We start from the raw sequence: 68995 nt of genomic DNA, 5'->3' as shown, positions 1-68995 counted from the left end.
TTGGTGAAATAGCCATAGCTTCTGTCGTTCTTCAGTCTGCCACTAGATGGAGCCTGGCAGCAGCTCAGCAGATAGATAAATCAAATATGAATATCAAGTGATTAATAGAAAACTCGCAGAGCCAAAGTGCTGGGGGAAGGGGTTTCCCTGCCGACTAGCAGAAAATGAGGACCCCTGGAGAGCAGGCCTGGTACATGGGCTGTCTCACCCATGGAAGATGGGAAGTGCCCTTTTTCATAGATTCATAGATTCTAGGACTGGAAGGGACAACACAGGAGGACAATCTCCTCCAAGGGTGTCAGACTGAAGAAGAATCCTGCTGAGTTCCTTCTCCATTTTTTCACTCCTGGAGAAAGCTGCCCTGTAAGGAATCTGAAAGCCTAGGAGCTTGGAACGGGGCTGCAGCCTGAACCAGACACACAGTAGGAGTTGGCTTCCCAACACCAGCCCCTAGTGCACCCAAAGTGGGGCCTTTGCACCCAGATTCGTCCCTGGGGGCCTGATCCAGTTCTGCTGAAGTGAGAGCCCTTGGCTTGGGCCCCACCATAGCAGGGACCAGACAGGAATCACGGTATGTGTTGGCAGTGCAGTGTTGGGCTGAGAATGTGAATTGACTAAGGACTGGAAATAAAGGAATGAAGGTGCTTAGAGTGGTAGCAGCCAAGGTGACAGGAGGGCTTCTGATGTGTTAAAGCAGCTATTTGTGCAGTAGTCTGTCAAATCTACAGCCCCGTGTTACACAGCAGGATCATGGACACGACCACCCAGCCCTGGGGACCCACCGAGGGGACTGGCACACGCTTGGCTGGGGAAGCAGCTCAGGCAGCCTTCCAAGGATCATCCTCCTGTCTGGCCACTTCATTTGCTGGCTCTCTCTTTGCCCCCTACGGGGATGCGGAAGTTACCCCAGTCCTAGGGATGGTCTTAATTGCCTGGGGCAACAGGTTCTAGAGAGGGATAGTCCAGGGGCTATGCTGTGTGCTGGAGGTATAATCTTCGATCATGTCATGTGGTGGGGTGTCTAGAATGATGCCCTGAGATTATTAGGCCTGAAGGGGCAGGTCCCTGAGGCAGGGGCTGTGGGCGCTGCAGTGGAGTGGATGCCCTGGTGACGAGATCCAGCTGGGGGTGTAGAAGTCAGGGGGCTCAGGCTGGGGTGGGGGGGGCATATACCCGTGGGTGCTGCGGGAGGGTATGGGCATTGGATTCAGCCTGGGGCAGAAACAAGGAGGAGGCCGGTGGCACCTTAAAGACTAACAGATTTATTTGGGTATAAGCTTTCGTGGGTAAAAACCTCACTTCTTCAGATGCAAATAAATGTTAGTCTTTAAGGTGCCACCGGCCTCCTGGTTGTTTTTGTGGCTACAGACTACCAGGGCTCCCCTCTGAAGCCTGGGGCAGGGTGTTCAGGTGCTGGGGAACTTGATCGCCCGGTGTGGGCCCCTGGACACTGGGCTAGGGCAGCTGATCCCCGGCACAGTGCTCAGACCCCTGGCACCGGTGCTGGATCCTCCCGGGGCGGACCTTGGAGGCGCTGGGTTTGGGCAGGGGTGGATCCCGCGGCGCTGGCCCGGGCTGGGGGAGTGGATTCCAACTCCGCCCGCTCTGAGCGGCACCGGGCGGGCAGGGGAGGGTCCCGGGACCAGCCGAAGGGGGCTCCACCTCCCAGGGTTTAAAGCCCTGCGCTCGGCGGCTGCGGCGCTACGCGCTGAGGCAGGGGAGCGCCAGCGGCCGGGCGTTGGGTTCCGCGGGCTGCGGGCGGTCGGGGGCCCCCGGACAGCGGCTCCGGTGAGCCGGGGAGCAGCAGCGGGGCCGGCGCCGAGGTGAGCCGGGCTGAGTTCTGCGAAGAAACTTTCCGCTGCGGGGGCCGAGAGCTGAGGCGCACGGGAGCGCAGCGAACCCCCGGCAGCCCGCGCTGTCCTGGCCCCCTCCCGGCATTCAGCCTTGGCCGGAGACTCTCCACCCCGGGCGCCATTCCCCGCTCCCTCGGCTGCCTGGCTCGGCTCCCCTGTCCCAGCGGGCTGCCCTTTCCCCGGCAGGACCGGGCTCCGGGCTGCGCCGCCCGCGGCCGCCAATGGCTCCGCTCCCAGGGCCGGAGCGGGACCCGCGCAAGGAGCCTCCGAGCCCCGGAATTCGGGCCGCATCCCGGGTGGGGCCGGACTCCTCGGGGGAGCCTCGAACCCGGGGCCATGGGCGCTGGCACGGGGCAGGTGCGGAGAACGGGCGCTTGGCGCTGCCCGGCCCCCGCGTCCTGGCCCAGGTGGGAGGACGCTGTGTCTGTCGGGATCGCCTCCCTGCCCCTCCTGTGCGCTGCTCCCCAGGCTGGTACAATGGTGCCTGTGCCATGTGGTGGAGGTTGGCACTGCTGTCCCCATGGCATCGGGACTCTTGGGGGTTTGGTGCCAGGCTGAAATTCATAGGGTGGGGAAACCAGGCCGGGAAAGCGCATGGGACAGCGCTTCCTACCTGTCCTTACCCGACACAGAGGGGCGAGGGTCTTTAATGGGCCAGTGGCAAGCTGGCAGCTGTGGGTACCACCCTAAACCCAGCCCCTTCCCAGCAGGTGAGATCGGAGAAGGGAACATTTCCAATCCCTCTCCTCCATGGATCAGCCCCCTTGGCCTTCTGCCTCTCCTTTATTCCTTCCATCTGGCCTGAATAAAACCCTTCCCACGCTGCTGGAACCCTACTTGTGTCCCAATCCCAGCTGGGTGAAAGGGCGCTGGGTGTGGGCAGCAATCAGACCCCCCTCCTTCCTCCCCCCACACTTTTGCCTTCCTTGCTCTGGAGCTGAAGCAGAGACAGGCTAACACCCAGGATCCACCGGGCTTTGAAGAGTCTTTGGCTCCAGATTTTTTTTTCCAGTTTAAAAGTTGTTTGGCTGAGACAATGCAGGGCGGCTGGGGAGTGCGTTAGGAGACCGGGATGATTTATGTGTGTTTCTTCTGGGCCTGCCTCCAGTCGGGAGCCAACCGAAGTGGAACTGAAAACGATCCCCTCTGTACCTAAGGTGAACGTAATCGAACTCCGAGGGCACCCAGGGGTGGGGTGGGGCGGGTCCGGTCCTGGAGAATCCCAGGCAGAGCAGGGCGAGGAAAGGCAGACAGGGACCTCCAGCTCCCCAGCACAGCGCTCGCCTCCAGACTTCCTTCCACAAGCCAGTCGCTCGGCCTTTTCTGTTTTGCAGAAGATGACTCTGAACACGCAGCAAGGGGGCAAGGGCCCTGTGCGCAGACGGGCCAGCACCCCGGTCCCCCTCTCCCACCAGGCCAGGCCAGGGATGCGTGAGCTGAGGCCTAACCCCAGTGAGTCCCATCACCCTCCGCTTGGCTACTCCTCATCCTTCGAGCCTGGAGACAAAGCTCCCGTCATGCCGCGCAGCAGCTGGTCATCGGACTCGGCCGACTCCGACAGCTCCTGGGAATCCTTGTATCGGGTGGTGCTGCTGGGTGACCCTGGTGTGGGCAAGACCAGCTTGGTGAACCTCTTTGCCGGGATCCAAGAGCGGGACCTGCCGGAACAGCCAGGAGGTAGGGGGCCCTGCCCTGGGGGAAATGCAGCGTGGTGTCAAGCCGGCTGCCCCAGGTCTTCCTGGGGCTCTGCGGAATGAAATGCTCTTGAGGGCCATACGGGGCAGAGGTTGGGGTGTGGGCAGTGGGTCACAGCGGGCAGAAGCCCTGTGTAAAGCCAAGGGGCACAGTGGAGAGGCTGCACTGACTGCTTGGGAGCAGGGCAGAGCCGCCACTTAGCAGTGAGGAGCGCGCCGCCGAACGTGGGGAACGTGCCCCCAGTGCCGTTCCCCATCTCTGGGGCTGGGCAGGGGGAAGTTAGCAGGGCACAGTGCCAGCTAAGAGCCACCGGTGGCTCAGTTCTGATGCACCTACTGTAGGTAACACTGTGCACCCCCTTGAAAACTGGGGGGGTCCTTAGCTGCGGATTTCAGTGGGTTTGAGATGGAAACATGGGAGGGAGGGATAGCGTTCTGACACGCATCAGGGGTCAGCCGCCTGGGTCCAGTCAATGCCAGTTGTCCAGCTGCCTGCTGGAGCCTCGGTACCTTTCAGCCTCCCCCCAAGCCAAAAAATAACCTGGCAAGGGGGGTGAGGGAGTCCTGAACCTGGGAAGAGCCGTGAGATGCCCCAGCACCTTCCCCCTCCTTCCAAGCACTAAGGCAGGAGAGTAGCCAGGCTTCCGCCAGGGCATCGCCCTGGACCTCACCACTTTCCCACATCCTTCCATGGTGCTGGCTGGTGCTGGCTGGTTGGTAGCTTTAGTTCCTTGCCTAGAGGATCAGCTGTGTTTTCCATGCCCTGTGTTTAACCCCACCCCCCTGGGGTGCTGCCTCCTCCCAGCCTGAGCAGGCAGCAGGCTCTCCCGCTGTGGAGCTCAGCGGCACTGGGCCGGGGCTGGAGGCCCTGCCGGGCAGGCGGAGTCTGGCTGACTTGGATGCATCTGGCTTGTTTCAGAGGACGCCTACGAACGCACCCTGTCGGTGGATGGGGAGGAGACCACGCTGCTGGTGATGGACACCTGGGAAACAGAGAGGCGGGTAGGGGAGCGTGCATGGGGCGTGGCAATCACAGGGGCTGTCGGTGGTGGTGGGGGGAGGTTACCTTTTCAGTGAAGTGGGTTCTGTTGCTAGACTGGAGCTATTTATTGTAGGGTCTGTTGCTGTTGTAAATGCCACAATGAACTTGTATGAACATAAGAACGGCCCTACGGGGTCAGACCAAAGGTCCATCTAGCCCAGTGTCCTGTCTCCCGACAGTGGCCAGTGCCAGGTGCCCCAGAGGGAATGAACAGAACAGGGAATCACCAAGTGATCCATTCCCTGTCGCTCATTCCTAGCCTCTGGCAAACATCCATCCCTGTCCATCCTGTTTAATAGCCATTGATGGACCTACCCTCAATGAATTTATCTAGTTCTTTTTTGAACCCTGTTGTAGTGTTGGCCTTCACAACATCCTCTGGCAAGGAGTTCCACAGGTTGACTGTGCGTTGTGTGAAGAAATACTTCGTTTTATTTGTTTTAAACCTGCTGCCCATTAATTTCATTTGGTGACCCCCTAGTTCTTGTGTTATGAGAAGGAGTAAATAACACTTCCTTATCTACTTTCTCTACACCAGTCATGATTTTATAGACCTCAGTCAGATCCCCCCCTTAGTCGTCTCTTTTCCAAGCTGAAAAGTCCCAGTCTTATTAATCTCTCCTCAGATGGAAGCCGTTCCATACCCCTAATCATTTTTGTTGCCCTTTTCTGAACCTTTTCCAATTCCAATACGTCTTTTTTGAGATGGGGCGACCACATCTGCACGCAGTGTTCAAGATGTGGGCGTACCATGGATTTGTATAGAGGCAACGTGATATTTTCTTTCCTATTCTCTACGGCCGGCTGTGTGTCCATGCCCACCTGCTCATGAGACAGGGCTGCAGGGACAGACCCTCCTGCTGGACCCTACGTCCACCAGGCCCCACTTTAGCTTTCTGGGGAGCTGCTCTTGCTATTGTGTGACGTCCCCAGCAGACTGTGCTTGCTGCTCCCGTCGGTCTGTGGCTGCAGCTGGGTCAGGGTCAGCAGCTAGTAAGGGGATGAGGGTGACTTCCCCAGTGAAAAGCTGACTGGCTCATCAGGTGTCCAAGGGAGGAGCTTAACACCCCTGGGAGCTGGAAGGAATTCCCCCCCCCCCCAAGCTGGGGGTTAACTGCTGTGGGAGGAAGCAAGAGCTTGAGTCGGCTTCTCTTTCCAAAATGTGGCAATTTTAAACTCTGGGGGGGTGACTCCGGACAGACCCAACTCCCTGTCTGCCCAGCTCCCCACAGAGCGGATGTTCCAAGCTAGGCACTTGGGGCTGATTCTCCCACCTTCCCTCCGGCGTAGCTGCTGATGCACCTGCAAAGGGGGTGTAGGCTGCTGCCAGGTCAGAATGGCTGTGCTGGCGGAAGCGCAGACGCGAGGTGCCAGGCAGCGGGAGCTGGGCCCGAGACGTCCCCGGGGAAGGTGGAGAGAAGGAGGGAAATGTGCCAGATCCCCAGGCTGAGTGTGCTGGGAGGTGCTGGGGTTCGTTTGTCTCCTAGCTGTGCAGGAGCTGACTGGGCGAATGACTGGTGAGGAAATGCAGCCTTTAAAGGGAATGTGTTAGTAGGCAGCAGTCGTGGTGCCCGGCAGCATCTCTGCCCCTCCGCCCCTGCTTGTGGGTGACTGGAGATTGATAGGAGCAAGATTCCCCCTCTTCCAGCCCCACCCGGGTCTTTGCTTTCGATGTACAACTGGGGGCGACGCTCGCTGGTAACAGCAGGAGGGTCCCGAGCTTCATTGAAATGGCCTCTCCGCCTGCCGGTCTGGGACCCACCTGCACTCTTCCCCTTCGCCAGCTGCATCTTCAGGAAAGTCAGTGGGGGCCATCTAGTCCCCAGCACCTCCTGCAGCCCCTGCTCCCTGTGGCCAAGGTCTCTGATGGTATCTGGGAAGGGATGGACTCGCTTCCCCACCTGACCAGGGACGAGCAGGGAATGCCGGTCCTCTTTTCCGCTGTCCACTCTGCCCGGAGCACTGGGCGCAGATACCCCTTAGCGTCCCGCCCTTAAAATCCAGGAGGGGGCCGAGAGGAACAGAGGGGGCTCGGGGAATGGCTCCTATGGGAAACACAGCACGTAACTGAGTGGGGATGAGGGCATTGGCATGGAGTGGGAGTCAGTGGTACCCACCGAGCCCCGAATGAGAGAGCCTGTCCCAGACGAGGATGTGAGAGGGGGGGGGGGGGCAGGGGTTCTGGCGAGACCCCACTAGCCTGGCCCAGCTGGGCCTGCTTGCAGTGATTATGGCCAGGCTTTTCGTAGTGGGTCAGTATTTTACTCGGGATACAATGAGAAATGCAATTCTTTATCACTTTGGTTTTAGTGGACGAACAAAGGGTTAATTCCATGTCATTCCTGTGAACCCCACTTTGCACCTCTGGCCAGCTGCCTCCTGGAGCTCTAGGCCTGCATGAGCTCTCTCCACATCCGAGCTGGGCCAGGCACGGGAGGGTTGGGCCAGCCCTTTTGGCTTCTGGTTCGTACGGGCTTGGCCTCCTGCTGCGTGAAGCTTCCTAAACCCAAAGGCAAACTCCCCAAGGTACTAAGTCTCGGGCTCCAAAGCTTTCCAGGGCTCCCACCCAACCCCTCCATCTGCCTTGCTTTGCCTGGGGTCTCTGGTTTGTAGAGATGAGCGCCGCCCTGGGAGGCTTGGGTCAGGATCTGGCTGTCGCCAGAACTCTGCAGTGGTTGGAGCTGAGGTTTTGCTGCAGGCTCATGGGTCCTGTTTTGCAAGCAAACGCGAGACGAGTTGCCCAGTGTGGGGGTTTGCTTGGGGTCTCTCTCGGCAGGGCTCTGGCACGTGCAGCTTGGCCAGAAGCAATGGCGTGACCACTCGCTGGAAAAGCCGTAGTGTCCTGTCTGAAACACCTGTGTCTTCTGCACTGCCTCTAAAGAAGCAGATGGACTGTAAATTGGCATTACTGGTTCTAAGGCCCCTAAGCCTGTTGGTCCTGGCAACATTTGCTGACCAGGATCTCTGCAGTTTGAGGTTTGCTCCCTTGTGTGTGAAGCTGGCTTCTGTTCCCAGCACGAGAAATAGCAGGCCGGTTTGACATAGAATTTAGGACCACAACGGCATGCAGAATGTGTGTGGATTTGCATGCCCAATCTGTGCATCTAATCACGGTAACTGTGCATGCAAATTAGATGCACCTTTTGCACAAGCAGTTGTACATCTAAACAGTCTGAAAATCTGGTCCTAAAGTTTTAAAGACTTGAATTTATTTCCACTATCCCTGAATTGCATTTTTCTACGGAGTGCTATTTCCCCTCGTGAGAAGATACCGATTGTCAAGTTAATTTGTTTAGGGACACAGTGAACATCAACATTTTGGCCGTGATGGGTCCTAAGGCCTGGAACCCGATGCCCCTGAAATCTCCCCCCTCCGCTCCATCCTTCCCATTTTAAAAACCCGCATTAAAAGCTCATGTTTTCTCCCAGGGGCTCTGGCCTGATGATAACATTATCTAGCTCTTATGTGGCGTTTTTCATCAGTAGATCTCAAACCACATCACCGTTGTTAATGTATTTATCCTCCCACCCCCCCACCCCCCAGTGAGGTGCTCTTAACCCCAGTGTACAGATGGATGCAGAGGTGGTAAGTGACTTGCCCATGGTCACACAGGAAGTCTGTGGCACAGCAGGGAATTGAAGCCAGGCCTAACCACTGGACCATCCTTCAGCCCCTTCCCTTCCAGGCCCCCATTCCCTTGTAAATGGGCTCCCCTGCTCTTGCTGGCTGTTCGCAATTGGAAAGGGGCTCATATTTCAGCCTGAGGCCCAGACCTCTGAGCGCTCTGGCCGGGGTTTGGGGCTGTACGAATACAAAGGGTGTCACTGGCTGGGTGTGTTCCCCAGAGGGTGCTGCAGCCAGTGGTTCTGTTGTGAACCCTTTAAAGCCCTCTTCCTTCTCTGGCGTGGGAGGGTGGGTCCCCCTGAGCCCCAAGAGCCCCATTGGTGTTTGCAGGCACTGGGCTGCCACAGATCATGCATGGCTGGGCAGCCTGCACGTTTGGGAGCGGAGCCCTGGGGCTGTAATTTGCAGCTGACACAGATTGAGGAGGAGACTGTGTCAATTGCCCCCCAAAGCCAGAAACTTTTAATCTGCAGGTTATTGACGTGTCTGCTGGGCGGCCAGAGGCTGCGGGAGCCTGGGCTGCTGTCTGATGGGGACAGGCTGACGGCAGCGGGGGCCGCGCCGCGCCTGCACCGGGGCTGTGATGCTGAACTGCTTCCCCCTCCTTGCCCTGTCCACAGCCTGGAGATTTGCACCCTCTCTGGGGACCCGTTCCTTCCAAGGGCTCAGACTAGCCCCAGCTGGCAGGGAGCAGCCTGGGGGCAGGCCTCATCCTTCAGTAAACCCGTTCCCCCCTGATTGATGGGGCTGTTCAGCTGAGCCGTTACCCTGCCTGCTGACTTGTCTGCTCTGCCCCACTCTTGGCCCCAGCCCACAGACTAGCGGCTGGCTCAGCCCCACCCCTGCAGGGAGCAGAGAAGACTCTTCTGTTCGTACTGGTAGACAGCATTGCTGCTGAGGACGGGCTGTTATAATGCAGACACTGGGGTGCCTTGTCTTGTACCCAACAACCCCGGTGGCTGGCATCCTTGGTAGCCATCAAGGCCACCTGGAAGCTGGGGAGGGCACTTATTATACAAGTTCCCACCTCCTTTCCCATAAAGGGCAAGAGGGAAATGCTTGTTTGCACCCAGTGCTGCCAACGGCAGCGAGGATACGGCTCTTCCCATACCAAGTCACTAGCCCCCTGACTCCATGGAGTCCCCTTCCTCATGGCTTTGCCAGGAGCCCCTACCCGCTAGCTGGCCCAGCTGTGGGAGCTGGGAGTGGCTGTGTGAAAGCCTGTGGGATGGATGGGGGAATGCACAGGTGTGGGTCCAGTGCAGGCGGAGGGGAGAGGGCGGATCTCAGCGAAGCTAATGAACCATCGCAGAAAGCAGGGTCCCGCACTTCCGCCAGCGAGATCTGCCCATGGTGAGCCGTGAGCAGAAATCCCCGGGTGGGGGAGGCTGGAATCGCTGTCAGGCTGAGAAGGGGAGAGGCAGCTGGGGTCCAGCGGTGCTGGCTGGTACTAACTTACTCTCACCGCCTGAATTAATGCTTGTAGGGGAATCATGGGAGTGGGCACCAGCCTTGGCCTCCTCCTGAATGTCAGACACCTGCAGAAAAGGGTAATGATCAAATCCCCATAACGATCCCCCTGGGCACATGGGGACGTGTGTTTTTTCTAGGGCCAGTTCCTCAGCTGGTGTAAATCACCCCAGTGCCCCTGAGGTCCCAGGACGTCCTTCCATATGTGCCCAAATCAGTGCAGGTGGGAAGGTTTTCACAGGCTGAGAAAACCCCTGAACGTAGATTTACAGCTCACCGGTCCTGAGCAGGAGGGGAGCGTGGGGGTCAGCGAGGTAAGACGCAATAATGGCGAAGCAGGTGGTGTGCTGCCCAGACACAGGTGTGGAGGGCTTACCAAGGCGAACAAGAGCGTGAAGGATGGTGTGTTGGGCTCGTGGGAACAGCAGGAGAGCCTTGCTGGTCTCCCGTGCCAGGGGCATGAGGGGTGTGAATGAAAAACCAGCCCTGACGCCATCCTGCCAGAGGCAGATGCGCGAGGCAACGGGCTGGCAGGCTGTGGACGGGTGGAGCTCTAGAACCAAGGGGCTGTGGTTTGAGGAAACAAAACCAAAGTCTTCGAGAGCCCTGGGGGGAAGGGACTGGTCCCCCAGGATACAGCCTGGGCTGACACGTAGGCCTGGAGTGACAAGAGCAAGGGGTGTTGTCTTGGCCGTCCCAGTCACGTCTGAATGCGAGCGAAGCGATTCCAAGTACAGCGAGGAAGGAAGTAGCTGGTAAAACCGCCGGGAGCGGCAGAGTAAACGTTTGGCAGCAGTGCATTGTGGGCAAGTGAAAGGGGTGCATCCCGCATTGCTCCGTGGGTGCAGGCTCCTAGTCACTACGCCTGTGCAAAATGCTAGCAAACGTGAGCGGCAGCATTTCCCACGCACTGGAGGAGCCGCCTACGCACGGCGCCAGGCGGGGAAACCTCGGGCTCAGGCATTTGGGTAGAACGTATGGCCCCAAATCGCTCTCGGAGTTCCCGCTACGCCGGGTGTCTGGAAGAGCCTGGCTGGGTGCTCTCGTTCCCCACTCCCTGGGCCAGGAGCAGAGTCGAAGCTTGCGGGACATACCACCCCTGCCACCCCCTCGCACGTCCCACCAGCTTGGGCTCCGTCAGGCACGCGGGCTTTCCGCCCTCACAACCAGCCTGTACTTACTGCCTCTAAATGTGGCTCCTGGAGCCTAGGGGGGTGTCCACACCGCAAGCCGTAGCGTGACTGCAGCTCAGCTAGACGTGCCTGCACTAGCATCACCCGTGCTAGCGTGGCTAAAAATAGCAGCACAGGCTTAAATGCCGACTAGCAACCCTAGAAGGGTAGGACTGGAAGGGATCTCGAGAGGTCCTAGCTTGGATCCCTGAGGCGCGTGTCCGGGCCACGCTGAAGCCTGTGCCAGTGTGTCTACACGGCTCTTTTCAGCAGTGCTAGCACAGGGCTGGCCACTCGGGCTGTGATCCCAGCTTGGTGAGGTGCAAACATCCCCTCAGTTGACCTGGTAATTCCCAGCCCAGGGCCGGAAGAGCAGGTTCAGTAAGGAAGGCGGCCAGCCAGGCAGAAGGCGCAAGTTAAAGTAGCCCAATCCTCGACACTCCTCCCAGCTCCTCGGCGCGTAGGTTACCCCGGCGCTGGGAAGCACGTGGGGAGCTGGCCGCAGCACTGCTGAGTCTGGCCCGCCGTCGGCGAGTGTGTGTGGCCGATGGCTGTGTGCCCCAGTAACGCCGTCTTTCCCTCTGTAGCCCCAGGAGGAGGAGAACCGGTTCCGCAATCACTGCATGCAGGTGGGGAATGCCTATGTCATTGTCTACTCCGTCACCGACAGGGTGAGTTTCGAGAGCGCCTCTGAGCTGAGAATCCAGCTGCGCCGGACCCGGCAAGCAGAGAACATCCCCATCATCCTGGTGGGGAACAAGACGGACCTGGTGCGGTGCCGAGAGGTCTCGGTGGAAGGTGAGCGAGCAGGGCCTGTCGTCCCCACCCTGCGGGAGACAGTTCCCAGCCAGCTGTTCGGGGACTGGGAACTGAGGGGAGGGGGAAGCTTCTTGCTTGGTGTCTCCTGCTGCTGCTCCTCAGACCTAGCTGAGATGGCCAGCGAGAGATTGCGATGGGACCCGCTCATCTGCTGAGCGTCCATCCAGGAGTGCCACTCTCTGTCCATCTGTCTAGTCCTCTGCCAGCCATTAAACCACCCATCCTACTTTCTTTTAGCAGCCCATCCTGTCACCTCCATCTCTGCCCTCCCCTTCGTCTGCCATCAATCCAGCCTTTCCGCCAGCGTCTCTCCCCACACCCATTAGCTACTGCCCTGAGCAGGTGCCTCCCTGGCGTAACCTACTGTTCGCCGCTTCCCCTGTCCCGTGCCCTGTGCAGAAAGCGCCGCCTGGCTCTGCCGGGAGAAAGCTCTTTGTCCTGGTGGCCAACTCAGGTGGGGTTGGACCCATTCTCTTCCCAGAGGGCCGGGCCTGCGCCGTGGTCTTCGATTGCAAGTTCATCGAGACGTCTGCCACCCTCCAGCACAACGTGACGGAGCTCTTTGAGGGGGTGGTGCGCCAGATCCGCCTGCGCCGGGACAGCAAGGAGGCCAACGAGAGGCGCAAGTCCATCTACAAGCGCAAAGAGAGCCTCACCAAGAAGGCCCGGCGCTTCCTGGACAGACTGGTCGCCAGGAACAACAAGAAGGTGGCTCTGAAAGTTCGCTCCAAGTCTTGCCATGACCTGTCCGTGCTCTGAGACCTGTTACAAAACAGGACACTTCCTTCTCATGCGTAAAGGGATGGCCTCTTGTACCTCCCAAGCGGCTGTCTGCCATGTACATAGGGGTTTGTAAACTTTCTTCTCTGTTCGTGGCATGTGGACAGGACCTTTCAGGGGAGAGACGAGACTCGTCTGGAGCAATAACCCGGGAGACGGCGCCAACTTCCTAACCAGAGCCTCAGAACCAAAGTGACACCAGCAACCCGTGGGGAAGGACTCCTTGCATGGACTGAATGTCCTAATCCCCAATAGCGCCTCCTGCCAGCCCTGCCACTTGCCTGGAGCCCTGCAAGAGGAGGTGGGCAGGGAGAAGCTAGGGCAGGTCTCCAGGGTGCCAGGAGGCACCAGGAAGTGTTCTAGTGTTTGCCCATGGAAGGGGGGGGGGAGGAAGCTGCCCCGGAGGGGGAGGGGACTGTGGGAGAGAAGGTGGGGTGTTCCCTGGTGCCTAGAGATAATGCAAGTCTGACTTTGCCAGCGCCAGGGATGGGTTTGAGCAGGACACTCAGATCTTGCAGCAGGAGCAGTACGGCCACCGGCTCTGCTGGCGTCCACAACGCCATCACCAAGGTCGGAAGATGCCTCTGAATGCTGCTGGGAGCCAGAAGTGTAGCTGGCCCATGATACCGTGCGGACAGGCACTCTAGAAATCCCTTAGACAGGAAGGCCCTGAGCTGGGGTGCAACGGTATGTCAGGGTGGGGGCTGGCGGCGTTTCGCTGCCACCTCTGGGCATATTAACGTCAGTGGGGGCAGGGGAGAAGAAGGCAATGGAGAAGCATCTTCCTTAGGTAGGAGTCTGGGGAGGCCAGACCCCGCCTGTCTCCTGGCCTGGGGTTGGGGACTGGGCCGGGGACCGGGCGTGGCGGGGGCCGGGCGGTGGGCATGGTGGGGTTTTTGTATCACATCTCTCTCTTTTGTACAGTGTTTTTAGGATGGAGGTTTTTCTGTTGTCTCTGTATGACCGCGGTGACGACCCGCCTAGACTTGCAGAATAAACCAAATCTGGAAAGGCGCCTGTCACCAGTGACTGCGCAGAGCCTCTTGCCCTTTAACTCCCCCTGCACGGTGCTCCTCTCTTGAATTTCCCTGGGCCCCCCAGAGAGGCAGGGAGCTGGGCCCACTGCTCGTTGTACCTGCTTCCAAATCCGAGATGGGCAAAGCCCAAACCAGGCCCCTGAGTCTGAACCCTGGGGGAGCTGGGCTTCCGAGCTGGACTCTGAAATGCACCTTTAATGGGGGCAAACGGGCTGGATCCACTGGGCTGCCGTGGGAACTTCCTGTGATTTCCCCGAGCACTGGGGCTGTTTTGATTCTGTAGATACCCTGAAATGGCAGCACAGAAGCACATGGGGAAGCTGGAGGGACTTGGTTCACACACAAGGTTTCCAGGCGGTTAGGAAATCCCATGGAATAGCCTTGAGGAATTTAGGCCGGATTCTCCAGTCTGCCAGCTTCGCTGTGTGCTACTTCCGAGGTGCAAAGTGAACTGAAACTGGCTGGAGAGTCCCCTGGGTGCAGTAGGGATCTGGGCCGTGTACGGCGTAGCTGCCCCCCTTCCAGGAGCTGAGTGGGAAGGGAGGGGTGGCGATGGCGGGAGCAGAGCTCCCCGGAGTTACACAGCAGGAGTTAGAGCAGCAGGAAGCCGGTGCCGGAGCCGAGCGGTCAGGAATCGGCAAGCTGCAGTCCGTCACCGAGCACAGCGTGGCCGTAGTGGGAGGAGCGGGGCCCTTGTCTCCTATGCACAGATGGGGTGATTTCATTGCCCAGTGACTGTTAATTACCCTGGCTGTTGATTCTGTACCCCGCACCATGTGCACCCAGCGCTGTGCCAAGGGGGTGTAAGCTCAGCTGGGGCAGGGAGCCAGGCAGAAGCCAGTCCCGCCCTACGTCCCTTACAATGTGGTTTACAGTGGAGATGGGGTCAGACTTTGACAGCGGAAGCCCAGTTGGATGTTCAGGGCGAAAGGGGTGGAGATGGAGTCCGCTACACAGACAGGGTGAGCTGGGGGGTTTGGATCCAGGACCTGGGGAATGTTAGTGCTAGGGCGATACCTCGGGACATCAGCAATGAAGCTTCGAGCTATAGACCTCCCGGGGCAGTTCAGTGCCTTGGCTTAGGGAGCCACAATGGAGCCCACTCTAGTTCCTAGAAGAGATTGGAAAGAGAGAGGGAAGGACGCTTGGCCAGCAGGGTCTGGGGGAGGTCCCAGGTCTATGGGGCAGCATGGGAGACAGCGGGAACCGGAGGGGGGCGGGCCCGTGAGAGGAGGTGAGATGCAAGGTAGGGGGGTAAGGACAGTGTATGGGGGGAAGGTGTCTGACTGTCAGGGGGTCCCGTGAGGAGAGGTGAGGTTCAGGGTGAGGGGTAAGAACGGTGTAGGGGGGGAAGGTGTCTCACTGTCGGGGGGGTCCCATGAGAAGAGGGGAGGTTCAGAGCGAGGGGGTAAGAACGGTGTAGGGGGGAAGGTGTCTGACTGTCAGGGGGTCCCGTGAGAAGAGGTGAGGTTCAGGGGGGGGGTAAGAACGGTGTAGGGGGGAAGGTGTCTGACTGTCAGGGGGTCCCGTGAGAAGAGGTGAGGTTCAGGGAGGGGGTAAGAACGGTGTAGGGGGGGAAGGTGTCTGACTGTCGGGGGGTCCCGTGTGAAGAGGTGAGGTTCAGAGCGAGGGGGTAAGAACGGTGTAGGGGGGGAAGGTGTCTCACTGTCGGGGGGGTCCCATGAGAAGAGATGAGGTTCAGTGCGAGGGGGTAAGAACGGTGTAGGGGGGGAAGTTGTCTCACTGTCGGGGGGGGTCCCATGAGAAGAGGTGAGGTTCAGGGAGAGGAGTAAGAACGTTGTAGGGGGGGAAGGTGTCTCACTATTGGGGAGGGTCCCGTGAGAAGAGGTGAGGTTCAGGGAGGGGGGGTAAGAACGGTGTGGGGGGGAAGGTGTCTGACTGTCGGGGGGTCCCGTGTGAAGAGGTGAGGTTCAGGGAGAGGAGTAAGAACGGTGTGGGGGGGAAGGTGTCTGACTGTCAGGAGGTCCTGTGAGAAGAGGTGAGGTTCAGGGCAAGGGGGTAAGAACGGTGTAGGGGGGGAAGGTGTCTGACTGTCGGGGGGATCCCGTGTGAAGAGGTGAGGTTCAGGGAGGGGGTAAGAACGTTGTAGGGGGGGAAGGTGTCTGACTGTCGGGGGGGGGGGTCCCATGAGAGGGGCTGATGGTGGGCTTGTGGCAGTTCAGTGCAGTTTGCTGACTACACAGCACGGCGGGTGGCTGGGGTGTGGAGAAGAGTGGGAACGGGAGGGCTTTCTGGAGTTCTGGGGTGCCCAGGCAGGGAGGGGAGTTGTGAGAGGCTGGGACCCAGCACTGGGGCTGGGCTAATGGGGCCAGCCTGTGGGTGACCATCCATCTGATCTTGTACAAGCTCGCCTGACTCCACTTTGAAAGGTGAACCCTGCCCGGAGAGGGGGGGACCCCTGGGTCTGGAGCACTTGGCCGGGAGCCGAGCAGGCCCCTGTCATTGGGGAACAAGAGCGGCTTGTGCCTGCAAGTGATTCCCAGCGTGAGAAACCGAACGGGAGCTCCCTGCCCGGCTCCCCAGGGAGTGAAATTCCAAGATGGCCCTGTCACCGGAGGGCCAGGCTGCCAGGCATGGCTGGGCCACAGACTGCCCTGGTCAGCTGCTGGTGGAGAGGAGGGCCTGTTTGCAGCTGTCCCGGCAAGTGAATGGAGGTGGGTTAGCCAGGAGCGGCGCCAGGGTTTTTGCTGCCCTAGGCGGCAGCGCTCCTCCTCTGAGCATTCGGTGGCGGGGGTCCTTCCGCTCCGCGTCTTCGGGGCACTTCGGCGGCGGGTCCCGGAGTGAGTGAAGGACCCGCCGCCGAATTTCCGCCAAAGACCCGGAGCGGAAGGACCCCCGCCGCCGAATTTCCACAGAGGACGGCAAAATGCCGCCCCCCAAATCCTGCTGCCCTAGGCGACCGCCTAGGGTCGCCTAGTGGAAACGCCAGCCCTGGGGTTAGCAGGTGAGTCCCAGGACCTTTGACCTGCCTTGTCTGGCTCGCACGGCCAGGAGGGACCAGCCCAGAGAGGAGGCTTGTGCTCCAAGCTACTTGTAGCTGTGCCAGTCCCGGAGCACGCCCGGCTGGGCTGCTCTGTACGTGCTCCGAGCTCCTCCCGGGCGACTGCCTCGGCCCGGCAGCCCTGCAAGGCAGCTAACCGGGCCCTTTTCACACAGAGGGAGGGGAAGGGATTTCTCCAAGTCTGTCCAGCACCTGAGCTCACTTGCCCCGGGCTGCGTCACACCACCGGCCTCCGGCTCGCAGCGCGGCTTCGTCAAAGGCCCACGTCAGTCTACGGCACGTTTTCCCCTTTGCAGGGAGGGGAGGGCCTTCCCAAGGCTCCCCCTTGGCACTAGGTGCCTGCTGCATCTCCCCTCCCAGGCCATGCTGCTGCTAGCCTGGCCCCGACTTCACCAGAGCGGGGCTATCACCTGGAGCTTCCAGTCCTGACTTGCTGCTGGTCCTGGGGAATCCATTAAGGGCCCGGCTGTGCTACAGGGGACTCGTGCTCACCTTGCAGAGCTGCTGGGAGGCTGAATTCCCCGGTCGATGTACCGGGCAGCGAGAGCCTTGGATGGGACGGAGCCGCAGGAGAATGGGGCTGGGCTGCGTGGGCCCAGCTGGGTGAGAGAGGCTAGCACTGATGGGGTGGGGGTGAGGCCACAGAAATCCGCCCTTTGAATGGCCAGCTCTCCCCCTGTCCTGGCTAGTCAGCTGGGAGCAGCACACTTCCCCAGCGGGACTGCCAGGACCCCCAGGCTGACACTGCTGGGTGTGATGGGACTGGTATGCCAGGGACAAGAGTGAGCGATTCTCCACCGGGAGCGCAGCCCCCTCAGCTGCAGAACCTGACCGGAGGAATCCATGACTCCGATAAGGAGCAAAACCCCCTCTCGGCTTGTCTTTTATTTAGCCGCGGCTGCTGGAAGAGCCTTCAAGTGGTTCGTGGTGGTATCGTGCTCCAAGGCTTTGGGCCCCAGGCCAGAGCTGACTTGGCCAGCCGCCCCCGCCCTAGGTCAGGTCGGGAGTTTCCACTTGTCGTGCATCTTTAGCATCAGGCGCGGGAAGAATTGTTTAAGGGGAGAGCGGGGGAGATGCAAAGCTCTGGTGAATTGCAGTCATTAATCTCGGCAGCTGAAAGGAGGTGGGGGAAGCAATGCTGCAGGGGTGGGGGGGTAAAAGCCTCTTTCCTGCTCCTGAGAAAACTAGAGACTGAATTCTGCTGCTCTTTACACCAGGGCAAATCCAGAGTGATTCCACTGACAGCTGCTTACTCCAGTTTTACCAGGTGTCAGTGAGCTCAGAATCTGCCCCGGGCTGCTGCACTATTCATTAGCCAGAGGAACCCCGAAGAAATCTGCTCTGCAGCCCCCAGGGTGTTGCTTAAAGGTTCTCACTAACCAACAAACTCTGTTTCCGAGCGGAGAGAGCTTATAATAAACAGTGACCGCTCTCGGGCTGCTGCTCCTTTATATGCCACACAGCCAGCTGCCCCTTCCGCAAAATGCTTCTTCCCGCTTGGGATCTAGCGGCTTCCTCAAGGCACCACTACAGGGACCCTCACACTGGAGGAGTCCCATTGGCCACTGGCGCCGCACTGCTGGGAGGAAGCTCACAGCACTGGAGTTCCACTGGCAGCACACTGCTGGGAGGAAGCTCACAGAACTGGAGTCCCATTAGCCGCTGGCAGCGCACTGCTGGGAGGAAGCTCACAGAACTGGAGTCCCATTGGCCGCTGGCAGCGCAGTGCTGGGAGGAAGCTCACAGCACTGGAGTCCCACTGGCAGCACACTGCTGGGAGGAAGCTCACGGCACTGGAGTCCCATTGGCCGCTGGCAGCGCACTGCTGGGAGGAAGCTCACGGCACTGGACTCCCATTGGCCGCTGGCAGCACACTGCTGGGAGGAAGCTCACAGAACTGGAGTCCCATTGGCCGCTGGCAGCGCACTGCTGGGAGGAAGCTCACAGCACTGGAGTCCCACTGGCAGCGCACTGCTGGGAGGAAGCTCACGGCACTGGACTCCCATTGGCCGCTGGCAGCGCACTGCTGGGAGGAAGCTCACAGCGCTGGAGTCCCACTGGCAGCGCACTGCTGGGAGGAAGCTCACGGCACTGGACTCCCATTGGCCGCTGGCAGCGCATTGCTGGGAGGAAGCTCACGGCACTGGAGTCCCACTGGCAGCACACTGCTGGGAGGAAGCTCACGGCACTGGACTCCCATTGGCCGCTGGCAGCGCACTGCTGGGAGGAAGCTCACAGTCCTTAGCGCCTAGCTGCAGCTGGACCCAGGAAATGCCCTTTGATCTCGGCGCTGGGTTCTTTAAGCCCAGCATTCCCTGTGCCGCCCTGGTGTGGAGTTAGCTGGGCTGCCTGGCTGGGCAGCACCACTCCAAAGCGCAGTGGAAACAGTTCTCTGCGAAGTGTCAGCGTTGATCTGTAAAGCTCTTTGTTGTTGTTGAAGATCAACTCTGGCCCTGCTGCCCTCCCCTCCTTCGCCCCCCTGGCCCCGGCCGGCCGAGGAGCATCCATATGTCTCCTGTGTGCAAACAGCTGAGAGACGGTTGCAGTCGCTGGCGCAGAAAGGCGGGGGCGGGCCGGTCATTATGGAAAGTTGGCAAGAGGCTGCAGGCCAGGAGGAGAGTGGAAAGAATGAGATCAAACCCAGAAAAATGCAGCCCTGCTGGAGGGCCCGGGAGGAGAGGCCAAGGGGGCGAGCCTGACACGCTGGGAAAGGAAGGGAGGGGGGCTTTTGGCCAGGGATTCTGCACGCAGCAGCCGGCTGGGCTGCGGCACCTGACGCAGGTACGTAAAGCCAGGCCTCAGCTGCCTGCTTCCCACCCCTCCTGAGCGGCACTGCCTGCCCGTCACAGCGTGGGCCACTGCAGTGCAGGGCAGGTGAGGAGAGGGGAATGGGGAGCCCTTCGGCCGAAGGTGGTGGCTCCCCCATCACTGATGGCTCTTAAAGCAAGGGGGGAGGTGTTTCTAATAGCTCTGCTCTAGGTGTTCCTTGGGGGACGTTCGCGGGCCTGTTACGCAGGAGACCAAGCTGGAAGATCACAATGGTCCCTTCTGGCCCAGGAATCTCTGAATCTGCCTCCAGTGCACTGCCGGAGCTAGCGTTCCTCTCGTGCTGCTACGGCACGGTACACGGGCCATGAGTGCAAAGGGAGTGTGACCATGTGGCTTGGAGGTGGCCTTGAACTGGTCACTGGGTGAGGCTAGGAGTGGCTGGAGGCTGGACCTGTGGGGAGCACGCCATGCACCTGTTTTAAGGATCTAGTAGTACTTGCTACTTCTGGGCTTGCTCCTCCCAGCATCCCCTGCCTGCATCTGTGCACGCAGGCTCCAGCACCCTGCGCGGCTGCACACACCACACCATGCGGGTGCAAAACGCTGCCGTTCTGAATTGCACGTCTTTGGCCCAGGTGTAAGTGTTAACACACTGTACCCCGCTTCACTTGGTGCCCACTGATTGCTACTGGCCTCTGGTCCCTCCACAAGAACCAGTACCTCCGCTATCCAGCGGACCAGGCGACCCATTGCTCTGTCCCAAAACCCACTAGCTAGCCAGCTGGAACCAGTAGGAGCCGGGTGCCAGCTTTCAGCTGGAATTCCCTCTCTAGGGCTCCAGCCATTGGCTGACTCTGTGTGACGTGCACTGAAGCTTTTAGGTGCTGCTCCTGCTCCTGAGGAAGCCAGTGGGGTTTTTGCCAATGTTTCAGCAGAAGCAGGTTCTCGGAGAGAAGCATCCCACACGGGGCAGAAGGCGACGGGCCAATTCTGCTCTCAGTCACACCTGGGCATCCCTGTTAACTGTTCTAGGTGTCCCAGCTGTGAGTGAGCTCAAGGGGGTTGAGACAATCAGTGGTGCAACTTTCGGGAAGTAGCATCTGCTGCCTGGGAGGCACCGCAGGAAACGGAAGGCCGAGAAAAGCTAGAGGACGGGAAAGAAAATGCAAATAGTGCAGGAGCAGCCCGCAATGTTCTAACTGAAAAGAAGGGGCCAGAGCCCCCACTGATGCAAACTGGTGCAGCTCCCTTGAAGTCAGCGGATCTAGGCCTAGATGAGGATCTGGGCCTAAACTTTCCTCAGCCAGTTGCTAATAGGATCTTGAGTCTTTTCACTTCCAAGTCACTCACTGGTATCCAGACTGGGTCATTGGGGACCAAAAGTTGTTGCCATTCGATGGCTGTTCGGTGGCCTCAGTGGAACGAGTTTGTTGAGTTTTCATCCAGCTTCCAACAGTGTCCACATCTCAGAAAACACCCCCCAGTTGGCACTGATTGGCCCAGGGTTTGGTAGAGAGGCCAGGCTTTGAATGGGCCATGGGGACAGAACCATTTTTATTTTATTTATTTAGTCCTTTTATAAGGCAACTATTGTGAGGCATCTAAGAAACGTACAATAAAAACCAAATGCCAAAGAATCAACCAGCCAAATGCAATACGCAGCCAGACAGTGTAAAAAAATATCTGGCACTGGGACAAGCCTAATAGCCATCGGGCAAACCACTCTGCTTGCACCGGGATCAATTCCCATCTAGCGATAGTGACGAGGAAGGGTAGCAAATACACACGCAAGGGGAGGGGCCCATCCCCAACCTAAAACAGGCCAACCGAAATAAACGAGATTTGTATTCTGCTTTGAGGGCAGCTAGTGTAGGACTTTGGCAGACTTGCTGTACGTGAGCCAAGGCTCTTCACCTGAGCCATCCCTGCTCCTGACTTACGCGAGGGGCCCAAATGCCTTCTGACTGCTACTGCTGGGTCGGGAGATACGACAATCACATCTCACCCTAATACTTAGGACTTACAGAAGGTTCTGCCATTGCCAGGACTTTGCATTGTATCCTTTGGGGGGCAGTAGATTGCAGGGGACCCCATTGTCTTGCTCCTATCCCCAGGAGCAGGCAGGCAACCCCAGTTTGTGAGCGTTGAAGCTTCTGGGGCTATTTCAAGAGAAGCAGAAGCACATCTCAGTAACCCAGCCTGACCAAGGCAAGGTCTGCAGCGGAGAGAAAGTGACAACCATTCCGGAGAAGGCAGACACAGCAATGGCCACTCTAGACTGGGTTTGCCACATGGACAGGCTCTCAATAGAGTGGCCCAAGGCTGACCCCGGTCCCACCCGTCTCAGCACGGGTAGGTTTCCCCCTTGCAGAACAGGCATGCCTGTCTCTTATCTGATGGAGGATTTCCCTCCTCCCCTGCTTACTGGCATGAGGTTGGATATCTCAACTGACTGATAATGCCATTTGCAGCCTCTTTGGGCAGCATTCTCCGTCACTTTTCAGTCCACAGCCCCTCTGCTCTGCAAACAAAAGGTTAATTTCAGCTGTTTACAGGGCAAGAAAAGAGGAGAGGAAAGAGAGATTAAAGAGGAGAAGCAGGGGAGTAGCAAAACCGTCACTTCTTTTCTATTCTCTCTCTCTCCACATTCCCCCCTTTCCAATCTCTCTTTGTCCCTTCCTTTGCTTCTCTCTCTACGTAGCCTTGTTTATCCTGCACTCCCCATTTCTTTCTGGTGGTGCTGAGAGATGAAGTGATGAGGCAGGGTCTCTCTGTCTCTCATCCTCTCAAATGCAGTGTGGGGTTCCCCCTCCCCACTTGAGGGGCATCAGACCAAGGTCATCTCCAGAGCTTGGTGCTGGGAAGCTGCACCAAAGGGACAGGGACAGGGTTTGCAGCTGTGAATCTCAGCAGGGAGAAAGGGTCCAACCTGGGGATTTGACCCTGAAATTGTTTGTTGCTTTGAATGAAGATTGCTAACAGTGACTGTGTGAAGTCTAACGTGTGTGTGTGCATGCGTGCGTGCGGAGACGGCATCTCAAATCTACGTGGGCCATACCAGCAGCCTGGGGTGGAAATGGTTACGCGTGTATAAAATGTGCCACAGTTCATCTTCTCATGGAGAGGCTCTAAGAAAAGCTTTTGGGAAGGATGGTCTGGCACCTCTCCTGCTCCTCACTACAGGCTGCAGGCAGGTCATGTTCCAAATCCCTCTAGTACAATGATAGTGGAAAGTCCCTCCTGCTTTCCCAACACATGTTCTTGCAGAAAATTCCTGTTATTTTCCTGACCTCTCCACTCTGCTCACTGCTACCCCACTGTTGGACTCTCTCTAGCAGATGACTAATATCCCTGCAATTAACTCTTCCTGGAACCCTGAAGCCAATATCCTGGGGTCATCGTATCTCAGTCCAAGGTGCCTGCCTAAATGCCATGGCGATGTGCGCATTATAAATGCTAGAAGCTAGCTAGAGATCCCGAAATCCACCAGTCCTGCTTGTTGAAACTGTCATTCTGTAATCCGCCCCTTTAGGACCAAGGGCTTTTGCCCTAAAATCTGCCATTGCAATTCATGGAGGCTGCTGTCCCCAGGATCAGACTCACGCCAGCGAGAGGAATGGCTAGCCAGGGCTTGATTGCAGAGCCAGAGATCTGAGCACGCCCAGACACATGACACTGGCGAGCTTTCTGAGTCGAGCCTGTTGGTGCTTCCTGCCACTGTCAGCGGAAAAGAATGGTCCGTGAGCAGGCTTCATAGCACTACAACTTTATTTCTAAATCCAGTTTCTTCAATCGTGTCAAAGACCCTCACCATCCTCATGACAAACAAAGCCCCTGCCAAGCTGGACCTTTTCTCTCAGGATGGGGTCCCCCACGGAGTATGGGTTGTAGCTGTTTGATGATCCCCCGTATGGGTTACAGGGTGGGGTGGTAGGTGACAACTAGGGGCGTTTGGTCGGGGGCAGAGGGGTCATTTCTGTATTGAAACAGATTCTCTTGGGGTATTTGGGTGGTCCATTCCATGATGCGGTCCACGTCTCTGGTGCAGCGTCCTTGTTTGGTGAAGGCGGTTTTAAGTGTGTTAAGCAGAAGTTCTTGTTAATAGTCCCTAAGTGCATGACAGTGCACTATGTAGTATTAAATATCATCCTATTTCTATTACTCCAGTCCTCTAAGTCATCCAGTTCTTCCTGGCTAATATTCCACTCCTTTGTATTGATGGTGCTTCCCAGTTTTTGTCAACAGCAAATTTCATTCGCACGCAAGGTCACTAGTGCAAATATTAAATGAGCTCAGTCTCACGACTGACCTTTGAGGAACCCCTCTAATAGCCTCCCTCCATCCCAAGAGTTCTCTTTTCAGCACAACCCATTGTCATCCCTCCTTTAGCCAATTCCTTACTCACCCTACAATTCTGTGCTACTCCCCACCTTCTCCAGCTTCACAAATCACTTCCCATGTGGCACCCTGTCAAATGCGAGGTCCAAGATATTCTGCAGAAAGCTGGCCTTCAGTTCTGCATCAAGATCTCTGGCTTCTGTGTCATCGGGTTCAGCACATGGAACTTCCACACCAGCTTCATCCAATTAAAAACGGTGTTGTTGTTTTTTTAAAGGTATCAGCCATGGACATTAGTACTACAGGGAGTAGAGTCACCCTGTATTATTTAGTTTGAAATTATATTCCCCCTCTGGGGAGCCATGGATGGCAGTTTGGAATTACGGGGGAAATATCTGTTGAATGTTTCTGCTAAAATGCTCAGCAGTGAAATAGTTAACAGTGTTAGCATTTAAATAGTTATCCTCAGGTTTCAGATTTAACAATACTTTGAAATGAATGGGTCAGTTCACACCTCTCCAAGCTATTGTTTCAGGCTGTCTCCAAACTCAGGCAGACAGCACTGCATCAGTCACACTCCATCCAGGTTATCTAGGGCACCTTTGCAACCATGCAACGTAGAAATATGGTTTCTAAAGTGAAAGCTGAGACTCTGCAGCAAGCCATGGACACCACAGCATCATGGAATCATGGCCCTGATCACATGATGCTAAATTATTTTTCTGGGGAGCACCAGGGTTGCATTTTTGAAGTCAGCACCATTGTTCTGGTGTAATTAAGAGCAGAATTTGACACTAATTTTGTTCTTCCAACAGAAAAAATAAAATAAGAGGCTGAAAGGGTTTTCTCCCATGGTGATTTTTCTAGCCCACTTGGGAGTGATCTTTTCAAACATGCCTCTGACGCAGGGCATAATTCAGTCATCATCACCCTGAGTTGGCATGGAAAATGAGAAGCCTCGATTCCACGATGTGCATGTGTCTATCGCTGACAAAGAGCACACTCTGGGGCTGGAGTCCTACGGCTTTCAAGGGATTGGGACAGGGACTGAATGGGGTTGAGATAAAGTCATGTAGAGGTGGGGAGAGGGCAGTAAGGGGAAGAATTTGCCCTGCATGAAGGGGTTACCAGCCAAGCCCTGGTTTAGAATATGCTTTACACCTGCTGTTCGTGAGAGAAGGACAGACAATGAAAGGATTAGGAGAGTGTCCTGGTCAGGAGACCAGCCCCATGGAAATCATGGAGCTCCCTCGAGACCTTTCTATCTCCCCTTTGTCTGAAATATGAAACTAGGAATCATCCCCTCTGAGCCCTGAAATAGATTTTTTTTTTAAAGGGGATAAATTAAAGCAATCGTCTTTCTTTCCTTCCTGGGCTCGTTTGCCCTGCCTGCACTCTGAATTTAAACTAGCACTGAGCCCCGTCTTAGCAAAGAACTGAATGGGCCATGAGACAGAACTACCTCAGCCTCCCCAGAGGTGGTTCCTCCAGGCCAGGGCTGGGGAGCATGGATGGGGCAGGCTGAAGGAAGGCAGCACGGCTACTGCATGTCTCCTGTGGATACAGGGACTTTGGTCTCCAGGACTGCCAGTGCTGCACCTTTTACCTGCACTAAATTCCTCGGGAAAATCCAGAGGCCCTGTTACAAGAGGGTCTCATCTATACAAGATGGAGCCTAAAGGGAATTGGGCAAAGCATATTCTAAACTCTTCCTCCCAGCGGTACCAGTGCATTGATAACTCAACTATGTTGCTTTCCTCTCAAGAGGCAAGTGGAGCCTTCGTCCTATTTCTTCCCTGGAGCCAGCAGCCGTAGGGAGAGAGGAAGTTGGCTCCTTTCAGCACTCTAGGTCCAGTATAGCGTGGGGAGAGGGGCCAACTCTCAGGTAATCAGGTCCCAAATCACTCAAGATTTATAGGTTTAAAACCAACACCTTGAATTCCACTTGGCAACTCAGACGTTAATGCACATTCTGAAGCCCCAGCAGGGCTGCAGTCTCCTTGCAACACATTCGCGAGATGCACAGCCCACGAGGCCAGCACACGAGGTAATTAGTCACGAGTGAAGCAGATGACTCTTCGGGTTCAGTGACTGGTAGTTTGTGACAGATTAAATTTACCAAGTAGGCTTAACAGCTTGAGACTACCTAAACTCTCCTCCTCAGAGCCATAGGAAACCCGTGACTCTCATTGCACCAGCGAAGCCCCAGCTAGAGTCGTCATGTTTTATGAGAGTAAATCCCAGTTTCCCTTAGTTTCAGGATGGTAATGTTTTATTTGCTGGAAACAGAGCTGCTGTATCCCTCATTGCTACAAATGAAGGACACGACTGCTTACCGTGTCCTTCTCTGGTGGATAGAAAGGGCTCACTTACCCTGTGCCACTGCAGAAGGGAAGCCTTTACCGGGTTTGAATTTTAGGACTTCACCGATCAGAGAATATGTGTGAATGATCTCCTGATTCAGAGCTAGCTCCTACAGACTGGAAGACCCTGAGACTAAACTCTCTGAGATAGACACCTACACAGACAGGCTTAGGCATCAGAAGAAGGATCCACAGGAAGCAGAAGAACTGATTTCAAAAGAGCTTAATTGCAGGGATGAATTGGGAAGAGGACATAGTGTCCCAAATGCACCAAGCCCCTCCCACCCCTTCTCCGGCAGATGAGGAAAGGGGGACACCAATCTAGCAGCCTCAGTGTATAAGCTAAGGAGGACGCTTAATAACACAGCCAAGCTGCCAGCAGCCCAGGAGGGAAGGAAATATTCACAAGGAAAACACACATTTCAGCCAATTTTCCAGTGGAGCCCTGGCTCCTGTCCAGCTGCATGGAAAGTTTGCTTTCATTTACGAGGCATTTTTCCTGAAGAGTTGTCTGCTGAGTCCTGCCGCAGGTGGGATCCAAGGAAGAATAGGGGTGAGAAGGATCCAATGAGGCAAAAGGGAAGATTCGGAGCGGTTAGCTTTCACTCTGAACCAGCCAGCCCCAGAACAGGGAAGCCCAGCATAAAACAGGGACATTGGTTAACGATTATAGCTCCAGACTTAGTAATTTATTCAGATTCCTCTGCTGGCCGTATATCTATCACCTTCTCTTTTATTGCCTTCTTCGGGTGCCCATCGTGGCGGTGAGGGTGGAGATGAGGAGGGAGAAGCAGCTGCAAGGAAAGTTAAATATGCAACACTCTGAGTATTAGAAGCGTTGTGAGCAAAGGAGCTAGCAACACACACTGCTCCTGGAGACAGGCCGGGCATCCTCTGGGTCTGTTTCATTTGTACAACCAGTGTAGAAGGCCCTTAGGCCACATCTCCAGGCACAGGACAGGAGGCCTTTTCTACCATGTCCCCAACCAGTAAGTGGCTGAGCTTTTCGTACCCTATGTTGGCCATGGACAGAGATTTTACTTTAGGGGTTGGACCATGACTTCATCTGCAAAGCATAGAGGGTCTTGGCACCACATCTTCAACAAGGAGGTTTTTGGTACCCTGACTCCACAACACAAACTACAACTGCAGTTACACTGCTCTGCTCAGACCCAGCATTCGATGCTCCATAGAACAGCCTACAAATAAAGAAAAAAGAGGGAACCTCCCCCCCCATATTGTACCCTTTTACACAGAGCTGCAGGGAGGCCAGGGAGTACACCAGTTGTCTGTCTATCAAGCACCTATTCACAGTGGTATCTAGTCCTGAAATACAGACTTAAGGACCACAGTCTAAATAGATTATAAAGCTAGACGGGACCATTGTGATCATCTACTCTGACCTCCAAGATAATACAAGCCATAGGATTTCCCTGAATGAATTCTGGTTTGACCTAGAGCGGATCGTTTAGAAAAACATCCAATCTGGATTGAAAAGTTTCCAGGGATGGAGAATCTACCACAACCCTTGGTAAGTTGTTAATTGCTCTCACTGTTGAGAATTTGCACCTTATTTCTAGTCTGAATTTGCCTAGCTACAACTTCCAGGCTGCACATGGCCCCTGTTATACCTTTGTCTGTGAGATTTAAGCGCCCTCTTATCAATTTTTTGTTCCCCAGGTAGTGACTATTGAATGGATGCTATCCTTGCCCTGAAGGGAGCCAGACCCATACATGCTGGCTAGCACTCTTATGCTAAGGGATGATCTTTTAGATGCTGGGGCTCCATTTTGTCTTGTGTTTTTCCCAGTCCATTGTGAGTGAAGATGTCCTGGTTGAGAGAGCAGTTACTCTACTCCTGCCCAGGCAGCAAACTAGCATCATAGACTTTTCAGCAACTGGAAAAACAACTGCTGTCCCAAGCTAGCCCAGTTCAGACACTGCAGCTCTCTGAACACAACCAGACACATGCAATCGCTCAATGGTATCGACCTCCGGATGCAGATTATAGAGAGAGGAGAGAGGGGCTGCAAAGTCTTCTCTTCCACACAGGCCGCATCAAGTCCATGCATCTATCAGCTGGATTTTGCTGACCTCTGGCGGCTCTCGGGTTAAACAGCAGCTCACTCCAAGCAGCCAGCTCGGGTAAGAGTTTTCTGGTGATGATTTATTTGTTTTATCATGGTTCCTCCAAGCTCTTCCTGGTGACCCAGGCAACCCTCTATCTTTCCCCCCGCTATTATTTCCCATTCATAGTATGAATTCTGTATCAACCACACCATCATTCTGGTTGAGGAGAGCTGGAAATGGCTGCCCCCCCCCGCCCCTCCCTAAGCGCCCACATGAATACTTCTGAATCAGCCGATTTGAGGGGGACTCCCTCTTGCTGTGGCTACCTTTGCAGTGTTACTCTCTAGTGCCAACCCAGGAGTGAAAGACTACAGCACAAATCCCAACACTGGATCCTCTGCATGGTAGTGCACTATATTTCCACTAGCCTGGGGGTGTGGCTCTGTTCTGACAGAAATCTCATGAAGACGTGGGGCCAGGTCTGTGGCAAGCCCTCCACACAGAAGTGTTTTTTTCACTGCCTGAATTGCTCAAGGTGAAGCATGTCCGGATCAAATATCCTTTCTCTGTCAGAGGGTGTGTTCTCCATCTCTTTCAGCTTGAGTGATCGGAATGTGGGTCAATCTCCAGACACCAAAAGGAATGAGAGATCTCTCATTTCTAATCTGGGGGTCTCTCATTTGGGAATTTGCTGCTGTTAGCAACTGCCTGGCAAATGCCACTTGGCTCGCAACTCGAGATCTGGTTGATTAGCTAATCAATAACACGCTGGCATTGCTATAGCTGTAATACTTGAATCCAGTTGAATATGTAGCAACAATTGTGGCATTTAGAAAAAAGACCTGACTTGCGTGCTCTAAAAGACCGGGTTTATTTTGTGCCATGGGGGACGCAGAGTTATGCTGTGTGAAATGTCTAGTTATATAAGTTTGTACTCACTTTGTCAAAGAAAATATTTATAACACCTCGGCTGTGATGGCCTTAGGCCTGTGCCAGCTGTGTGATCACAATTATTACCCGTTGTAATAACTGGGCTTACAAATTTATCCCAATTGTGAGTTCAACTGTAAGAAGTACTTGAAAGGTCATAAGATGTCACAATAACCTATAACAACAAAAGCTGATGGGAAAAAGTATGCAAGTGAGACAGACTGAATTAGTCCAAACAAAAAGACCTCCTGAAATAACTCATGGACTGTGTTAAGATCATGCTTGGTAAACAAGAAAAGTGGAACCAGAAATCAGTGAACCAAAATTGCTGGGTTAGAAACTAGGCCTAATTGGTGGACAAAATAATGAGCTGGGCTATTCCAACCATCATTCCTTTGTGAATCCTTAAAGAAAGAGACTTTGGGGAGAAAAATTGGCTACTGGAGCGAGCTTCAACATCATGGCTGCCATGCCCACCGTCTCCTGAGATGTCAGGCCTTCATCATCCTGATCCTGAGAGAGATCCTGACTAGACTGAGCAGAAAGAGGGACCCAAATGCTGATAAATGCAAGTAATGCACATTGGAAAACATAATCACAACTATACTTATAAAATGATGGGTCTAAATTAGCTGCTACCAATCAAGAAAGAGATCTTGGAGTCATTGTGGATAGTTCTCTGAAAACATCCACTCAATGTGCAGCGGCAGTCAAAATACTAACAATGCTGAGAATCATTAGGAAAGGGATAGATAATAAGACAGAAAATATTATATTGCCTCTATATAAATCTATGAGATGCCCACATCTTGAATACTGTGTGCAGATCTGGTCCCCCCATCTCAAAAAAGATATATTGGAATTGGAAAAGGTACAGAAAAGAGCAACAAAAATTAGGGATATGGAACAGCTTCCGTATGAGGAGAGATTAATAAGCCTGGGACTGTTCAGCTTGGAAAAGAGGCGACTGGGGGGATATGATAGAGGTCTATAAAATCATGACTGGTGTGGAGAAAGTAAATAAGGAAGTGTTATTTATCCCTTCACAGAACACAAGAACTAGGGGTCACCAAATGAAAGTAATAGGTTTAAAACGAACAAAAGGAAGTATTTCTTCACAGAGCGCACCGTCAACCTGTGGAACTTGTTGCCAGAGGATGTTATGAAGGCCAAGACTATAACAGGGTTCAAAAAAGAACTAGGTAAATTCATGGAGCATAGGTCCATCAATGGGTATGAGCCAGGCTGGTCAGGGATGGTGTCCCAGCCTCTGTTTGCCAGAAGCTGGGAATGGGCGACAGGGGATGGATCACTTGATGATTCCCTGTTCTGTTCATTCCCTCTAGGGCACCTGGCATTGGCCACTGTCGGGAGACAGGCTACTGGGCTAGATGGACCCTTGGTCTGACCCAGTCTGGCCGTTCTTATGTTCAAATGACATTACCACCTCCACTGGCTCCAGCTGAATCCCAACCACCACCTGGGATGAAGTGGGATCAGATTTTAACAGCAGCAGCACCACCAGCTCCAGCCCATCTCAGCTATCTTCTTTCCCCCAAAGGACAGTTCTTACCAGCTAAGAGACTGTCAGACAAAGGGGTTTTTCCTTCTAAACACTCTCTCCAGCTACAGGGAAAGGGAACAAAGGATGTTGGTAAAATGAAAGTCTTGCTTCATACTTTATATTTTAAATGTTTTAACTGTTGTGTTCTCCTTTTTTATCTTTAATACAAGGTTAAAAGGATTTTTACTGGTGTGTCTGCCATGGCACTAAGCAGCCCGAGGTCTCTAGATATGAAAACCTGGACCTTGTTTATCACTGTTTACTGCTGGACAGTGACCGGGTTATGGTAACACCTTCAGCCCATATATTCATCGAAACTAATACAAGAGACCTGCCTCACAAGCCAGCCCAGTAATCAAAGCACACAAGCCCTAATTGCCCATCCACAGTCAAGTCTATCTAGTACCCATGGAGGCCTGTTAAATGGGGTGTTGCACAGACCAGTGTACGTGTTGCACTATCAGGATGGGGGAGTGACTGGGAATGCAGCTCACGCTGGCTGGTGCACCAGCATAGTGCACGGGGCTTGCAAAACTCATTAGATACCTACTAGTCAAAGGGATAAGCCAACTAGCCCAGGGGTAAGCACAAAAGACGGGGGAAGTAAGAGGCTCCACCGCTGAGGCCAAGCGTGAAACCATGTCCCCTGCTAGGAGTTCTGCCAAGCTCCTCTTGGTGCTGCTTGGGGGCTCTGCCAGCCTGGGGTTAGCAGGAGGCTGATTAGCTAGAAGCTGTTGGATGGGAGAAGGGGGCTCTGCTTCTTCCCTCCTGGCAAGAACCTCTTTGTGGCCCTGTGGGAAGAGAGCCCCTGCTCTACCCTGCTGGGGACACAGGTCACAGGCTCAAGGATGACGGGGGAGAAGATAGGGGCCTGGGAATGGGGGCCCAGGCTGGGGGGCCAGGCCAGGAGGAGGGAGACCGGGGGTGGGGGTCCCGGTCTGGGGGGAGGACATGGGCCCGGAGGTGGGGGCCAGGCCGAAGGAGGGAGGCCGGGGGTGGGGGTCCCGGCCTGGGGGGAGGACATGGGCCTGGAGGTGGGGCCCAGGCTGGGGGGCCAGGCCGGGAGGAGGGAAGCCGGGGATGGGGGTCCCGGCCTGGGGGGTCCATGCTGGGGGGAGGGAGACCAGGGATGGGGGTCCGGCCTGGGGGTGGGTGGGGCCCAGGACGGGGAGTAGGGGGGGCGGGGGCTGCTCTAGGCCTAGGCGTGTCCCTGGCTCATCCCCGGTTGGTGCAGCCGCAGCAGCAGGTGCCTTGGTAACGGAGCCGGCTCGGTTGCTAGGGGGCGGGGCCAGGCTGGCGCACGCGCGCTTCTCACTTCCGGCTCTGAAGGGAACGTGTCCCTGACACGACGGGGCTGCCGGGCCGGAAGTGCGGACCGCGTTGGGAGCAGGCAGCGATGGCGGAGCAGGCTACGGCTCCCTTGAGCGAAGCGCACAACGTGAGCGGGCCCGGGGAGGCCCCCGCCGCCGGCTCGGCGCGCCCGCCCGCCACCCCCGAGGGCATGGCCCTGGCCTACGGCAGCCTGGTGCTCATGGCGCTGCTGCCCATCTTCTTCGGGGCGCTGCGCTCCGTCACCTGTGCCAAGAGCAAGGTAACCTCCGCCCCCCCCCCCCCCCGGGACCGGACCCCCACCCCTCGCTCGACCGCCCCCCCCCCCCGGGACCGGACCCCCACCCCTCGCTCGACCGCCCCCCCCCCGGGACCGGACCCCCACCGCTCGCTCGACCGCCCCCCCCCCCCGGGACCGGACCCCCACCCCTCGCTCGACCGCCCCCCCCCCCCCGGGACCGGACCCCCACCCCTCGCTCGACCGGCCCCCCTCGAGGGACTCGTGCTCTGGCGCATCCCCGGGGACGAGGGGCCGTGATTTCCCCTGTTGTTGCTCCGGTTGACCCCCCCAAGGGGTCTGGGACCCCCAGTGACAGGTCTGCCTTTTGCTGTGGTCCCCCACTGCTCCCCTGAGACACCGAGGCGTCCTGAGCGTCTGGCTCTGATCTCAGCGATTCCCCTCTCATGCCATGGAGAGAAAAGTCCTGAGCATTCCCTTGGACTGAGCCTCCTCCAGGGACTGGGAGCCATAGGTGCACACATGGGGGCCACGGCGTTTTCATACCCCCAGGTATTACTGCTCCCTTCCTGGCAAGAGATGCCCTCTAGCTACTGGTCCCTCATCTCTGTTTGTGACCCATTGGGTTCTGCTTTCATCCCCTAGTACTGCCTTCATTCTCCCCTTCTGGAGAGAGGGAACCCATAGGGTACCTCTGCCTTCTTGGTTATTGCCCCCTGGATAGTGCCCCTGCTGGCTCAGGAGAAGTTCATATATCCTTGGAAAGCTTCTAAGCACCATCATCCCTTTTTGAGTAATGCATCTACCAGAGAGAGCCGAGCCTGGGTTCTGTTTCTATCCCTCTGGCCTTCTCCCTGGAAAAACTCCTGCTTCCTCTCACTATCCTCCACGGAGATGCCTTCCCTGTCTGAGAGAATTCTGCTCCCAGCTTTAGGTTAAACAAACACCTTTCAGAGTGTCTAGGTATACTTGGTCCTGCCTCATTGCAGGAGACTGCATTAGATTAATCTCCCAAGGTCCGTTCCAACCCTGCATTTGTATGATTCTACGCATTATCCTGCCCCCTTCTTGGGGGCTGTCTAGTAATGATAGCTCACCTTGGTTTTCCCAGTTTTATAACATTTTATTCTCTAATGCCTAGCTTTGGGAGTTTATTATAGCCGTGTGGTTCAGTATGCGCTAGATGGAAATAAAGCTGCGGAGTTAACAGACCTTGCTGCAGAGAATGAGCAATTCTTTGGGTACTTAGATACTGTCTTGAGCTGGGTAATGCTGTGTAGCAGCCAGCTGTATGCTCTATATGAGTTGTTGCTACTTTCATATGGTTGTTTTGCATAAGTGGCAGCAGTAGGGTGCATACTGCTCAGGCAGGATTGCAAGGGTGTTGTGAAAGTTTCTGTGTCTTGATTAGCCAAACAGCTAATGCCAAGTGTAGAGTGCAGTCAGCTGTTTGGTAACCATCACTGAGTGACGCTGCTTTCAGCATTCCAAGTAGACTGCTTGCCAGTATGCTCTGCCATGTGGTCTCGGTACCACAGCAAGGCTATTGATGTCATGGAGAGGATGCAATGTAGGGGGAAAAAAGGTCATATCAGGAATTGAGGACCTACATTGAGAGAACCAGACTTTGTTGGGGCAAAACAAGAGACTTCAAGTTACCTAACAGATGCTTCCAAAATTATTTAAAGGAATCTACGAAATTGATACATCTTTCACACTAGTAAGGGGCTCAATACAAGGGCGCATCCTAAGAATGTGATGAGTAAATAGGTGGCTGGACAGAACTGTCATTCAATGGGTAATAAACATATGGTATACACAGATGGGGAAGCTAAATGAAGCCAAGAATATGAATAATGTTGAAACAGTTCTGATGCAAGCATAGCACAGAGGGCGCTGCAGAGCCAGCAGTGTCCAGCACTCCTCTGCTGGGCTGGGGGAGTAGGAAGAGAGAAATGGGGAGGGAGGTCAGCTCAGAAGGCCCGCTGATTTCTCCCCAAGGAAAAAAGTAGTAAACTCTTGTAATTCCTGCTAGGACAAAGGTGGGCAGGTATCTGTTTCCGAATCAGTTTCTGCTTTTAATAAAGGCTCGGCAGGGATGACTGGAAGCCAGCAAGCAACCTGCATCCGTGTGAGCCCAGTGTTGATTAGTTCTGCAGAGTCCAGCAAGCTGATAGCTCTGCTGGTGCTTCTGGACCTCTTCTCCCCAATGTGTTGATACGGAGAACAGGTTAATCTACAGATGTGCTCTTCTTCCCTCTCTAGAATGCCTCAGATATGCCAGAGACGATTACCAGTCGGGACGCTGCTCGCTTTCCCATTGTCGCCAGTTGCACCCTCTTCGGACTCTACCTCTTCTTTAAAGTAAGTAAGCCACTTAGATCCTATGTAGTTGGGGGCCATAGAAATGTGTAAACTCCCTTCTTTGCTCGTTGTTTGTTTTAACCTCTCTACCTTACTGCATTCATGTTTAAATCACATCAAGACTGATCACAGCCTGCAGTGCGGACATCTCAAAGAGGCGTCTGAAAGGCTCTTTTTGGCTTGCTGTATTGTGATCTCTGGGTGCACACTAAGTTGAAATTGCACAGGTTTTAGAGATCCTTGCAACATTGCTAGGCAGTGAGAGACATGAGGGATGGAGTCACAGCCTGTATTCTGAATTATCTGACTTTTATGGCCAGTCTGAGTATGTGTAAAAGTAATTGCTTATAAAATAAGGCCAAAGAACCAATGGAAATTTTGAGTCGATTCTCAAACTACTAAGCACATGTGGCCTTCACTGACCCGCTGTGGTGCTGTCTCTGAAGTCTGAGATGTAGTAACTGGTAACTCAGTGACCTGACTGAAAGCAGAGGAGAATGAAGGTATATGAACTGTAGCTTCTTCCGACTTTGTTTCATATTCCTTTCCAGCTGTAACCAGCCTTAGGCATTGATAAATGCAAGCTATCCAGCTAGCTGAGAAGCTAAAAGGTGACATTATTTTTACTTATAGACAATCTCCCACATGTTTCATAGGCGAAGCCTCAGAGAACTACTACACCCACATCCATAGGCGGCGAGTTATACGGGCCCGTGGTGTCCGTGCTCTACCAGTATTCAGGAAGGTGGGCCCGGCTCCACCAATGTTTGGGCTGATATTTTCAGAGCCATCCTGTCCATAGGATGGACCGAGGCAACTGCCCCGGGCCCCAAGCTTCAGTTGGACGTAGGGTCCAGGGTGGCCTGGGGGATTAGCGGGGGGCCTGGTGCTGTCAGTAGCAAGCGACCCGGCCCCAGCCTGCCCTCCGCTCCGCCTCTTCCTGCCCCTGCTACACCCCACCCCCACTCCACCCCTTCCCCCAAGCCCTCACCCCACCTCTTCCCGCGGTTGCCCCGGTCCGTCCTATGGACTGGACGGCTCTGCTGGACCCATTCTGGGCACCACCAAAAATTATACAAACCTGGCGCCCATGCCCACATCCCAGGTTACATGAAAATGCCAGAACTGTAGCTAGAGGTCATGGCAGTAAGGGCTTTAGGCCTTGTATATGAGAATAGTGGCACTGATGTAACTAAATTGACTTAGGCTTCACCTATGTGAGAATGTTTGTACTAAAGTTACGAGGAGTCCTTGTGGCACTTTAGAGACTAACACATTTATTTGGGCATAAACTTTCGTGGGCTAAAACCCACTTCATCGGATGCATGGAGTGGAACATACAGTAGGAAGTAGTGTCAGTGTGACCCCGACTTGGTAAGGCAACTCCCATCTTTTCATGTGCTGTGTATTTATACCTCGCTACTGTATGTTCCACTCCATGCATCCGATGAAGTGGGTTTTAGCCCACGAAAGCTTATGCCCAAATAAATGTGTTAATCTCTAAAGTGCCACAAGGATTCCTTATTGTTTTTGCTAATACAGACTAACACGGCTACAGATGGCTACCACTCTGAAACCTGTTCTAAAGTTGATTTATGTAGTTAAACCCGTACAAATCCCCTATGTAGCTGTGCTTAAGGTAGCAAATTACCAATTTAAACTGAAGCTTAAACTGGCTTAAGTGTCTACATAGGGAGATGTACAGGCCTAACTAGTTTACAATTTAAAATCAGCTTAGTTAAAGTGGTACAGCCTTTCTTTTATTGAGGAGGCCTTAGTTAAGGATTCATTTCAACTGCTATTCTAATCCTTTGTCACTTACAACTTTCTCATACTTCTCTGGGCTGTAATCTTCCATTCTTGGTCTTTAGCCCAGGGGGAATTTATTTTTAGACTACTTGAATGAAATTGGTTCAGGCATATCTGAGTTATGTGAGCTTTGGGGCAGGGGGAATACTTCTCTAAAAATACCATCTGGATAGGGTTCTTGCTCCCGGAACAGGGGAGACCAGAAGCCAGGATCCCTACTATTTATGGCATCCCCCCCCACCATGGTTACAAATACTGCCCATCAAACGTTCTGGTCAGTTCCTTCTTGCCTGTGGTCAGAGAAGGTGTTCCCCCTAAGAGACCCAATCTCCTGCAGTGTCAGGATCCTAGCAGGACTCCTCGGGTACCTTTACCAGTCCTTATCTTTTGGTCATGCCAGGTCTGGCTGTGAAGTGTCTCAAGGGAAAGTGCTAAACGTGTGCAATGTGGACAAATTAATGTTGCTACATGAGCCTTCACTTGGACAGGTTTAAATTGTTACCGTGATGTTACTCTGCAATGAGCATTTGTATTTTAATTTCTCTCTATTTTAGGAGAGTACAAGAAAAGCTCAAAGGCTGCCTTAAGTGCTTCTTGGCACATTTAGCTAGGGTGTGTGTGTGTGTGTGTGTGTCTCTCTCTCTCTCTCTCTCTCAGAGAGAGAAATTGAATGCAGGCTATAAGGCTGAACATGCATTTCAGAGAGGTAGGGGTTCTCATAATATCCTCCGATAAACTAGGGCCGAGTATGAGTTTAGGATGCCTTTGGAACTGAAGGGTAGCGGGAATGCCACCTTAATTCAGTTTTCATAGAAATGTAGGGCTGGAAGAGACCTCAAGAGGTTATCTTATCCAGTCCCCCAGATTCAGGCAGGACTAGGTCAACCTCTTTGTCATTTTTTGTTTTCAGGCTGTTGCATGAATTTAACAAACAATTTCATGCTCCAATCACATGCTGAATTTTTCTCCAAAAGAGAATTGTTTGGAAAAAATGAGTGCCCTTTCCTGCAATTTTTTAAACCATTCTGAATGGCTCGCTGTTGCCTGTGGTAGCATAGACCCTGGAGGTGGCCACCTATCCCACATAGCCCTTATTATGTGATTGGGGGACTAGTCATTTATTTTATTCCTTTTTTATTTTAACCCTGCTGGTATGAAATATAGTAAATATGTTGAGTTCCCTTAGTCATTCTTAGTCACTTGTCACAACTGTGACCAGAAAGCAGTGGCAAGTAACTTGCTAGTTACATCACAGCTGCGTAACATGTAAAGGGGTTCTTGCCTTTGCTGCCACCTGCAAGGTGGGAATTGCTATTGTAACCGAATCTCGTTCTTTTGCCTTCCAGATCTTCTCTCAAGAATATATCAACCTGTTGCTCTCCATGTATTTCTTTGTCTTGGGGATCCTAGCCCTGTCTCACACCATCAGGTAAAAAATGGGGGGGTACCTCAATATTGTATGGTAAACTCTGTCCTGGTGACTAGGGGAGTGTATAGGGAAGTGCCCTATGGCGTATGGGCACCTAGAAGAGGGCAGATTGGACTGGTTTATTCCCAGAGTGCTGTTACCTTGCAGCAGTAATAATACGACCTAGCTCTTACATAGCACTTTTCATCAGTAGAGCTCTAAGCACTTTACAAAGGAGGGCAGCAGCAGCATCTCTGACTTACAGACAGGGAAGCTGAGGCATAGAGAGGTGAAGTGACTTGCCCAAGGTCACATAGCAGACCAGTGGGTGAGCCAGGCCTAGAACCCAGCTCTCCCAAGCCCCAGGCTAGTGGACAAAGCACTGGGCTACGCTGCCAGCAAAAGAGTTTGGATTTATGCTGTTACTGCACCATAGGTGTGCATGGCCAGCAAGGCACTGTCCCTCTCCTGACGAGCGTACAGCGTAGGTTGTATTTAAACAGGACACCGAGAACGTTTTGCTTTGAACAGCCACCGTGAGAGATGGTTGTGAAATCCTCAATGGGCTTTTATTGCCAGAGCTTGTGCCTCAGCAAAGCCGGTTGGGAAATTGGTTTACAAAGCACAAACCTCAGTGAAAACTGCAGGCTAAATTCTCAACGGCGCTGGGATGAAATGTGATACAGTCCAGGAAACAGGTGGAATTGGGCCACCGTTCTGCTCCATCCCCCATGCCTGTGGCTAGCCACGCCTCCCAGTGCAAGTTAGAGCAGTCTGAGCTCATTACACCAGCAAGGCTCACTAGAGTCTGGTGTACTCCAGCCCACTCCCTCCTGCCCCATCCACCAGAGGGGGCCAGCTCTGCCAGCTTTGCACCAGTTGAGGATTCCGCCTTTCCAGGGGAAACTGGTCGCCCACTGAAGGCAGCATTTAAGGGCCCTTTGCACCTTAGAGTAGGGTAGGATCTGGCCTTGGATGTTGCAATCTCATCTGAGCTTTGCTAGAAAAGTCAAGTTATTGGGGGGGGGGAGATAAATCAACTTCCTGTTTCCTGAGCTGTTTGGGGCCTTTGGGGGGTGGTGTGGGGAGGGGGGAAATGCCTTCCTTTAGATTACAGGATTTTGAACCCTACATGGACCTCTCTGACTTCTGATATTGGTTTCACTGGTCCCTGCAAACCCAGGAGGTTGTGGGTTTTTGGGACAGGGATAACTTTCCCCAGGCGTTTGGATTATGGTGTTTTGCCTTTTTCTCTCTAGATGTGCTGACACAAACATGTTAGCTACTGCCTGAGAAGGTATTGCTGGTGTCAGGCTTCGAATGGGGGTCTCTCCACTGCAAGTCTCTGATCCAGGAGACTCGTGGGATGCTGCAGCAAGTTACACTAGAAACTGTTAGGTGGGCTGGGGCGTACAGAGAGCAATCCAGAGTGAACCCCAACCTCGCGGCGTTAGGAGGTGTAATGGATGGGAAATGAGAACTATCACTCCTGAGCACTAGCAGAATTGGGGTTAGGCTTCTCTGCCTCCAGTGGAGCTCCCCTTTCTCTCTGGCTAATACTAAGCCAGCCCTGCCATGGGCGACTCTGAAAAGCATTGGAATGCAGCCAATTGCACCAAATCGGCATGCTTCCAAAATATACCCAGCAATGGTCCCCTGCAGGCCCCCCTACAAATTGGTTTGAATACTGCCTATCACCCTACAAAGACTGTCTTCTGCCAGTTAGAGCCTGGTGACCGTCACAGCCCTGGCTGTGCCACTATCTCGGGAACATTCAGCAAGTCGCTTCGTTGTTCTGTACTTGAGTTTCCCCATTTGTACAGTGGGGATAGGGCAGAGGTGTTGGGACTTGATGTTTGTAATGGGATTTGCAGTCATCCTGGAGGTGCTAGGGAAGTGCATTGAATTCACAGGTGCTTCGGCAGGATTGACCTTCTCTCCATCTCTATTTCAGCCCCATCATGAACAAATTCTTCCCAGCTAACTTCCCCAGCAAACAGTACCAGCTTCTCTTCACCCAGGGCTCAGGGGAAAACAAGGAAGGTATGTCTATTTTGCCTGCTTTCTCTTGGGACTTAATTGTTCTACCTTTTTGTGTCCTGCTTCATGTGCTCTCACTCTCTCTGCTTGTCAATTTTCAACCCTTCATTGAATCAAAATATTTTGGACTCTCTGCCTCTCATTCCCCACTCCATGCTGCTCGGGCCTGTTTGGATGTACCCAGTGCTCTGTGCATTTGCTGTTGGACCTCGGCTTTGGTGTCTCCCTGTCTGCTGCCTTCTGGTCAGATGGAAGAGCCCAGTATCAGGGTGCTGTAGAAATGAAACTGATAAAGAGAATTCATTGTTAATATTTTTATCTAAGGCTTTTAAGTAATTTAGTGCCGTCTCCGGTGCTCCTGATCTCCACCCACTGATGGTCTATGCACAAGTAGAATATGTTTCACCTAGCCGAAAAAGTACTTACCGCTAGTTAACTGTGTGAATGTGAAAGGTGAAAAGGCATCCACCTCCTGAGACAGCTGTGTGTATACAATCCCAGCAAACCTGAGTTCAGTGTCCTTCCTGGCAGCAAGACAATCTGCCAAGGAAGAGTGGCCTGGTTGAAAGGAAAGGTCCGGATTTTCCAAGGTCCGCTCCCAGTGCACACCTAACTTCAATGTGGTTACTGTAGAATTGGTCACTTGCACGTGCAGTGTCACTCCAACACTCGTTTGGGAAAGTTGCCACGGTGGTCCTGTGTTGCTCACCTCCTATATATATACTAGTCACTGCTCTGCCTGTGTGAGTGGGAGGAGGAGTTGTGCGGGCTAGCTGGAATCATGCTGTTATGTTTGTTACAGAAATAGTGAATTATGAGTTTGATTCCAAGGACCTTGTGTGCTTGGCCATGAGCAGCGTCGTTGGAGTCTGGTACCTGCTGAGGAAGGTAAGAAAGGGAACAAAGCAGCAGTGGGATATTCAAACTAGGAAGGGGGAGGAACAGCCCCTGGATCAAACTTGGGAGTCTCTTGGTAATTTGCTTGCAAGGAATAGTCAGTTTGTGCCGCTTGCTGTGCTGAACCAGATCCATCTTCCTGTTGTGTTTGGCCCTTAGCACTGGATTGCAAACAATCTCTTTGGACTGGCGTTCTCTCTCAACGGCGTGGAGCTCCTGCATTTGAACAACGTCAGCACAGGGTGCATCCTGCTCGGGGGCCTCTTCATCTACGATGTGTTCTGGGTAAGCAGGCGTGGCTCGTGGGCGTTGGAGGAGGCGCAGTGTCACACTACCCCTGTTGTGTGGGTTTTCTGGCAGAGTTGGCCGTATATGATGTCATGCTAATTTTGGGAAAGGAGGGAATATTGGAAACCATGACTACAATCGGGTGTACGCTTTCTCCTCTGCCCAAAAGCAAGGGGGGTGCAGCTGGCACCAGCACTGCTGTCTGTTTGCTCTAGTAGATCTTGTTTTCTCAGCTGATTTATCATGCTGTGCCTACAAGCAGTCTCCAGCCAGACTTCCTGGCTCTGTACAAAGGACTTGTCCTTGCTGCTTGATTTCATGTGTCTCTTCAGCGTTAAACAGTCACGTTGTAGTTCAGTGAGTCATTCACAATTTGGGATCCAAGGTGATGATTTTACAATAAGGAGAAGATAAATATTTTACTGAACATGCTACAGGTCCCTCTTGTAATGTTGGTGTGAAGTTTTGCTAGAATGTTTGTTAAAGATTTTCCTTAGTCCTTGTGGCTGCTTCAAGGCCCAGTCTGCTGGAAAGTCCCTCTGGATACTGTCCTCTCTTTGGCCCTAGCTAGAGCTTTCTGACCTCACTCCTTGATTATAATAGACATTCTAATAGTGATTGCACCATTCTGTCATGCTCTTGTCTCTCTGTATGCTAACTCTTGGCTCTCACTAGCCAGGAACTAGTTGGCCTCTGATTTATAGATCTACAGTCGGCTTAATCTAAACTAGATGCCATGAAATGACCAGGAATTGAAGAGGCCTGACAAACATGTGTTCAGTCAGTCCAGCAAAAAGATGTCAATATTTAAAATGGACACATTCCTCCAGATAATACAATAAAAATAGATGGCCACAGAGCAAAATACAGTTGTCAGAAGCAATTGTTACACTTCCTATTGAATTCAGTCCTGTTTTAAGCTTCCGGACACAAACTATGCATTGTCTGCTGATTGAGGCCAAGTCAGCAGTTTGTAGTTTTGCAGAAATGCCTTCATGTGAATGGCAGGCACCATCAATTTGGTCGACTTAATGTATCCTCTCTACACATGCACATCATACATCATTTGGAACCTTATGATGTCTACTTTACGATGAGGTATGATATGGAGCTGTCAAGTGGTGCTGTTACCATAGAAACAGGGATAAATTGACACCATCATGTTAGTGACCACTTTCAATATTTGCATTCACTTCTGTTAGTTTAATGTCTCTCTGTATTGTTGTTGTGATGCTTTGAGGTCATAATCTATTAGATTTTGTTTTACCCTTTAAACTTATATAGTTATGCAGCAACCCCTATTGGTACAGGCACAAATAAGGTCTTGTAGAAGCTCAGATGCCAATAGGCCCTTGAAGAATACAGGAAGTAATTCATCATCCACCTTTTTCCATCCATGTTGCAATGGTGATCCACTGTCTGGTTTACCTGTGTGCAAGGACATCCAAATCTTTGTTTGCCAAGATGCTCTTTTGACATGCACTTCAAAACTGTCCTCACATGGTGGGCGTTTGACCAGTGACTTGTCCTTTTTGATGGCTAGATTCAGGCACAAGCAGTTCAGATCTGTGGGTCTTCTTTTCTTTCTCACTCAGACAGCACTGCCACCAACTTCCTTGCTGCAGACATCCTGGCTTGTCTACCCTCTCTCCCGGAAGCAGTAAGCTGTCTTTGTTTTAACAACATTAAGCACGGATTTTTTTCCCCGAACACCAAATAGGAAAGACACAGCTACATCCTGTTAATGCCGGTGCAGCAGGAGGTATGTTGCGGAAGTCAGGAATGAGTGCATCACAAATTGCACGCACAAGTATGAAGTGCAACACTTGTCAGTTGTGCTGGTAATGGAGTGTTTCAATCCACATGTTTCTCTCTCTGTTCCATTTTCAGAAAGTAGTGAAGAGCAAGTGCTACTGGAAAAATCTCCAGCCAGGAGGGGTGTTTGTGCTGAGCGTTTTCATGCACCCTCGGGTATACTTTGAACCATCTAGTCAGAGGAATTTCACAAGTATGAAATGTGCTGGATGCCACATTTAGGCCTTGTCTATACTACAAAGTTTTGTCTGCAGAAGCTGCTTTTTGCCGACAAAACGGGAGGGATACACATTACAAAGCTACTTTTGGTGGCAAAACTCGGCCGTTTTGCCGACCATATAAAACCACCTCAACGAGAGGTATAAAGCTTTTTGCGGCAAAGTTAAAGCAACAAAGTGTCCGTGTAGACGCTGCTGTTTGTTTTGTCGACATAACTGGCTTCCGCCTGTATCCCACAATGCCCGCTGTGACCGCTCTGCTCACTGGTTTGACCTCTCCTCCCCTGCATGCATGTCACCCTCCCCTTTCAAAGCTCCAGGAAGTATCCGACAGCCCAGTGTGCTGCTCTGTTTGGGGAACAAAGAGCAAAGGCTCCTGTTCTGCCCGGCACTAGGAACACAGCGGCAGGCAGGCTGCTGCTTGGAGGGAGGGGGACTGCTGGGCTGCTTTGCCATTTCTCAGCACGGAGAGCTACAGAGCTGCTCGGGATGGCTCCCGGCAGCTGAGGAGGCTGTGGGAGAACTCAGGGAATCACAGAGCCACAGGCAGAGCGGGCTGTCGGGAGAGACTGCTGTGCGGACTCCGAGCAGAGCCAGGGGATGACGGGGGGTGGGGTGGCGTCCCTCTCCCCCTGCCTCAGGATAGGTCGGTCAGCCTACTGGCTTCCCCGTCACAGACATACCACTCTTCTCTCCCCCGCCTCCCACTTCAGTTGAAAAAGCGGCTGACAATCTACTGAGGCATTGCAAACCCTTCCCAAAGCACCCTGCGGCCTCCTGCACGGTGGGATAGCTACCCATAGTGGACTGCTCTCTCTGTCCATGCAAGAGCTGTTAGTGTGGATGCACTCTGCCGACACAAGGAGCTAGTGAGGGCATGCAACAGTGATTTTAATTAAAGCGGCTTAACTTTTGCCGACAAAACTTTGTAGTGTAGACGAGGCCTTAGAAACTTCTTCCTTGGAGGCACAGGGCATCCATCAATCACCTGCTCTTTCTTGCATCCCTCCTTCGATCCTGTCCGGTATTGTCTTTCTGCAGTTTTCACGGAGTTACTGTTGTTGTATCTGTCAAAGACTTAGATGGCAGAATTAGCTTTGTCAAATCCTTTTTGGACCTGCCTCAAGTACTCCGCAGCCAGTTCATCGAAGGTATGGAATTGCAACGTGCCATCATTTCTATGGCAGCCGTGGCACTTCTGATGTACACTGTGGATTCTCTGTTGCATGCTCTTAGCTTATTGATTCTTCCATCTTGAGCTTCCAGTTGATGTCCTAATTCATCTTTGTCTGTTCTTCTCATTGTATCAGCGTGGAAGAGGGACATAGGTTCAGGTCCTATTGGGCCACGTCAGCAAATGTTTTGATGCCAGATTTCTTGACTGGGCTGAAGAAGCTACGGGTCTCATTAGAATCAAGTTGCACCTCTCATGAATCTGTTTGTTCTTCACCAACATCTGCTGTTTTCAGTAGAGACTCTTGTACATGTGACGTTACATGTAGTCCGGTAGCTATGTTGGTAAGCACCTCTAGATCAGGTGTTCTCACAAAAAAAATTTCGGCGCTTCAGAGTGTGGCCACCAACTCTTGCTGTTGGCCGCTTGACAATTTTTCCTAAAATAGAATCGTAGAATATCAGGGTTGGAAGGGACCTCAGGAGGTCATCTAGTCCAACCCCCTGCTCAAAGCAGGACCAATTCCCAACTAAATCATCCCAGCCAGGGCTTTGTCAAGCCGGGCCTTAAAAACCTCCAAGGAAGGAGACTCCACCACCTCCCTAGGTAACGCATTCCAGTGCTTCACCACCCTCCTAGTGAAATAGTGTTTCCTACTATCCAACCTAGACCTCCCCCACTGCAACTTGAGACCATTGCTGCTTGTTCTGTCATCTGCCACCACTGAGAACAGCTGAGCTCCATCCTCTTTGGAACCCCCCCTCAGGTAGTTGAAAGCAGCTGTCAAATCCCCCCTCATTCTTCTCTTCTGGAGACTAAACAATCCCAGTTCCCTCACCCTCTCCTCATAAGTCATGTGCTTCAGACCCCTAATCATTTTTGTTGCCCTCCGCTGGACTCTTTCCAAGTTTTCCACATCCTTCTTGTAGTGTGGGGCCCAAAACTGGACACAGTACTCCAGATGAGGCCTCACCAATGTTGAATAAAGGGGAACGATCACGTTCCTCGATCTGCTGGCAATGCCCCTACTTATACAGCCCAAAATGCCGTTAGCTTTTTTGGCAACAAGAGCACACTGTTGACTCATATCCAGCTTCTCGTCCACTGTGACCCCTAGGTCCTTTTCTGCAGAACTGCTACCTAGCCATTCGGACCCTAGTCTGTAGCAGTGCATAGGATTCTTCCGTCCTAAGTGCAGGACTCTGCACTTGTCCTTGTTGAACCTCATCAGGTTTTTTTTGGCCCAATCCTCTAATTTGTCTAGGTCCCTCTGTATCCGATACCTACCCTCTAGTGTATCTACCACGCCTCCCAGTTTAGTGTCATCTGCAAACTTGCTGAGAGTGCAGTCCACACCATCCTCCAGATCATTAATAAAGATATTAAACAAAACCGGCCCCAGGACCGACCCTTGGGGCACTCCGCTTGAAACCGGCTGCCAGCTAGACATGGAGCCATTGATCACTACCCGTTGAGCCCGACGATCTAGCCAGCTTTCTATCCACCTTACAGTCCATTCATCCAGCCCATACTACTTTAACTTGGCGGCAAGAATACTGTGGGAGACCGTATCAAAAGCTTTGCTAAAGTCAAGGAATAACACATCCACTGCTTTCCCCTCATCCACAGAGCCAGTTATCTCCTCATAGAAGGCAATTAGGTTAGTCAGGCACGACTTCCCCTTGGTGAATCCATGCTGACTGTTCCTGATAACTTTCCTCTCCTCTAAGTGTTTCATAATTGATTCCTTGAGGACCTGCTCCATGATTTTTCCAGGGACTGAGGTGAGGCTGACTGGCCTGTAGTTCCCCGGATCCTCCTTCTTCCCTTTTTTAAAGATGGGCACTACATTAGCCTTTTTCCAGTCATCCGGGACCTCCCCCGACCGCCATGAGTTTTCAAAAATAATGGCTAATGGCTCTGCAATCTCATCCGCCAACTCCTTTAGCACCCTCGGATGCTTAATCCTAAATACTTAATCAACTTTAGGAAAAACAAATATGCACATGTCTATGTCCAAATCATTTTAATTTATTATGTACATTTTTTTTTTGCAGACTTAATAAAAATAACGTACAGTTGTCTCTATTCTTTACTGGACCTAAACAGAATAGAAACACAAATAAGGTGCTTTGCATGTTCTTGTCTCTTTTTATTGTTGTTTCTTTTGCTTTTTTCGCTGCATTTTTTAGACTTGCTAGCTAGTAAGTCTGCTTCTGTGAAAAGTGATATTTGTATGTTTGCTGCTGTGAAAAGTTATATTAACAGACTTGTTAGCTGGCTGAGAGGCAGTGAAAACTGATATTAACAAATATACAAATATCACTTTTCACAGCAGACTTATTCAGCCCTGGCAAGCCGGGGAACAAATTAAGGCTTGGATGGGGAAGTGGGCAGGGAAGGCAGCAGGGGCAATGATGGGGTGGTGAGTCCGGGGATGGAGTCCTGCGGCCAAGGGATGGAGCCTACTGCTGAGTAACCAAAGCCCCACAGTCAGAGCCCGTGGCCGGAGCCTGCCGCCCGCCACGCCAGGGCTGAAGCCAGAAGCCTGAGCCCCACTGCACTGGGAAGATGGGAAACTCACACCGGATGTCTGCTCCTCCGGTGTTTGTGGCTCCAAAGGGGGGCAAGCCCCAACCCCTCCTGGCAGCCCCAGAGGAGGGGCTGCTCCTTTCCTCCCTACCCCCCAAATCACCACCCAAGAAGCTGTGACTGCAAGAAAAGCCCCTAGTGGCCACATTTGAGAAATGTTGCTCTAGATGTGATACAGGGTCAAATGGGTTTGTCATATTATTGCTCATGTGGTTGGTAAGAGCTGTAACATGCTCTTCATCTCCCTTCAGTGCCGAGGAAAGGACTTGTTTGTGGGGTTTGTCTTCACTACTTCTTGTTAGGCCACTTCTTTCTCTCAAAGCTTTTGCGTATTCATAATATGAAGCTGTGTATTGTCATCTTTAACACCAATACTGACCTGTGCATAAAGTATCACTGGATTAAAAAGCTAGTTTCTAGAATATTTCAAAGGCTAGTACTGCATGCATAGGCAATTGCAAATTAAAAACCTTCTACCAGGCAGACTAAATGCGACGTTGTATTTACAAAGGGAAAAGCATTACATTAGGAATCCGCGTACATTTATACCTACCCACCGTGCAGGGCAAGCTAGGAGCATGCAATCTACTGTTACTGGTTCACAACCTTCAGTGTGAAACTGGTCTGGTCAGCAAATTTCAATTAAAAATATAGGAAATCTATTCTAATCACTTGTATTCTTAATTGTCAAAGTATCTCACGTGATGTGAAAACAGTTCATGTTACTGTATTGCAAAATGTTGATATTCACCACTTTTGCCACGTGCTGAACAGCATAATTTCTGGAAAAAACACCCATGCAAAACCAATACAGATCTTTTAATACATTGTTGTTTGGTAGTTTTCACCAATAAACACCACAATAAGGTGTTGAAATTAATTTAAACAGTAAAAACTCCAGTCATCGTCACGTTAGTGTTTCTGGAACAGTGCAAAAAAATGACTCTCATTTTGTGTACCATTGTTTCACCTTGTGTACAAGCTTATGGCACCACTTGACAGTTCCACATAATACTTCATCTAAACGTACCTAAAATAATCTTTCAAACAAGATATGATGTGGGTGTGTGGAGAGCGAGTACTTTAAACTCCAGAAATATGGCCCTTTTGGGAGAATTGCTGCACTCCTGTTACTCTGGCTTCACGCTCAACGAATGTGAATCAGTAGAAAATGAATACTGTGATTCTGTGACTGGCGGGAGCTTGGTCTCTGCTGTGACCACAACTGGCTCTGGTGGTGGTAGCTGCAGCTAGACAGCTGTAGTGGAATGGCTTCTTTCATTATTACTTGGGCCTATGGTTTCACTTTGGACTGTTGTTTGCTCCTAGGTTTTTGGCACCAACGTGATGGTGACTGTTGCCAAATCGTTTGAGGCACCAATAAAACGTGAGTAGATCTTTCCTGCTTCCTGAGAGGACCTGTCCTGTCTCCTGCCCATCACCCTGGCTGCCTGGGCTCTGTGCTCCACCTGGCTTGTTTTACATTCTATTGTGCGTGCCCCAGTCCATGAGTGAATTCTTTCCTGGGCTCCCTCCCTCGGGGTTGTAATCCTACTCCTGCTCGCACTCTGCCCATGAGGAATTTGGATCCTCTCGCGGCCATTTGCTCGGTATAGGTCTTTTCGGCGTGTCCTGTCACTAGCACGCCATGAAGTACAATACACCTGCCAGGCAGGGTAGCATTGGATGTGAGCATTCAGGTCTCTGATGATGGGGCGGGAATATCTGCAGAGACCTGGCCCAGCCAGTGAAGGGGGTCAATACAAAGCCTTTAAGGTGGAAATCATGGGGACTCAGGGTCACCTCAGACGTGTGAAGTGAGTTTTTACAGCCACTGAACAAGGCAGGTGCATCAGACACGCGATCTGAAAGGCACCTGAAGCCATGGAATCTGCAGTATTCTGGGGTGTTGGTAGCCACTCCCCAGTTCAGGCTACGTGGGGATTTGCATGTAAAGCTGGAATAGAATCATAGAATATCAGGGTTGGAAGAGACCTCAGGAGGTCATCTAGTCCAACCCCCTGCTCAAAGCAGGACCTAATCCCCAACTAAATCATCCCAGCCAGGGCTTTGTCAAGTCGGGCCTTTAAAACCTCTAAGGATGGAGATTCCACCACCTCCCTAGGTAACCCATTCCAGTGCTTCACCACCCTCCCAGTGAAAAAGTTTTTCCTAATATCCAACCTAGACCTCCCCCACTGCAACTTGAGACCATTGCTCCTTGTTCTATCATCTGCCACCACTGAGAACAGCTGAGCTCCATCCTCTTTGGAACCCCCCTTCAGGTAGTTGAAGGCTGCTATCAAATTCCCCCCCTCCCCCTTCTCTTCTGCAGATTAAATAAGCCCAGTTCCCTCAGCCTCTCCTTGTAAGTCATGTGGCCCAGTCCCCTAATCATTTTCATTGCCTTCCGCTGGACTCTCTCCAATTTGTCCACATCCTTTTTATAGTGGGGGGCCCAAAACTGGACTCAGTACTCCAGATGTGGCCTCACCAGTGCCGAATAGAGGGGAATGATCACTTCCCTCGATCTGCTGGCAGTGCTCCTACTAATGCAGCCCAATATGCTGTTAGCCTTCTTGGCAACAAGGACACACTGTTGGCTCATAGAATCCCTCTTAGTCTCCAGATTTGGCTTAGTAACTCTCCAGGGGACAATGGAATCTGCCAGCTAATCGTTTTAGAAAGTAAAGGAAACACTTTTGAACATCATAATGGCTATACTGGCTCAGACCAACGGTCCATCTAGCCCAGTATCCTATCTTTCGACAGTGGACAATGCCAGATGCTAAAGAGGGAGCTAACAGAACAGGGCAATTTATCGAGTGATCATCTCCTGTTGTCCAGCCCCAGCTTCTAGCAGTAAGAGGTTTAGAGACACTCAGAGCATGGGTTGTATCCCTGACCATCTTGGCTAATAGCCATTGATGGACCCATCCTCCATGAATGTATCTAATTCCTTTTTGAACCCAGTAATACTTTGGCCTTCACTGTATCCCCTGGCAAGGAGTTCCACAGGTTGACTTTGTGTTATATGAAGAAGTACTTCCTTATGTATGTTTTAAACCTAATGCCTATTAATTTCACTGGGTGACCACAGGTTCTTGTGTTATGTGAATGAGTAACTAACACTTCCTTATTCACTTTCTCCACACCATTCATGATTTTATAGACCGATATCATATCCCCCCCATTTCTTTTCCAAGATGAACAGTCCCAGTCTTTTTAATCTCTCCTCATATGGAAGCTGTTCCATATCCCTAATCATTTTTGTTGCCCCTTCTCCTTTTCCAGTTCGAATACATCTTTTTTGAGATGGGGTGACCAGAACTGCACGCAGTATTCAAGGTGTGGACATACCATGGATTTATATAGTGGCGTGATATTTTCTGTCTTGTCTATCCCTTTCCTAATGGTTCCTAACATTGTTCGCTTTTTTGACTGCCACTGCACATTGAGCAGATGCTTTCAGAGAACTATCCACAATGACTCCAAGATCTTTCTTCTGTGGCAACAGTTAATTTAGACCCCATCATTTTGTATGTTGTATGTATGGGATTGTTTTCCAATGTGCATGACTTTGTACTTATCAACATTGAATTTCATCTGCCATTTTCTTGCCTGGTCACCCGGTTTAGTGAGATCCCTTTGTAACTCTTCTCAGTCTGCTTTGGACTTCCCTATCTTGACTAGTTTTGTATTAGCTGCAAACTTTGCCATCTCCCAGTTTACCCCTTTTTCCAGATCATTTATGAATATGTTGAACATCACTGGTCCCAGTACAGATCCTTGGGGGGACCTGGCTATTTACCTCTCTCCTCTGTGAAAACTGACCATTTATTCCTACGCTTTGTTTCCTCTCTTTTAACCAGCTACTGGTCCATGAGGACCATCCCTCTTATCCCATGACCGCTTACTTTGCTTAAGAGCCTTTGGTGAGGGACCTTGTCAAAGGCTTCCAAAGGTCCAAGTACACTATATCCCCTGGATCACCCTTGTCCACAAGTTTGACCTGCTCAAAGAATTCGAATTGATTGAGGCAGGATTTCTCTTTACAAAACCAACATATTGTGTTCATCTCTGTGTCTGATCATTCTGTTCTTTACTATAGTTGCAACCAGTTTGCCTGGTATTGAAGTTAGGCTCACCTGGTCTGTAATTGCCAGGATTGCCGCTGGAGCCTTTTTAAAAAAATTGGCGTGACATAAGCTATCCTCCAGTCATCTGGTACAGAGGCTGATTTAAATAATACATTACGTACCACAATTAGTAGTTCTGCAGTTTCACCTTTGAATTACTTCAGATCTCTTGGGTGAATGCCATCTGGTCCTGGTGACTTATGACTGTTTAATTTATCAGTTTGTTCCAAAACCTCCTCTAGTGACACCCCCACCTGTGACAAATCTGAGGAACTGTCCCCTAAAAAGAATGGCTCATGTGGGGGAATCTCCCTCGCACCTTTGGCAGTGAAGACCGATGCAAAGGATTCATTTAGCTTCTCTGCAAAGGCCTTGGCTTCCTTGAGTGCTCCGTCAGTACTTTGATGGTCCACTGGCCCCACTGGTTGCTTGGCAGACTTATTGCCTCTGATGTACTTACAAAAATTTCCTGTTAGTTTGTCTCTCTTTTGCTAGTTGCTTTTCGAATTATTTTTTGGCCTGCCTAATTATGCTTGACTTGTCAGAGTTTACATTCCTTTCTATTTTCCTCAGTAAGATTAGACTTCCAGTTTTTAAGGGAGGTCTTTTTATTGTTTACCATGGTGGCGTGTTTTGGCTCTTACTGTTTTTTTTTGTTTTGTTTTGTTTTCATTTATTTAGTTTTAGTTTTATATATTTTGAACCTCTGTTACAGTATCTTTTAAAAAGTTTCCATGCAGCTTGCAGGCATTTCATTCTTGTGACTGTTCTTTTTCATTTCCATTGAACTAGCCTGATCACTTTTGTGTAGTTCCTCTTTCTGAAGTGAAATGCTACTGTGGTGGGTTTCTTTGGTATCTTCCCCCCTCCAAGGATGTTCTGGTTGCTGTTACTGAGCGGTTCACCTCTCGGACCAGATCATGTGCGCTGCTTAGGACTAAATCAAGAATTGCCCCTCCCCTTGTGGGTTCCAGAACTAGCTGCTAGAAATTTTCTCTCTGCATCCTGTCCTGAGGTGACATGTTCCCAGTCAATGTGGGGTTAGCTGAAATCCCTGTTGTTATTGGGGTTTGTTTTTGTAGCCTCTTGAATCTCCCAAGAGTCACCATCACCATCCTGGTCAGGTGGTCGGTACTATATTCCCACTGCTATGCTCTTATTAGTCACACAGGGAATGTCTATAGTGAGTCTGTGGGACTGTTAGATTCATATCAGATTTTTACCATATTTGACTCTCTGCTTTCACATATAGTGAAAGAACCATACTGCACCTTTTCCCTGAGTTGCCTGTTTCTTTGGGTTCCTTTAGCTAAACAGCCCACCCACTCCAGACAACCCTGCATGCATTCCTATCGTGTCACGGGCACGGGTCACTCTGAACTCCTTGGCCCCCGGGGGCCTGGATGGCTATAATCTGTTCATGATGCTCCATCCGCTGCCTTCTTTCCTGTCTCCCTGCCCCCTCCCACCATGTCATCCCCTGCTTCTAGATGGGACAGCTCAGCTTGTGAAGTGTCTTGAACTGAAACTATTGGCTCCTCTCCAGAGACGGCAGCTTCTGCAAACCACCTGAACAGCCCTATTGGACTCATCTCCAGCTGGGGGACCCAGAGCAGGATGCCTGGAGGCTTCCCACCTCCCTCTTTCTTTGCCCCCTCAATGTGATCTTCCCCCAAGTTGGCGCCACACAGCACTGCTGCCTGCGAGATGGGGGCAATCAAGACCGCTTCACCAAAGGAAGCTCTGAATGTCCTAATACCTCTGCTTCCCCAGCCCACCCGGAAGAGCCCAGCCTTCATGCATGGAAGAATTGCATGTAGATGGGGCATATGTCCCCCAGTCACCTGCTGTGGGTGTTGGCTGGCAAGCGTGGCGTGTGAATGGGATTTGAATGATTTATCTCCTTGTTCCCTTGCTTTCCAGGGCCTGCAGGGGGGCGGGGATATGCAGTAAGTTGATGCAGCTTTGTGGCAATAAGAATAGACTGGGGGGGGTGTGCGCGCACACACTATATGTATATATATGTATATGTATATATATGTATATGTATATATATGTATATGTATGTATAAAATAATATCTGGGTTGGAAGGGATCTCAGGAGATCTAGTCCAACCCCCTGCTCAAAGCAGGACCAATCCCCAGACAGATTTTTTGCCCCAGATCCCTAAGTGGCCCCCTCAAGGATTGAACTCACAACCCTGGGTTTAGCAGGCCAATGCTCAAACCACTGAGCTATCCTTCCCCTTCCCTTTCCCCTTCCCCTTTTTCCATTCCTGTACGTCTGCACACCTGCTGCTAATCTCCAACCAAAGCATCAGCTTGGGTTTGTGCTTTTAAACTTGAGCTCTTCCCCTTTTTAATGCTCCCTCTCTGCTTTTCCAGTGGTTTTCCCCCAGGATCTGCTGGAGAAGGGGCTGGAGGCTGACAACTTTGCCATGTTGGGCCTTGGCGATGTTGTAATTCCAGGTAAAGATGACTGGATGGTGTGTTAATAGAACGTGTGTTACTCGACCAAGGATACGATTTTGGTGCCTGGACTCTGGCCTGCTGGGCCTGGCTGTGGAGTGTACACTACAAATCCAGCTGAATGGCTACAGGTCAGCCAGGGAATCCTCTGCATAAGAGCTGGATGAGGACGAGGTCTCGTGGTTCTGAAGTGGGGGGAGCCCAGAATGGAGGCTGTCAAAGGGAGATTGGAGAAGCCCTTGGCTTTTGGGGAGCCTGAGGCTGGGAGTAGGAAAGGGAGTAAGGAGAGGGGAAGGCCTATGGGAAAGGTTGTAGAGGGAAGCCAGGTGTTGGCATTGGAGCTGTCATGATAGCTGTGGAGCTTGTTTGCCATGCTGATCTGCAGCAAGGCCATTGTCAGTCCTAGTGCCAGATGGCTCCGTTGTATGCATTGATATAGAGCCTGCTGCGGGCTCGCAGTGTGGGGCTGCCGGAGACCTTCTCAAGTCAGCCGTGCCGGGAGCTGGGGCTGGCTGGCCTGGGCTGTGCTCCTTGGGAGCGCTGATGCAGGGATATGCTGCCGTCTTGCTGCCGCCCCCCTCTCAGGGTTTGGACTCTCAGGAGATCCCTTTCCCTCCCGACTGCTACCGTAGGCCCCTAGGGAAGGAACTGGTGGGAAGCATTTTAGACTGAAAAGTGTTCTCTGAAGGGGAGGGCTTCTGACAGCACAGCTAGTGGTGCTCGCAGATGTGCTGGGCCTGGTCACGTAATCTAGCTCTAGTGTGCGGCCTGGTACGTTGGGGCCAGGGAAGTGTTCCTTAAGGAATGTGCTCGGGTGCTGCCCAGCGTGGTGATGGAGACAGCTGCACTTGGTCACCAGTTTGACTTCCAGGCTAGGGACCACTTGTCTGAAAGGAAGTGGGGTGAGCATGTGGGTTCGGGTGCATTCCCTCCTGTGGCTTGCTCTGCCCTGTGCCCCAGCATAGTGCCCCTGTATTTTACTCCCCTGATCTTCAGTGCCTCTCCCTCCTGCCGTTTCCCTTTGCAGCGAGGGGTTGGGGTTGGGTGATCTACAGCAGTGGCTCTCAACCTGTCCAGACTCCTGTATCCCTTTCAGGAGTGGGACTTGTCTTGTGTACCCCCAAGTTACATCTCACTTAAAAACTACCTGCTTACAAAATCAGACATCCGAATACAAAAGTGGTCACAGCCACTATTCCTGAACAATGGCTGACTTTCTCATTGTTACCATAGAATTATAAAATCAATTGGAATATAAATACTGTACTTACATTTCTGTATATAGAGCAGTATAAACAAGTTATTGTATGAAATTTTAGTTTGTACTGACTTCGCTAGGGCTTTTTATGTAGCCAAGATGAGTTGACATACCCCCTGGAAGACCTCCGTGTACCCCCAGGGTACGTGTGCCCTGGTTGAGAACCACTGCTTTTACAATACCAAGGGAGTCAGGAATTGTTTCGCTAGAACTGGACCAATATTGAATTCAGCCACAAGGGGGTGCTGTGGTCCCAAATGTGCTTGTGGCTGTGGCCAAGTACAAAATCATCCCATCCCTGCATTTGGCACCAGCTGTCAGATAGGTGATCTCTCCATCCCGTTCTCTAACTCTGTGTTTCTGCCCCTCAGGGATCTTCATTGCTCTGCTGCTGCGTTTTGACATCAGGTGAGCTGTGCCTCTAGGAGCATGTCCACAGGACAGCTTTGTTTTGCACTGCATTTGTGTAAGTTGCCCCAGAGTGCTTTGCTGAACTAGAGGAGGAAGGCCAGGGTGGCCAGACATCTCTTGCTGAGCCTTGAGATGGGGAAGCTTTGACAGGAGGCCACGGGGTTAGTCTAGAAAGCAGAAGAACAAAGGAGAAGGCAACAATCGTTGTGACTGAAAAGAGCCTGGTGCTAGACAAGCCCAGAAAGATCAGGTCTGTGAGGACCAGGAAAGTCCATGGGCAGGGGGCGGTCACTTGTGATCTGGACCCTGAAATGACTGGGGCCCTGTCACGTTGTTTGACCCTGGAAACTCTGCTGCGTTTGTGCGTGTGAGAGCAGCATCCCGCACAGGCTGGGCCTGGAGGAAGAGCAAAGAGGAGACAGCTGTGGTGGAGCTGGGAGAAGTGGAGGCGAGGCAGCAATACTGGGGTGGTTGGGCACATGGAGACGGGAAGAGGAGCGCTCAGGGTCACTGTTGCCGATGGTGTAGGCCAGTGGGAAGCTGTTGGGTGTGGTCCTGTCTCTCACACACACAAGAAGCACTTCTCCGGACATGTGACCCATTGTCTGTGCGCATCTGTTGCCAGGGCTGTGTTTTCCCATGTGTAGGGAAAGCAGGGCCTTCCCACATGGCGTTCGGCCTGCCTCTGGGACTCTAGTTCTCAGTGGTCACCTTGCGTCACTTGGAAGATGGGCGACTGAACATGCCTCCCTCAGGTTCCCACTCCTCCTCAAACGCTCCACTTGCCACATGGATCCGTGCAGGGCTGGAAGTGCTGCGGGTGCTTCTGCCTGCAGCTGCTGCCCCGGCCTGACCTGTAGTAAAACAGCTGCCCAGCGGGGGAATAGGTGCAGGGAGATACAGGTGAAGAGCTGCTCCCTTGGTGGAGGGCTTCTCACTGCAGCTTCCTCGCTCATGTTAATGGGGTAAGACTGCAGGGCACTTTGTGTTTATTGGGTAAGGACTGGGGGTTCCAGGATCCTTCCAGAGACCTCGTGTCATGGCAGCCTCCCCTCCAGGACTGGACTGTGCTCTCACCAGATCCTCTCTGCACCACTCCGAGCACGGGCAGGAGGGCTGCTCAGGAGTAATGGTGCCGACGGTCTCTGCCAGCCTGGATGTCCGTCTCCTGCGTGGATGTGTTGCCACTAGATAGCTAGGCAGCTGCAGATCTGTCCTGATAAAGCTCGCAAATCCCATAAGCTGGAGTGGTTTGGGGCCCATGTTAATCCTGCTCTCTTCCCTCCCCTGTAGTTTAAAGAAGAACACGCACACATACTTCTACACCAGCTTTGTGGCATACATCTTCGGACTGGGCCTGACCATCTTCATCATGCACATCTTCAAACATGCCCAGGTAAGCTTGCTGTCCAACTGGCCTCGCCTCACGCTATCAAAGGAGCTGCAAAACTGCAGTTTTGGCCACAAGCTCTCCCTGTGTTTGTGCAGTGAGGATCTGTAAGACATGCCTTCCACTGCACAGAGTTTGCAGTCCCTGGCCATCAAGGGCGGCGAATCCCCTGTCTTCTGTGCCCTGCCCATTACCGCTCTGCCTCAGGCAGCCAAGTGCAGCAGCAGCTGGGGAAGCTTGGTCAGAACTTGCGTTACAATCAGGGGGCCAGTGCTGCTTTGGGGGCAGAGAATCTACTCTGTATCTCTGAGCTGAGATTGTGTGGTGACCACCCTGAGATGCTAGACACAGCCACTCCGCTTTGCCTTTTCATATTGGAGGGGTGCGCTTCGTAACAGAGTGGAGCACCTGGCTGAGGAGAGACTGCATTAAATGCAAAGGTTACTAGGGCCTGCCCCTGGGAGTGCTATCTGTTCACTGCTGCTAGCACAGCAGAGCCTCATGCATCTGCAAAACTGTCTGCTAAGATCCTCCTGCAGGGTGTGTCCTGCCAGGGGTGACGCAGGAGGCAGCCACGCCAGCAGGGTTTTCAGCTCCCGGGTGAAGTGTGCATTGATGAATTGTCTCCGATTATAAATTGGGCAAACTGGCTCTGGGATTCCCAGGCACTAAAGGTGGAGCCTGCTGTGGGCATCTCGGAGTATAACTGCACTTTCTTGTCTTCTGGAGGAGGGGGGTGGTTCTCCCTGGCCTTGCGACTCCATCACATCAGTGCGGAGCTCTGCTCGTGCGCTGAGAACCGCCTGCTCCTTAGTAACAGGGAGTATCGGCGTGTTCTCCTGGGCTCGTCTCTGGATCGCAAGAGCAGGGGCAAGCGCAGCAGAAATACCCGGCTAGTTTTAATGCTTCCCAGCTGCCCCCTGCAGGGGAGGGAGGAATGAACAAGATGTGGAAACTATGGGCGAGCGTGGCAGCCGCTGTGCCCTCAGCACATAACTCCGATAGCCTGGTGCAGTGGGGTGGTCAGTACTTGGGGGTTCTCCGCTCCTCCTCCAGGGCCGTATCCCCAGATCATTAGTCCCCATCCAGGTGGGTGCTAGACAAGCAGACGGGACCTTGGCTATCAGAAAGTCAGCACCTGTAAAGTGTCACCCGCCCCTTCCTGGAAGTGCTTTGCGCTGGGAGTGCTGGGCCAGAGTGTGGGACTTCGGGTCACGTTCTTACCCCGGCGTCAGGGTATGTTGGGACTCGATGCTTACAGATTTCTGGAGCATAAAGGAAAGATCTGACACTGAGCCGTGCCCAGCGTTCCCTCGTGTGTGACTTACTCCATAATCTGGGGACTGAGACCAGCCGCGAACCCGAGACGAGCCAGCCCCGTTCCTCCCCAAGGGCCTTTGCTGCAGGCTGTGTTGGTTTTTTTGGCTGTTGAATGCAGTAATTGCCTCCGTTTTTCCTCCCCCTCAGCCAGCCCTGCTGTACCTGGTCCCTGCCTGCATTGGGTTCCCTCTCCTCGTGGCCTTGGTGAAGGGAGAAGTAACCGAAATGTTCAGGTAAGTCTGCCTCTGGCACGGCTCCCTAGCCGGCAGTGCTGGGAGTGCCTGAAATGTGCAGGTGTTCCCATGCTGGGGCGCAGGCAAACGGACGAGTGCATCTGGGCATGCTGTGGGCGCGTGGGCGTGTGTACGGGTGGAGGGAGCGAATCTGTGTTCATACACGTCTCCCTGGAGCGTTCCTCCTCTAGCCCGGTCCCTACCCTCCTGGGTAGCTGTGTGGGAGCGCCAGGGCTGGAACACAGGTGAGGCCTCTGGTATCGCTCTGCACCGTGAACTCTGACTCACTCTTCCGATGAGCTGGGGTGAAGTCAGAGGGTGGGCCAGCACACCTGGCTCGTCAGCACCCAGTGCACGTTGGGGGAAGGGAGCAGAGCCAGCCCAGCCTGGAGAGGTAATGGCATGCTTCATCATCACGGGTGCCACCAGGCCAGTTTAATCATCCAGGTCCTAGCTATGTAGCCATCTTCTCTGTGCTACTCCCGCCCTGGCTCTGCAGAGGGGGCGCTTCTAGCCCTGCTGGCCAGCAACTGGAGGCGCCCTTCAGTCTGGCTCCAGCACCTTCTGGCTGGCCTGTCCCAGACATGGGGGTCCTGCACCCTCCCAGCCACAATGGAGCCCTGTAAGTTCCTCCCCAGAGCTGGCGTCCTCCTCACGTGTCACAGGAGAACTTGGACAGTCCACGGCACGTGGAAACACAAGCTCCTTGCATTGTGGCCTCCGTCTGCTCAGAGGGGGCCTGCGGCTCCGGGGCTGGCAGCTGGCCTGAACCCACTGGGCTGACACACAATTGATCAGAAACTAATGGGGGCAAAAGTGTGGTAAAGTAAAGGGGCGAGTTGTCATTCACCTGCTGGATGCCAGTGGAACCAGACTTTCCCTCCCCATCTCCTAGCCCAGGGAATGCTACTGTGCGTCTTCCCCACTGTGGCTCTTCGCTGGGACTTCTCCCCTCTTCCCAGTCCCTTCAGCACCTGCCTGCTCTTTGATGTTTGCTTCTGACAGTCGCTGCTGCAGGCACTGTGTGTTCTGGCTTCATCCTTCCTGTGCACCTGGTATCCTGCAGCCACTTTTCACACGCGCCTGTGACTCACCAGCCTGCTGCAGCATCCCCTCCCGTGCTAGAGACGGCTCTGGTGAGAGACAAGCTGCTTGCACACGCGGTATTTGAGCAAGGAGCTCGTGGACTCGTGTGGCAGAGCGAGAAGGGTTAATGTTCCGGAGCGCTGGGCCGGCATGGACGCCGCGTATAGCTCTTACCCCGGTGTGGCTCTCAATTGTTAGCAAGCCCCCCTTAGAACTAATTTGCTAGGAAAGAGCGATACCCTCCTAGCATCTTGGAGGCGGACGCAGCATTCTGCATCTCCGGGAGTGGGCTGTCTTGCAGAGAGCGCGGGGGTTGGATGTCTTAGGAAAGTTTCTGGGGTCCAGCATCTCTTGAAACTGCTCCAGTATTTGGAGGAGGAAATGGAACTTGCTAGAGCTCATGTGCCTGGAGGGACGGAAGCCTCCCCACCCTAGGAATTCCACCAGGTGTAGGATCCTAGGTTGCTTTGATGCAGCCTGTGTTCCTGTGAGCGCTGAAAGTCTGTGATTTGAGATGGGGAGCTGCTCCATGCGTCTCCATCAGCCACCTGCGCTTTTGGCAGCACACCTCAGTCTGAGGATGGTCCCTGGCCCTAAATTCCACACGAGCTCTCGGCCCGCAGTCCCTTGCGGTTTCCAGTGTGTACTGAACGTGGAGACGTGGCTCTGCTCGGAGGAGCTTACGGGGTTTGGACAGCACCAGGTGCCCAAACAGTAGAATTGCTGCTCAGTGCAGCGGTATTTTCAATGGCCGGGCAGTTGTAAACACGCTGCTGGGCTTCACAGAACCAGTGCCCTAAGAGGAGGGGGGCTGTGCTGTGCCTGGCTACGGAGGGGATTGGCGAGGCAGCCAGGAAGACGCGGGAGAAGAAGCCGGGGGAACAGTTAGCTATATGGGGTCCGGGGGGGGGAGGAAATGCAGGCTGTAGCAGAGCTAGGCGGCACCCAGCTTGGAGCGAACTCTCTGGGGTTCATGTCCCTGCAGAGCCCTCTTAGGCAGGTCCCCAACCTCCCATCTCCCTTTGTGCTTTGAATTAATCCCAGGAAATCCGATAGCTAGCACAGCAGCCGGCCTAGACCTGTATGGAAGAGCTTTTGCATGCACTGGTCTGCTGCCTCTCAAAGGCCTCTGGGCCTGGCCCTACCCTGTGTGCACTTCTGTGCATTGGTGCCCAATTCTATTCTCCTGCTGAGCCCTGTCCATTTGCTCTCCGTGGTCACACTGCAGGTACGGCCATGCCATAGACCTCGGCCCCTCATGCCTCATACAGCTACACTCCACCCCCAGGGCTCACATACAGTACCCAGCAGTGTGAGCTAAACCAGCCGCCCAGCTCATCCCAGTGCTGGGGCCAGAAGTGCGGGTTACGAGACAGCAAGCAGGCTTTGCAGGGTGGAGTGTTTGCAGACCTATCACTCAAAGCGATTCTTATTCCTTTCTTTCTCTTTCCCTTCTATCCCATTCCTCCCTGTCCCCTTCCTGCTTCCTGTCTTTCCTGCAGCTATGAATCCTCTGCTGAAATCTTGCCACACACACCAAGACTTACCCACTTCCCAACCGTGTCGGGTTCTCCGGCCAGCCTTGCCGATTCCATGCAGCAGAAACTGTCCTGTCCCCGCCGACGCCGGCAGCAAAGCCCCAGCGCCATGTAGCAATCGCACCCGATGCCCTTTCTTTGTCTGTCTCTGTCTGGCCAGGTAGGGTCTCTCCAGTTCTGTCAAACTCCTTCCCAGCTCCACGGTGTCTGGCTTGTGCTGTGGCCATCTGCCTCGCTGTGATGGGCTGGTCTCACTCTTTCCTCCTTTGAGCTGGTGGCCCCTCCCCTGACGGCATCCTGGGTCACCACACTAAGTGCCAGAGCACCTTCAGGCCACCCGCTTGCCCAGTCTGAACCCAGCTCGTGAGCCCAATGCACGGGATCAAGTGCCTGGTGTCATTAGTTCAGAAATGTCCGAGGCGTGGGTGGCAGCATTGCACGTGTTCAGCTCTCCACCGTCTGCCTAAAGGCCTTGCTGCCAGGTTCTCCTCTGGTGCCCCAGGGAACCAATCCCTGAACGGCCCCTGCGGACGCTCTTCCCTTCATACAGCCAGAGCCAGCCACCCGAAAGAAGAAGAAACCTAAATCTGCCTTACTGAATAGCCTGCCCCCCAGCTGCTGGCTTAACTGAGATCACTTGTCCCAGGCACACGTGCTCTTCACAGCCTGGCCCGTCTGGCCTCGTGAAAATGCCAATGCCACGCGAAAATGCCAATGCCACGCTGTACAGAGGGGCAGTGTTGAGGGGCAATGCTTTTATTCAGGATGTCCAAATGTTCTGCGTGGCGCTGGGAGCCAGCGCTATCAGATCCACGTGCCGCCTACACAAGCCAGGGCTGGCTTGAGCGGAATTCTCAGTCCCTTGACCGAGAGCGGGTGTCCATCGGCGGGCGTGCTCAGTGGGCCGACTGGAGCATGTGTTAGTGTATCTGCGTGTGCGCCTTGCTGCCCTGGTGAAATCCTCTCTTCTCGGTTTGGAATGTATATTTGGGGAGGGGAGGGAGATACGACAGTGCATCTTACGTTGTCTTCAGGATGGCCGTTGTCCGCCTCCCCTGTCCCAGTGACTTCAGCTGAATCCACTGTCCGGCGCTGTAACACTGCAGTGACAGTGGGAGCTGTTCTCCCCACCTGCGTGGAGTGTGTACAGCCCAGTGATCTGCGCTGCTAGGGGCAGGCTGGAAAGCTCCGCTCTCTGTGCAGCTGGCTGACCGTGCTAGTGCCCTTGGTCCTGATCCACACGGTCCCCACCCACTTGCACCCAAAGCAGAGCCGCTGACTTTCCCAAGAACTGCAGCTGCTTAACTCCCACCATCCTCTCCTTCTCTTGCCCTCAGCTATGAGGAGAATTCCACGCCAAAGGAGGAGCCTGGGGACTCCAAAGATGCAAGGATGGAAACGGATAAAAAAGAGAAGTGACCTTGCACGCCTGGGCCAGGATGGGCGTGTCGGGACCAGGCCAGGCTGGGATCCAGGCCCCATCGCAAGGGATAAAGATAAAAAGACCAATTGTGTATCAGCATCGTGGTGTGTGTGTGTGTGTGTCGGGATGGGAGAATCTCTGTAAGCCACGTCTCTGTCTGAAGTCTTTCTGCCATCCCGACGTTCCACCTGGGGCCTGTCCACGGCCACGCAGCACTTTGGGCAGCCACGCTCCCTTCTTTTATTTCATTTTTTTTGTCATCTCCTAAATGGGTAGAAAAAAGGGGAGGGGGAAAACCAAGGGGCTGGTTTTTAAATTTTGTATTGTGGATTCGCTTTCTCTCATATTAAACCATCTCGAAGGATGGAGGAGCTGTCTGGGTCTGATCCTTGGTGTTAAGTGCGTGGGGGAGCTCACCTCTCCCTTTGGGCCCCAGCGGGGAGGACACTCATTACCCCAGAGCAGCGGATCGGGGGTCGCCTGGCCCCTGCTCTGGGGGCAGTCCTGCCTGGAGTGTGTTGAGTGCAGATGAGGTTCATTACTTTTAAGCTAAAAAGTGACCTCCAGCATCACTGCGTAGTGGGGTGGGGGGTCGCTTTCTCTTAGCCTAGGAAAGTGCTTCTCTCTGAGAACTGTCCAATCACTCCCTCCGTTTGCTACACACTCACGTGACTTACTTGGCCCCTGACAGAGAGGAAGGGTGGGGCTGGCTGCCTGGAGGAGTTGGCTGCCTGTTTCCCATTAATTTCGGTCTTAGGTACTCATCTGGCCCCCATTCCCCTCGTATCAGAGTGCCAGTCCACCTTTGTCCTCATCCGCACAAAGCCCCAGGGGGCAGAGTTGAACTGTTATCCCCATTGTACAGATGGGAAACTGAGGCACACAGCGACCTGCCTGAGGTCACACGGGGTCTGTGGCAGAGCAGAGAATTGACCCCGGGTCTCAGGCTGGGCCCTAACATCCTTCCTCTCCCATTAACATCTCGTGGGAGTCGGGGAGCCACAGCTGAGGTGGCTTTGAGAATCCCACTCGATCGGCTTGGCTTAGATCACGTGACCCCTCCTTGGCCAATAGCAAAGCGGCAGTGGCACTAGTGGAAGTGGCTGTTTGCACTTTGTCCCACGCCCCTGTGAAGCGTCTCTGGGGAGAGCATTGCTGGCGCTTCTAGTGACTTGCAGGGCGCTGGCGGTCCCACGGTGCCAGGGAGAGCTGCATGGTGGGAACACCACCTGCTGTGACCTCTGGGGAGGAGATCCACCTGCCAGGACAAGGGGTGGAAGGCTTGCTGCTTCCATGAAGAACCGAACCCAGCAGCTGCTGATGGAAGAGAAGCCGTGACCCACCTAAGAAGGAAGCACTAGAGCTCCCGTCGCAAGGTGGGTGGGGAATAGGACAGAGGATCCCCTGGGGGCCTATCACTGCTCAGAGCAGGTGGAGGGGGGGGGAGCAGAGGTGCTGAGCAGGGAGAAATGAAGGTGATCAGGGCTAGCCTGATGTGTGTTCCCTGTCCTATGCCAAGTATAATGGAGCCAGAAAATATGCCCCAGAGGCGGGGGCTGGAAGGAGGAGACAAGATAAACGTGTCAGATCCATTCCCTGCCCTAAATCCTGAGGCGTCTCCTCTTTAACTCCTGGGGCTTAGAGCCCCAGTCTTGTCAGTCCGATAGCCAGGATCCTGACCTGGAGCGAAGGAATTAGGCAGTGTTCAGGCCTACGTTCAGCTAAGGGGACTGAGGCTGACAATCTACGTCTGACTCTGCCTTCTGTAGGTTGTGCCCAGAGACCCCGATCAGCATCAGGGCCCCATTGTCCTACAAACACGGAGATAGAAACGATCCCTGCTTCTGCCAGTCTGTGCATTTGGGCACTGCTGTGGCTCAGGGTCCCCTTAAAAACTGCTGGGCCCTATCGCTTTCTGGGCTGGAGAAGCTTCCGTCTCTGAATGGGTCCCACACATCTGTGACCTCGGGCCTCTCTTCCCAGCCTGCCCTGCTGTGGTTCTGGAAGGGGAAGGCTAGCAGCAGAGTACTCTAGGAATTGACACTCTCTTCCCCTGTCTAGCCAGTAGGGAGACCCAGCTAACCTCGTTTCCCCGGCAGGCTCCTGCGCTGTTGCTGAGTGAGAGTTTTGCCCCAGGACAGAGGAAACTGCAGGGATCTCAACACGTTCGGAGCAAAGGTCAGATGCTTCTGATTGTAAGCGGTAGAGACTCCTCTGCATTTGGCCTTGGATGTGCGGCCTGGTGCAGCATGGAGCTGTTACCTGTCGTGATCTTTCCCTGCAGGATTCAGTGGAGCAGCTGTTTGATTCCCTCCCTTAGCTAAAGGAAGCAGGGCAGGGTCAGTGATTCGTTGCAGGAATGTGGGGGGGGGCCTCCTCGGTACCCACGTAGATCCTGCACGCAGGGAAGCTGATCAGCAAGAGCAGCGGTGTCTGGGAGAGGCCTGTCCTGTCCGATGGGTGTGCCAGTGCTGTTGCCCGCAGTGAGTGGCAGGGCTTCACTGCCCTCCCTTGGAAAGGGATGTTCTGCTCTGCACTGCACTGCTGCGGGTTCGGGGCCCCTGACTGCCAGCCTCAGGCTGCCTTAACTAGAACGGTTGCTTTTGCCCAGCACCTGTGCTAGCCTTGGCAACGAGTGCCTGTCCACTAATCCCAAGGTTGGATTAAATAAAAGCACTATGGGTTGTGGCAGGGCCCAGGCTGTGGGAGTCGTGGGACTGAAAGCCCAGGCTGGCATTTTTAAAAGGGGGGGGGGGAATTAGTCCTGGTTGTGCAAGAAACACTGACAATGGGACCTGAGTGTGCAGAAGCCTGAACCGCTAGCGCAGAGGGTGACCTGCCCTTCCAGCTCCAGGGGGTGCTAACTACTCGACCCACCTCCAGCCACACACCGTACCAGCAGAGAGCTGTGTGGTAGATGGAGAAAAGTGCAGCCGGCCCAGCTCATCTCCCCAAGATCCAGCAGCAGCTGTGATGTGAGTACTGGGGGGTCCCCTTTCTGTCTCTTGGGGGTAGATGGGGGCCCTTTGCCATTCCTGGAGAGAGAGGTGCTGCCCCTGCCACTCGGGGAGGGGGTCTCTCTGCCACTGTCACTGCAAGTGGAGGGGAGAGCTGGGGGGCAGCCATGGGGGATGGGAGATGTTACATTATGTCTAAGGCCTCTGCTTTCCTTAATCTGGCCCTTGCTGACTGTGGTGCCCCGATCTCTCGCTGCCTTCTCCCAATGTGCTCAGCCTGCCCTGGCTCCTGGCGGCTGTATGCATGCACCCTGCCTCATACTGGATAGTCCTTGCTCCCAGCCGGGCACCGTATCGCTTCTGGGATCAGCTCCCTCTCACACGTCCAACTGGGCTGACACATCAGGCACTGTGTCCTGCTCTCCAGCCCTGTGCTGTCCTGTCCCCGTGCAGGCCACAGTGGAGTCATGCAGAGAGCTGTCCTCTGGTTGCCTGCCTGGCTCGTATCCCCCTGCAGCAGCTCCCTCTGCAGCCAGGAGTCCTAACATGCTTCAGCTCTGGGCCCCACGAGCCTCCAGCCTGCACTCAGCCTCCCCCCACGCTAGAGAGCCTCGGAGTACGGCCTGGCTAAAGGGGAGCAGGCTGGGGGAAGGGGGTGGCCGCAGCAGTGAGGGGCCTGAGCCAGCTCCTCGGTAAAAGGCAGTTTCAAAGCTCCGGCCGCGGAGGGCAGGGAGGAGGGGCACCGCTCCAAAGCCGAGACATCTGCAGCCCTCGCCCTGCCTCCCATTGTCAGTGGGATTCCGCTGGCTGCCTGATTCCTTCACACTGGCCCTTGTGTGTCCCTGTGCAGGTGGGAGCCTGGCCCCTTTATTGAACGGCCCTGCCCTCTGGACAAGGCCTGGCCTGGCTGGATCAATGCGGCCTTCCGTTGCTCGGCAGTTTCTAAGTGACCATCTCCTCCCCCCCCACCCTGCCCACCCCTCTCCAGCTAGGGCAAAGGGACAGCTGGGCCATCAGCTCATGGTTTTGTTCCAGGCCTTGCTCAGCCTCTCGCAGCAGCAGGCGAGATTTACTGGGCTGGCCTGCTGACCCGGGCCCTGTGGCCGGGGAGCAGAGCTTAACAAGCGCGAGCTGTGTTCAGGGAGCCCCCGCGCTCAGCCGGGGCTGAAGCACAAAGCGTGAGAAGGAGCCAAAATGCAGAAATACAGTGGACAGGGGAGTCGTTTGTCTTAAGATTGAGTGGGAGATGCCTACGGTCTGTCTTAAGATGCACAGACCTGAGGGATCCAAGCCATGCTGCAGGCCAGCGACCTTAGGCTCCCATGGCTACACCTCCCCTTGTCTAGTTGAACTGTTATCCCCATTGTACAAATGGGAAACTGAGGCACACAGCGACCTCCCCTCATCTATCCTCAGGCTGGAGGGGAAAGGGCCGGAGGGCGCCAGGCCAGGCCCGGCTGCAGCAGATTGAGGGCAGGGCTTGCAGCTCGCACCCTGCAATAGAATTCAAAGGCTGAACCGACGTTGCTCTGGAGGCAAAGGGGTTTTCCTCATTCCACCCTGGCTGTTCTCAGGGTATAAAGGGACCTGTCTTCTTGCCAGTCTCTCCAGTGCTGGACCCAGCTCCCAATCCACCCCCTCCCCACCTCTCTCTCCTGCGCCTTCTACAGACAAGTCTCCTTTGCCCACTGCTGCTGGGTTTCTGGATAGTCCATCGCATTCCGAGCACGCGTGTCATTCTCCAAGCTCTGTCCTGTGGGGGAGGGGAACGCCCCCCCCCCCCTTACAGCTGGGGATGCAGAGGCAGAGTGTCTGCAGTGCCCTGACAGGCTGGGTGGTGGGCTGAGAACCCCAGGAGTTCCCAGCCTCGGGGCCTGCCAGGACTCGGTGTGGTCACTGTGCAGTAGCTTGTCAGCAGCGTGGGGTGCTGTGTACACCCCCAGGAGGCAGCCTGGGCTCCCCTTTCCCTGACAGGCCATGGACAACAAAGGCTCAAGTCTAGGTCTTGCTCTGAGAGACTACCCTAGCTCAAAGAGCACTGTAATATCCCACCCCATGTGCTGGGATTTCTCAGGGCACTTGAGAAAGGTGGGGGAGGGAATGTCTTTTATTGGACCAACTTCTGTTGGTGAGAGAGACCAGCTTTGGAGTTTACCCAGAGCTCTTCTTCGGGTCATGTTTAAGCTCAAAAGCTTGGGTCTCTCCCCAACAGAAGTTGGTCCGATAAAAGACATTCCCTCACCCACTTTGTCTCTCCAGTATCCTGGGACTGACCTGGCTACAGCAGCCCTGCATCCATCCATGCAATCCCTCAGTACTGAGGACGTCTCCAACTGGAGAGGGCCGCGTCCCCTTCCCGCGTGGTCTGAATTGCTTCCGAGGGGGTCTCCAACTGCGCAGTCGCCTCTCTCATCTCCCTGGGCCAGGAGTGAGTGGTCTGGGGTCCCAGCTGCTGCTGTTTTCTGGGAGGTTATTCTACTGTCTGAGCCAGGAAAGCCGTTTCAGTCGTCAGGAGACAACCATTTAAAACCCATTTCCCAGTCCACACGCTGGTTGCACCAATCCGCAGAGGGCTGGCTGGAGCCCTGGCACGTGGGAAGCCACTCTTATAGGCAACACAAGGAATCCCACCTTTGCAATCCCCTGCTGTAGATCCTGCCCATTCCTATGATGTGTTGAAGTGATCCAGTGTTAAATCCCCTCGAGGAACAGATGTTTTCTCCTTGTTCTAAAGGCGAGTGGAAGTTCCCAGGCTGGACATGTAGGGCCCAGAACCCCTAACTCCTCGCAGTCCTCTGCCTGTAGCTGGGTCCTTCCAATCCCGAACGATGAACGGAGAAACCCTTGTAGGCCCTGAGACCTGAATTCCAGGTTTTGTTTTCTCCTGCACCGGCTGATACCATCAGAAGTGCCCAGAGCAGAGCACGAAATGCAGCTGCCTGCTGCGGGGGTGTCAGTGGCTGCTCATGTCCCAGGACCCTGGGAGCTGCTTCACTCATGGCAGTGAGGCTCCAAAGGGAGGTCCCCCACTCTGAACTCTAATGATCCGACTGGCTGGGTGCCCACGCAGCCCTGATTAAAAACTCCCAGGCCCTGCCCCACTGTGCCCTGGGCTCCCCTGAGAAGCGGAAATAACCCACCCCCAAGAGCTCTGGAATCAGGACTCCTGGGTAATAGAGCACCAAGCAGGGAAGTTGTGATGCCTTCAAGCAGCATCATGGTTGGGGTAGGTCAAGCTGAGGTTAGGGTTGGGATTGTTTTGAGCCTTGAAATGGGTTAGAGGAGGGGTCAGTTAGCTTAGGATGGAATAGGTCTGGTCGGGATCCTGGGGGCAGTGAGAGCACTAATTGGGGAAGCCATTAAGACTATAACAGGGTTCAAAAAGGAACTAGATAAGTTCATGGAGGATAGACCCATCAATGGGTATTGGCAGGGATGGTGTCCCTAGCCTCTGTTTGCCAGAAGCTGGGAATGGGCGACAGGGGATGGATCACTTGATGATTCCCTGTTCTGTTCATTCCCTCTGGGGCACCTGGCATTGGCCACTGTCGGTAGACAGGATACTGGGCTAGATGGACCCTTGGTCTGACCCACTATGGCCGTTCTTGTGTTCTTAAGCCTGCTGGAATACCCCAAGCAGCACTACTGCCTGAGCAGGGCTGAGAGTCGGACCTGGCCTGCACTAGGGATTCCTGCTCTCGGAGGCCAAGCGCTGGGAGAGCTGCAGCAGCGCAAGCCCCTAATATAGACAAGAAAGGCCAGGATCTGTGCCAGTGCTGGGAATGGGCAAGCTGCTCTCATGCACACCAGGGCTGGCAGCAGCTTTGCCTGGGGGATTGCAGCAAGGCCAATGGTTGGAACAGGTGAGCCTGTGTGCACGAGGCCTGGGTAGGTGGGACGCTGATTGACCCATGTCCTCTGTGAAGTCACCCATCCAGCCATTAATTGCTCACTGGTTTCAGATTCCCTTCCTAGGCGAAAAGCCCAGTCAGCCAGCACTAGCCTCTCCAGCACGGGATCTTCTGCTGCCCAGGGGCAAAAGAAAGGGGTG

The 68995-nt window shown here is 53.5% G+C and overlaps 2 protein-coding genes across 2 annotated transcripts; both read left to right on the top strand.

Moving 5' to 3' along the window:
- Nucleotides 1-3190: 3190 nt before the first annotated feature.
- Nucleotides 3191-12434, top strand: REM1 (RRAD and GEM like GTPase 1). The gene is made up of 4 exons (XM_065414838.1): nt 3191-3530; nt 4467-4549; nt 11453-11654; nt 12157-12434. Exons 1-4 carry the CDS (start codon nt 3191-3193, stop codon nt 12432-12434), a joined length of 903 nt encoding a protein of 300 aa, XP_065270910.1.
- A 19492-nt stretch (nt 12435-31926) lies between these two features.
- Nucleotides 31927-62355, top strand: HM13 (histocompatibility minor 13). Its single transcript, XM_065414424.1, has 12 exons — nt 31927-32139; nt 34381-34479; nt 37635-37717; nt 39651-39739; nt 40539-40624; nt 40793-40918; nt 48050-48107; nt 53245-53328; nt 54958-54994; nt 56291-56393; nt 57855-57940; nt 61902-62355. The coding sequence occupies exons 1-12, from the start codon at nt 31945-31947 to the stop codon at nt 61981-61983; spliced, it is 1128 nt and encodes a 375-aa protein (XP_065270496.1). The 5' UTR covers nt 31927-31944; the 3' UTR covers nt 61984-62355.
- Nucleotides 62356-68995: the final 6640 nt, after the last annotated feature.

The sequence above is a fragment of the Emys orbicularis genome, chromosome 12 (assembly GCF_028017835.1).
Source record: "Emys orbicularis isolate rEmyOrb1 chromosome 12, rEmyOrb1.hap1, whole genome shotgun sequence".
Lineage (NCBI taxonomy): Eukaryota > Metazoa > Chordata > Testudines > Emydidae > Emys > Emys orbicularis.
The sequence above is the reverse complement of the archived record's forward strand: the minus strand, read 5'-3'. Positions and strand labels throughout refer to the sequence as shown.

Coding starts and splice junctions, on each gene's coding strand:
- HM13 (XM_065414424.1), top strand. CDS start 31,945: ATGGCGGAGCAGGCTACGGCTCCCTTGAGCGAAGCGCACAACGTGAGC. Junction 48,108..53,244: donor GTTTGAGGCACCAATAAAAC/GTGAGTAGATCT, acceptor CTGCTTTTCCAG/TGGTTTTCCCCCAGGATCTG. Junction 56,394..57,854: donor ACATCTTCAAACATGCCCAG/GTAAGCTTGCTG, acceptor CCTCCCCCTCAG/CCAGCCCTGCTGTACCTGGT.
- REM1 (XM_065414838.1), top strand. CDS start 3,191: ATGACTCTGAACACGCAGCAAGGGGGCAAGGGCCCTGTGCGCAGACGG. Junction 3,531..4,466: donor CCTGCCGGAACAGCCAGGAG/GTAGGGGGCCCT, acceptor GGCTTGTTTCAG/AGGACGCCTACGAACGCACC. Junction 11,655..12,156: donor CCGAGAGGTCTCGGTGGAAG/GTGAGCGAGCAG, acceptor TTCTCTTCCCAG/AGGGCCGGGCCTGCGCCGTG.